Raw genomic sequence first — 69,521 nt, 5'->3', positions numbered from 1 at the left:
TCGGAGGAGGCTTTGGCTCTGCTCGTTTGGCTATCGATCGAGCCAAACCAAACCAATATAAGCCTGAGTGTTTTTTCCTACCCCTACAAAGGTTTAAACTCTTACCATAAGCACAGTTGAAGGCTATCACAAAATACAAGTTTAGTAACTAGTACTCCATTTCAAAAAATAGATTTATTCTCTTTTCTTTTCGAATATAAGTTGAATGAAATTACGTGGTCTCTTGGAAACGTCAAAAATCAGTTTAAATAACTCTTTACAGCGTCGATCGCTCTGTCCAGCTACCATTTCACAATTTTTATGGGATAATAGCAGCATGACCGGTAGACACATGCACATATCACTATTTTATCACGATGATATCATATCTTTTTTCAACGACCAAAATGAATTTTGGTCGGTATAACGTGGTTGCACGCATATGGTTAGTTGCAGGCATTAACGAACGTGCTCCGAGACAATAGATACTACAAAATGATTGATTCCAATGATCATGGATATGATCGAGGTAATTAAACATGTACTCCCTCCGTTTCAAAATGTTTGACACTGTTGACTTTTTAGCACATGTTTGACTATTCGTCTTATTCAAAAACTTTTGTGAAATATGTAAAATTATATGCCTACATAAAAATATATTTAACAATAAATCAAATGATAGGAAAAGAATTAATAATTACTTAAATTTTTTAAATAAAACAAACAATTAAACATGTGCTAAAAAATCAACGGCGTTAAATATTTTGAAACGGAGGGAGTACATCTATGTATTCGTGGATGCAACTATGAAAGGCATGCTCGACTGTGACCGTGTCGGCGAGCCACGTAGTCCTCCGTATCCATTTGTCGTATGCTTCCTGTATTTGTACTGTTATTTCTCGCTCCATAATGCATTTGACACGTATTTTATTTTTCTTGCGTACGGGCTCGGTGCTCACGAAATAAAAGCGACGGAAATACTATTGCAGTTTGGTTTCTAGCTGGCTTATCTGCCCGTGACTTCCGTCTCCTAATCCAACCCAACGTCATATAGTAGAATATGAAGATAATGGATTTCTATACATCACTGGAGTAGAAAAAAAAAAGAGATGAAAAAAGAGAAGCGAACTGAGTAACTAATAAGCTGGTAAGGCTCCTTGCACTGGAACCTAATCGCCCATATTTAAATATCAGATTTGACAGATGTGTTTGTATTTATAAATAATATATTTTTTATTGGTAGTCGACAACGTAGTTTTCAGTGGTGTATTTGGAGAAGTATTCATCGATACATACTCCCTTTGTTTCGTATTATAATACGTATTTTCTAAATAAACTTTTTTTGAAACGTTTTTTTCTAAATAAACTTATTTAAATGTGATCAGTTTTTTAGAAATTTTTTTTATAATATGAAACATAGTATATTCCATAAATCGATAAGCTAAAAAGAACACTCTCAGTTCTCCATAAGTACTCATATGCATCTTCCATTAAAGTAACGACAAGGGTCCTCTTTTAAACCTTATACGAAACCAAACCAAATATCGCGTTTGGCCATCATTGGTATTTATGGTGAAGTTGTCGCTAATCAGATCACTGTTAGCGAGTCTCTGCAAGGAAAACGATACATTTCTTCTTCTCGCGTTTTTCTTTAAGCATTTTGGCTTGTCCATGGTGCTATAAGTGGTACACATTAGCAATGATGTGGTGTGCAGGGAAGGGGATGGGGCAATGACTAGGGAGTGTGTCATGAAGATAACGGTGGTGTGACACGAAAAATAATTGTATTATAGGACTGCTGTATGACACGCAGTGGAAAGAACCGAGAGATTCGAAAAATACCATGATATTTATAAGGGGTAGAAATCATATTCTCCTAAACCTTCCATTTTTATATTATCACAGCGACCATATTAATATTTTTTTACCAACTCAATTACTAGAAACTTTTATCTTTTTTTTTTTGCAAAACAGGGCAGCTCATATTAAATTATAAAAGAGATTACAACTCTTTTTGTTGCAATATCTGGAAATAAAAGAACTACCAACACAGAACAAGGAGGCTCCACATATTGAAATACCGCAAGAGATATGAGCAAATGAGTGTAGCCACAATGCTGACATTGTAACACACGCAAAAACATGTAAAATGAGTATTGCTCACCATATTCATATATCCTTCGACAAAAGAGCAAACCAATACCACCGAACAAGTCGACGATTTGGAACCTAAAACTGACGGCAACAATGTAATATTTGATGACCGACAGGCAAGTCTCCTTGATTTCCATCGAGGACCTCACGAATGAAGTAGCCAGCAACACATAGATTAAAAAGGACAAGAAAAAATCTAAATAGATTTAATTCCATGAAAAACATGAAAGGCAAACCTTAGACACCAAATAGTTCCAACCTACATTGAGAAAAACTCAAAAAAACTTACGAGAAGCTGTCCCCTTCCTCATCGTATCCGGCGAGGACAGAGGAGAGGGGAGAGGTAATATGTGTCCAATAATAAAACTGATTTTTTTTTTAATAAATCGGTCGTAACTCGTAACGGTAGAGACCACGGTAAGAATGTTAGGACAGTACTGTCACGTACGTTAGCTACCTATATGAGCGAGAGGGGGGATATATACACGTGTTAACAATCCAAGCACGGTGGGTGTTGAGATCCGACGGTTTACGAAAACCGACCGACTTTCTGCAAGCGACGGTTGACTTGTACATAGTAATGATTGGCAGGTAATGACGTACTGTACTGTACGAGAGTGTACCTCCCCAACATGCCATAACCGCCCTGCCAAGATGCGATTTGACAATAGGAATTCTCGTTTACCGAGGCTTAATCTCCATTCCTCCACGATTCGCTCCAGCGCCATGTGACTAGACCGAGCTAGCTCGCTCGATCGATCTCTCACATACACACGGCACGCACGTCGGGTGCAACGACTTATCGGTGCCAAGTTGCCGATCGATCCGGTTTTTTTCGTTTTTGCCAGTTAGCCTAATTCTGCCTATAAATACACGGGCAAATCTCCTCTCGCCAAAACACAAAGCAGACAAGGTAGTAGTACAGGCTTTTGTACGTACGTAGCAGAGGGAGTTCCCAAGATGGCTGGGGCCTCTGCCAAGGTCGTCGCGATGCTGCTCTCCGTGCTCGCCACGTACGGCTTCGCCGCCGGCGTCGTCTACACCAACGACTGGCTCCCGGCCAAGGCCACCTGGTACGGCCAGCCCAACGGCGCCGGACCCGACGACAACGGTGCGTGTAGTACATGCATTTTTTGCAAATTACGCTGTCGTACGTGTGTGCTCTTCTGACATTCGAATGCTGACACGCATTGGCATTGTTCGATCGATACGCAGGCGGTGCGTGCGGGTTCAAGAACACCAACCAGTACCCGTTCATGTCCATGACCTCCTGCGGCAACGAGCCTCTGTTCCAGGACGGCAAGGGCTGTGGCGCCTGCTACCAGGTATAGTATAACCACGTTCGTGATCACATATGTTGTTTTGGCTTATCGACACGGTCTCCAATAAATAGTACATCTCAACATTAACCTTTGTACCCTACATCTGAAAAGTGTACAAAACAGTGGGTATGGAACTTCTGATCATAAATAAATCCGTACCAACATAATTTTGTTTACGAGCGCCGTACTGCCCGCCACGTTAACTGCAGTTGGTGGTAATCACAACTTGATTGGTCAACGGGCCTTGAAATCCGTGGGTAACACGTTCTTCAGTTCAGCGTTTGACTTTGTGCTAGCTGCTGCTTAATTACATGCACATATGGATTAATTTTGCCCTTAATTATATTCCTCATCATCAGATACGGTGCACCAACAACCCGTCGTGCTCCGGGCAGCCCAGGACGGTGATCATCACGGACATGAACTACTACCCCGTGGCCAGGTACCACTTCGACCTGAGCGGCACGGCGTTCGGCGCCATGGCGAGGCCGGGGCTGAACGACCAGCTCCGCCACGCCGGCATCATCGACATCCAGTTCAGGCGCGTCCCGTGCTACCACCGCGGCCTCTACGTGAACTTCCACGTCGAGGCCGGGTCCAACCCGGTGTACCTCGCCGTGCTGGTGGAGTTCGCCAACAAGGACGGCACGGTGGTGCAGCTCGACGTCATGGAGTCGCTCCCCAGCGGCAAGCCGACGCGGGTCTGGACGCCCATGCGCCGCTCCTGGGGATCCATCTGGCGCCTCGACGCCAACCACCGCCTCCAGGGCCCCTTCTCCCTCCGCATGGTCAGCGAGTCCGGCCAGACCGTCATCGCCCACCAGGTCATCCCGGCCAACTGGAGGGCCAACACCAACTACGGCTCCAAAGTCCAGTTCCGTTGATCCATCGATCGATCTACCTATGTGCATGCAATGCCTTCGTCGTCTTGTGTCGCCGGTCAAGAACGAATTTTGATTCTACCGATCGGCAGTTCGGCACTAGTACTGTACTACGATTCTGTGTGTGTGTGTGATTGCAATACAAATTGCGAACGGATCAATTAAGAGCGTTTTTTTTTCTCTCTCTTTTTAATTTGTAGTTGTGTGTGTCAGCGAGATGTGTGGGAAATGGAACAGGGGCAGGGCACGCAGTATCCATGTGCTTGCTCTGAACCGCCCACATTGACAAATGACCCAATGCCAATATGCCATATATATATACCGGATTGGCAGACTTATTGTATTGTGACCAAAACCAAGTTTGTAATTGAACTGAATTAATACGGTGTGTTTGCTTATCAGATCACAGAGTAGTACAATATCACACCATTAGCAGCAGCAGCAGCATGGGTTGCTCAGTACACGCGAGCCGTACTACGGCGGATGCACGTGAGGTGCCCCGGGCGCGTACGCACAACAAAAACGTCCGTCATGTGTGGTCGAGGTTCATTACACTGTCTTGCGTGAAGCCATGTACCGTAAGCTGGAAGCAGCACGGTTGCAGCGGCCATGGTGCATGTTCTTGCGTGTGAGCGCGCGGTTTTGTGTGGTGTAAGTTTGTAATGATGGGGTAGGGCATGTTCTAACTGAAGTTGACTTAATTTTATTATCCAAAGACAAATTAATTAAATCGCAGTCTGCATTCCGTATCAGCCAATTCTTTGTCTTAGGATCTGTTTGTTAAAACTCTAGCTTCAGCTTCACCTCTCCTAATACTGGAGCTCAACCAAACAGTTTCAGCTCTGTCTAAAATGAGAGCGGAGCTGGGTGAAGCACTCTCATAAAATGAACCAGAGAGGTAGAGTTGTGTATAGGCTGCTCCACAACTTCACTCCAGAATTAACTCCTGAAACTAAATTTAAGAGTTGGAGCTCTACTAAACATGCCCTAAGTTCCATTCTTTGATTAGAAGCAGTAAAACTAGATGATAGTTGAGAAAAAAAAAAGGGAACTTATATCAAGTAAGGAGAGTACAAAATAGGTAGGAGTTGGCAAAGTACCAATACTATGGAGACATAGTCGTGCTCACACCCTCAACTCCGCTTTCAAAAGGACTTTTATAAGAGTAGGGAGTTGCCGTTGGTCTATTCATTTCTTTCAACATGTATTAGAGGACGCACCCGCAGCTGTGTAAGTAAAGTAAGATACAAGCATACCTGAAGGTTCAAAAAAACATCCTATACACAAAGTATCAATAAAACTTGATCCACCTCACTACCAATGGCGGAGCCAAGGCCCAGCCGAACGGAGCTCCTCTGACATAAAGTCAGAGAGACGTGGGTCCCTGACAGGTGATGTCCTAACAAATTTCAGCAAAAATTTGAAGTTGTATAGTGTGAACTTGAGTTTTAAAAACATGAGTCCAGAGTTTTACTTATGTCCAACGGGTATGGCCGTATGGGAAACTTAAGGGCTCCTTTGAAACACATAATTTTGAAATAGAGGAATACATGAAAAATACAAGAATAGGATAGAAATGCACGTGTAAAATAGATGATTCAAAAACATATAAATTATAGGAAAATAGATGTTTGGATGAGGTAAAGGACAAAATGGAGAAAAATTCAGAAAATTATGGACCCACTATAATAGCTTGCTCTGTTATCTTTTGAATAATCACTTTTTTTCTTTAAGGTTCCTTTATGGATTGATTTGTCCATAATGTTTTAAATTAAAATTCTCATGGCTTTGATTTTGGAACACAAATTTCGTGTTAAAAATGTATTTTTGCCAAATAAAAAGGAGTGTAACCTAATTCAACTCGCTACATCATGAGTACGTAGGTTTCACCCCAGAACAAAATCATGTATTTAGATTTTATTGGTCTTGCTTGTTGCACAGGCCTAATCCGAGCTACAACTTAATATTTAGACTGTGGTTCTAAAATTCCTTGAGAATTTACGGTACATCTGACACTGGGTATAGCTAATCAGTAGATAGTGCAGATAGTGTTAGAGCATTCATATAAACCCCATGAGTATTAATTAAGGTGAGTTCACACACTATGCATAAATATAATAGAGATTTGTGTAGTGTATAGAACACACCTAACTCTATAATAGGATCAACACCCATCAGGGGCGGATCCAAGAAAAATAGTAGTAGTGTCTAAACAAACTAGAACAAAGCTACAGTCCGCTCTCCTATCTACGTATGAAAAAAAACATGTGGGGGCTTCATGGGGCTCAAGCCCTGGATCCGCCTCTCACACCCATGGAAATTAAAGTGGATTTCTTCATGAATACTACTCACTCATCTCAAAATATAACAACTTTTAGCCTTTAGGATTTGTCCCAAAATATAATAACTTATTCACCAACATTCCATTCTCAACCAATTACAACCCTTCACCATTCAATTTTCCCACAAACCTTCACTTATCAACCAATCATAATATTCTATAATTTCTTTTTACCTACTTTATTAATAACTATGTCTAACTCTAAAACTCTTTATATTCTGGGACGGACATAGTAATCTTTATTTAAAGTACCTGGTATTAAGGGAAGAACCCCTTTGCTATGCTTGGTGTTTAAGACCCGTGTTTGCAGTATAGAGCCTTTGCTATGATAAAAAAAAAATTCTCTTGATGCCTCTTCTAGTTTTTTACACATTGCCTTTGTACATGTTTAGTACTGCTCCCTCCATTCCAAATTGATCTACATATAGTTTTTTTGAGGTTATTCCTAAATGATTTACATATTTGTGTTTATTTATTAGGTCTATTCGTTATTTGTGCCTGGGAGTAAATGGACATTGATGCATGCATCCATGCGTACACAAGCATTTATAACCCACATGCAATATCTTGATTTGCTATTGGCTAGGAAATAATGGGGATGATGCATGCATTGAGTTTGTTGTTAGAGTAATAGTATAAGAGAGTTATTAGCTTTTCTTGATCTTGGTGTACCCATGAAATATATAGATCAATTTGAAATGGAGGGAGTAAGGGCACCTGCAATGGTTATCTATAGGCTCTCTATAAGAGATCCATGTCAGCATATTTTCCTACTTGGAATAGATTAAATGAAGAGAGAGAGCAAAGCTATCTACTAACCTAGAGATAATTTATAGAGAAAAACGAGGCAATACATGAGAGAGCTATAGATACCCATGTAGACATACTATTGAGGTAGTTTACTATTAATCTAGTCTATTGCTGAGATGTACATGTTTTATAGAGAGCACCTTACTTTACCATTGCGGGTGCTCTAATTCACTATTCACAGTTACTAATGGATGTGTTAGTGTATATACTACTATATAACCAGACTCACCAGCCAGAGCCCAAAGCACCGTATCTCGATACGGTGCATATGTCAATGATTGTATCACTGTGTGGATGTGATCGGTATATCCTCGCATCATTTTTTTACTTAGGAGCACCCGTAATAGTAAAGTAAGGTGTTATCTATAAAACATGTACATCTCAGCAATAGACTAGATTAATATTAAACCACTTCAATGGTATGTCTACATGGGAATCTATAGCTCTCTAATCCATTGCCTCGTTTTTCTCTATAGACTATCTCCAGGTTAGTAGATAGCTTTGCTCTCTCTCTCTCTCTTCATTTAATCTCTTCCAAGTAGAAAAATATGCCGACATGGATCTCTTGTAAAGAGCCTATAAATAATCATTGCGGGTGCCATTAAAACACCGGTGGGAAGTCAGCAAAGTCGTGCTTGGCATGTGTCCTGAATCTTAGTGAGATGCCTTTTTTCCATTCACTTTTTGCAGGGTATCCTGAAAGTTGTAACTACCATATATATATCCACATTTTTGTAAGGGACAAAAATACGGCTAGTATGCAACTATGCTGTCTATGCACATATGTATCACACTACCGTGTCACTCTGTCAATAGAATATTAGAGTTGGCGATTATATTTAGGACGGTCACTAGGTGGTTTCACACTACCTACGCGTTAGTTACGCACAATGGTGATACTACAATGATATGGTCACCCTAGAAGAGCGTTGGGTACAAATGATTGCTTCAAATGATACCGAGATTATTGTCCCTAATCAACCTGCCCCTGCTGATTGATCTCTCTCTGTGATTGCGTGGTTATTTCTGGTGCCTTATTATGGAATCTCTTCCGTTCCCCGAAACAACGTCAATGACCCATCATGCAATCGATCTGTGCATGCATCGATCTAAATCTGAAACGAGAAACTATATACATATTCTGGAATATAATCGATCATTCATCTTCCTTACCACAAAAAAAAAATTCATACGATCGATCATTTGGCAGGTACGTATCATCCACAATATCATAACATGGGATAACTGCCAAAGATGTGATTTTATAATGGTACGAACTCGTGAACCGAACCCTCCATCCGTCCATGATTTTCTCCCTAGCCATGTGACACAGCTAGCTCTCTCTCTACCACGCCGGCCGGTGGCCACGTCGGGTGCAACGACCCCTTGATGCCGCCGTGTTGCTCGTCCATTACATTTGGTTCCCTTCCCCTCTCGTTTTGCCCTGCCTATAAATACACCGGCAATGGCCTCCGATTCCAACCATCAAACCACACACCAGACAAGTACTTACTACCACTACTACTGCTGCTGCTGCCAGTTCTAGCTAGCCTACTGCTCTTCTCCGAGCTGAAGATTTTTCGAGCTAGCTAGGATGGCAGCCAGAATGGGCAGCAAGGTCGCTGCAATCCTCGCGATTCTGTCCGTGCTCGTGGTGCATGGCTCTTGCAAGGGGCATCCTGTGAACTACAACGTCTCCGACGCCTCCGCCTACGGCTCCGGCTGGCTCCCTGCCCGGGCCACCTGGTATGGCGCTCCCACCGGCGCCGGCCCTGACGACAACGGTGCGCATTTTGCAGCTACTGATGATGCTTGTGGTGCTCATCTGTGCTTTTGCTTGGTCTCTGAACTGACGCATTGGCATTATTTGGTCGGTTTTAATTTGCAGGCGGCGCTTGCGGGTTCAAGAACGTGAACCAGTACCCATTCTCGTCCATGACCTCCTGCGGCAACGAGCCCATCTTCAAGGACGGCAAGGGCTGCGGCTCATGCTACCAGGTACGAAAAAACTAGTCAAATTACTTCACCATGGCACCAATTTTGCAATTAGCAATCATTTGATTTGATTGGTCAGGAGGTACTACTACTACATTTTTCTACAGCATGCATGTAGGAGTAACATGCAGTGCGGCACATTTTGTTGACCATTTGTTTGACTTGGTTGTTACAGATCAGGTGCAACAAGGACCCGTCGTGCTCGGGCAACATCGAGACGGTGATCATCACCGACATGAACTACTACCCCGTGGCCAGGTACCACTTCGACCTGAGCGGCACGGCGTTCGGCGCCATGGCCAAGCCGGGGCTCAACGACAAGCTCCGCCACTCGGGCATCATCGACATCCAGTTCAGGCGCGTCCCCTGCAACTACCCGGGCCTCAAGATCAACTTCCACGTCGAGGAGGGCTCCAACCCGGTGTACTTCGCCGTGCTCGTCGAGTACGAGGACCTCGACGGCGACGTCGTGCAGGTCGACCTCATGGAGTCCAAGTCGGCGTACGGCGGCGCCACCGGCGTCTGGACGCCGATGAGGGAGTCGTGGGGCTCCATCTGGCGCCTCGACTCCAACCACCGCCTCCAGGCGCCCTTCTCCCTCCGCATCCGCAGCGACTCCGGCAAGACGCTCGTCGCCAACAACGTCATCCCGGCGAACTGGTCCCCCAACTCCAACTACCGCTCCATCGTCCAGTTCAGCTAGATCAATCATCCACTGCTGATCGAATATGGAATCATATTGGCTCGCGATCGATCGATCGATCGATTAGTTTATTCTCTACTACTGCTGCTGCAAAATTTGCGTGGGATTGAGGTGTTTTTTTTTATTAGGCGAGGCCTCATGTGCTGTCTGGTCTAGTGTGTGAAGTGGTGAAGTGATGCATGTGTGGGAAAATGGAGGAGGGGCACAGTAATACAGTATGTGCATGTGCTCTCCCGCCCACTGTCACTGTACTACCCAGTGCTTTGTAACCAAATCTTAAGGCTACAGAATTATAAATACAATGCTTAAGTTAATTACCTAATCATGTGCTTCCTGGTGGCTCTCTCTGATAGATTCTCTGATTTAATCTCGTGTTCGGGTTGGTTAAGTAGTACGTGTCCATGTTCTTTCGTGGTACTCACATACATATCAAATTGATTTGGGAATCAACAATGTATGGATATACCGGAGGAGCAGATCTCTGAAAAATATGCCATTCTCTAATACCTGGAGAACTGTACTGCAGAATACCATTACACTCCCAGTTTGAGGTGACTTTAGGCTCCCAGCAAACCAAACTAAAATCTGCCATATATTGTCAAAGTCTATATATATATATGGAACGAAGCGAATTGGGCGTACCTCAGATAAGAACTTCCATCAATTGTAAGATATGTTTTTTTTTTTGAGAATTAATTGTAAGATATGTTGATTTGGTCTTTTCAAATAGGATGTGCTTGTGTGCGTATATGAATGTTTGCTTTGTACTATGTGTTTTGGAAAAAAAAAAAAGCTAAAAACTGGTAACAATTTTCAGACTGATATTATTACTACACATTGCCCCCAGCTTAACTTTAGATTCCATTGGCATTACCAAATTTTCAATTTCATTAGGAAATGGTTACCGAATTTTCATGTACTGATTATAAACCAAACAGTCAGTTTTGGTCAGCATTACCAATTAATAGATAGGTTTAATGAGGCTAACAAACCCACACTAGCAACTGGGAATTAAATTTAGAGGTTGAGTCAGGGATTGGTACTTTATTAGTACAAATAGATCAAGAAAAAAAAAAGGGAAAAAGTGCAGGCAGATCTCAAGCTGACTTGGAATATACCATTTTTCAGAACTGTACTGCTTGCTAGGCCGCAGCAGAGCGAAAAGCTTAACTTTATCTTTCTCTAGTTTTGGCAATCCTGGAAAGGTTCAGCATAATTGTTATCGCGAGGTGCAAATCAAGTATACTCAATTACGATGATCACTGCGCTGATTGAACCCAAATGATACAAATCCCCAGCATTCTGGTATACTATCAGTCCAAGATATCGTTATCATGGTCGTTGGTAGCTTCAGTTAAGTTATGTGAGCTAGGCTCGGCAACGACGCCGGCTTCAAAATTACCTGCCGACAAACTGGATTCTCGCCGGAATTACTGGCGTTAAACCATCGCTCTTATATTTGCAAAGCTGACTCTTGACTACAATTAAGGTTAACTTCAGTGTCTGCACGCCTATCGAACTTAGATACGACTGGCTTGAGGTCATAAATGGGAGTACTAACCGTGATGCACGCTGAAGAACTTGTCTCTTTTCTACTGTAATAAACACTTGTCAACGATGAATCGATCATCGAGAAATGGAGAAAGTTAGCCCCATTCCGTGAAGCTTGATTCTTTCTGCAGCTCTGGATGCGTGCCAGCAAAGAAACATGACTGGTCATTCCATAGCTCAAGCCTGCAAAGGACTTGGCTCTGTTTAAAAGATTAGCCTAGGGCTAATTTTTAGAGCTAATGTTTAGTCTTAAATTGGTAAGCTAAATATTAGCCTAGAGTGACATGTTTGAATCCATGGACTAAAAAGGTGAAGAGAGAGTAGAGAGAGAGAGGGAGATAGAGCTGCTTTTTGATAGTCCCCATATAAAATTAGCTCCATTAGCATCCTTTGGAGGGACTAATGTTTTGAGGGGGGCTAATTCACTTTAGCCCTAAATTAGCCCACATATTTGATTCTTGGGGGCTAATTCAGGACTAAAAGGTGAGAGATAATAATTAGTCCATAGAATCAATCAGTGTCTTGTTTTTTGTGCTTCACATCAGTGATCGAAGGCAATAATTTTTTTGGAACTCACCATAAACCGGTTCAATTCCTGGCTCTGTTTAATTCGAAAAGTTTTCGCTCGAATTCCACTGCACCTAGGCCCTGTTTGGAAAATTAGCCCAGGGCTAATTTTGAGAGCTAATGTTTAGTCATGAATTGGTAGGCTAAACATTAACCTAGGGTGGCATGTTTGAATTCATGAGCTAATTTAAGGCTAAAAGGTGGAGAGAGAGAGTAGAAAGAGAGGAGAGAGAAGGAGAGGGAGCTGTTTTTTTATAGTCCCCATACAAAATTAGCCCCATTAGTACCCCTTGGAGGGGCTAATGTTTTGAGGGGGCTAATTCATATTAGCTCAAAATTAGCCCTCCTGTTTGGATCCTTGAGGGCTAATTTAAGGCTAAAAGGTGAGGGCTAAACATTAGCCCATGGAACTAAACAGGGCCCTAATTACTCCCTCTATTTCATAATAAGTTCATTTCTTTTTCTCTCCCGCTTATCCAAATAAGTTCATTTCTAAATAATCATTACTCCTATATATGTGTGTGTCTAGATTCATTTACATTTATATAAATGTGGACAATGCTAAAAAATCTTACATCATGAAACGGAAGAAGTACATCAGAATTTCTGAAAATATGAAATAAATGTATTGGCAGTAGATAAAGTAAAAGTATTACATTCGATAAAAATATCGATACTCTAGTAATTTTTTAATGTTTTATTTGTTTACGTGAGATATGTGAAAAAAAAGAACGATACCCTTGCACATCTCACATTCACCTGACAGTTACCCAGGCTGAAGAAGAGGACAAAGTAAACAGGCTCGACTGCGACGGCGCATGTGCGGGCTGAGACAATGTGGATTCACGCCGACGGCTGCTGCTCACCGGTGCATATATGACCGCTCTCTCTCGCTTGCTCGCTCAGATTCTCTGGTTGGTTGTTTGTTTTTTTGGCTATTCGGCACGCAAAACGGCGCTGTTGCAGCAGATTTCCAGGACCCACTGCGCGCTCTCTCTCACTCTACCCGTCCTCGCGTCGCCATCCATCCATCCACTGAGCTTTCGCCGGCCGATCCCCCGCCTCGCGCTCGTCCACCCCGTCTGCCGCCGCGCCGCGCCCCCCGCGTTCTCGCTGCGGCGCGGCTACGGCTGCACGCAAAAGGAAGAAAGAAAGAAAGAGAAAACCGTGCACTCCTCGACCAATGGCTGTACAGTGTGTTATGATGTGTAGATAGTACTAGTAGGAGTAGTAACAAACCTGCAAGTTTTGGGGCCTGCTTTTCAGGCATCGGTTTGTTCTTGTTGTCTGGCACGCTATTTATCCATTGTTATCCTGCAGACGGAATGTTTGAACTTTGAACTTTTGGTATCCATCCTGAAATGCATGCTGGTCAGGCTGATCGGTGCAGAGAACACGGCGAGATCGATTGCGAGTAACTTGCAACTTGATCAGAATGACAGGAACTCAGCGTAGTTTCATATATTTTGCAGTTGCTTACAAGCTGAAGCAAGTGAACACGTGAGCTGCCATTTGCACGGTGGCACATACAGATGGTCGCGTTGCTTGCAGAATTGCAGTGTGGTATGGTATGGTATGGGAGGATCAGGGGAACAAGTGGTGGTTACCGGGCGGAATAATGCAGACGTGGTCTGTTCGGATTTCAGGGAGTCCGGCCCTGACTGACCCGAGTGTATATCCCGTGATTAACGTGACCGGAGTGATGTGCACGTCGGCCTTTGTCGTGACAGGTTCATTGAAAAGAAAAAACACACGAAAATTCATCCGGCCTCACATGACAATATGCCAGTGATCAACTGTTGGAGACGTCACTCCAATTTGACCCGGAGTGAGGAGGATTGGAGAGGAAAGCAAAATACCGAGACAATGAAGCCCACGTTGAGAGGCAGCCCGGCACACTACGCAGCCACATTTGACATTAGTAGTACGTTTTTTGTTCTTGTTTTTTTGGTTTGTTGGTGTGGTTGGCCTAGCTTTGGCAAGGAGGCAGGGGCATTGAAAAGGTGAAAGCGGCAAGGGAGCAGCTCAGCTGAGCTCCCCCATGTGCACTGCCTCGTCTGGTTCCTCATCACACGTTGATGAATCATTATGCTGCCTATACCAAGGGAAGGATATGGAATGGCCACCATATTAAAGCCACACTTGGATTAGTCGGATTGCGACATGTCTGTGGATATAACCAAACTATAGTAGCAATTTTGTGATAGAATCTACGTGATTTTAGAAACATTATTTTAGTATATCATATTATTGGTAGAAGTTGGGGGGTTTGTCCCATCTTATCTTATTTTAAGCTTTTTTCTGTTTATTTTTGGATTTTTTTTGGTTGTTTGCTTACGGGTAGAGGCCGGAGATGTAATCCATTTTCATTATTTAAAAAAGGAGCAAAATTATCAACGATGGAAATTGGATGACGGGTGGGCCGTCCAATCCAGTCTCGGGGCAAAAAACTGGTGGACATTGCTGGACCACTAACTACCGGGCCGGTCTGGCCGGGGGGGCCGGCAGGGCGGCGGCGAGTCGGTTTGTTTCGTGGAACAACGACCGGTTAACGATCGGTAAGACCGTGCTCCATCATTTGGTGTTTCTTCAGCTTGGACCCAGATGGATGGATGGACCGAGTTTTCGCTTTCTCTCTGTCTGCGCCATGAGATGCTGTTGTGTGGTCGCTCGCATTTGGATGGCCCACGGCTGGCCGCTGGCCTTTGCCTGTGGCCGTGGTAACATTGGAGGAACAAGTTAATTGCAGAAGGAAAAAGTCCACCTTATGTCCCTTATATAAGAGTTGAGTTTCAATCGAGTCCCTCAACCAGAAAAACCGGGAACCTCATCTTATAAAACTGATGTAAATATAATCCCAAGATCCTACTTCCTCTGTTTTACAATGTAAGTCATTCTAGCATTTTCTACATTCATATAGATATTAATGAATCTAGATAGATATATATGTCTAGATTCATTAACATCAATATAAATATGGAAAATACTAGAATGACTTACATTGTGAAACGGAGGGAGTACATGATACTTATGGTCAACAAAAAGAAATGAAATACGATGAGACTCACATGTCAGACACACACAAAAAAAAATCCCTACCCCCGTGTTGGCAACCTTTTATGACAAGTTGACAAGCACGATCGCAACACCTAAAGCTTTGCGGTGATCCTAGAGTTGCCAACCACCTCAATTTAGCAAATGCTAAATCAAGATGGATTTTGATAAACTAAACCAACTAGCGGAGCCGATCTAGATAGAATGATGGATAACTACCCGTCTCGTGGGCAAAATGGAAGGTTTTCAGGACAAACCTACAAAGAGGTGTCGTACTCTCGCAGCGGCGGCGGACGATTTACAGCGCAAATCGACAAAGATGAACAAACTAAGTAAAAACTAAAAGCAATATGAAAAACGATTCGATTGATTGATTGTTGATTGTGTCTTTACAATTGAACCGGCCTTGTCTGTTATATAGGGGTTGGTCTTGCCCTCTACAGGCCCTCCTCCACGTCCAACTCAGGATAGAAACCAAAGGAAACCCGAAACATGTCTTCCCAAGTAAGGAAAACTCGAAACCCGACGAAACAAACTCGGGATCGGACTCTGCCGGTTAGACCAGCTACACACCGCCGGTCTGACCGACCTACTGGCGGCGGTCTGACCGACCAACGCACGGCGGTCAGACCGGCCATCTTAGAGGAAAACCGGCAGACTTCCAAACTTTGGTAATTTTCTCTATTTTATTCCTAGGTGCCAAATTTGGATGCAAACACCCTCTCTCTTTCTCTACCAGTTCTTTAGATGAGGGCTACATTGTATCTGGTTTTGTAATTGAGAGACGCGGTTAAATGAAACCGATCATTAGTTGAGGGATGTAAGTGGACTTTTTTCCCATTGCAAAATGAACCAACACAACAGGGAGGAGAGGCTAGCAAACATTGATGTATTCGCAAAGGAAAAAAGTTCACCTAAGATCTCCCATCTTGTCACGGAGTTAAAAAATCGTCTTTGAACCGAAAATCAGATATATGGCATCCCTAAACTTATAAAACCGGATCATTATGGGGGCTTAGGCAGTATTGACCCCGTTTCTCCCCGCCCGTTGCCAGCCATCCTGAAGGCTTGATTGAGATGGGAAAAGAGAGGATAGATGTCGAACAAGATTGAGGTGCTGCCATATGGGTCTTACGTTAACTCAGCTACCATATAAGACAAAACCGGGGTTATTTATGGACGATTTTGTAACTTGGCAACAATACGAGGAACCTTAGGTGAACTTTTTTCCACCACGAGGTCCGTGTAATTCTTTCCTTCGGCCCACAAGAATGCAGGTCGTGGGTGGGATCGGAAACGCGTCATCACATCAGGGCGTCATCACATGTTCTAGCCCAACTCGCGGCGCATCACGTACACAAATTGCTGGCTTGACGAATGTTGAGAGTCCCACGTAGGCCCAAATACGGAATAAGTTCACTTTGAGTCCCTCTATTTGTCACCCAGTCTGATTTTCATCCCTTAATCGCAAAACCGGGTACAACAGGTCCCCCAACTTACAAAACCGTTTAAATAAGGTCCCTCGGTAGTATTTGACCCGGTTTTGGCTGAGGTGGCGCCTACGTGACTAATTTGGCTCGGTCTTCATTTGACATGGCATTGACGTGGTGCTTACGTGGCAATTCGATCAAAAATAATAAAACCTACGGGACCCACATGTCATCCTCACTACCACTTCTCTCTATCCCCCCTCTCTCCCTCTTCTCTCTCTCAGCCTGAGCGGCGGGGCGGAGCGGTGGCGGCGGGGAGGAGTAGTGGCGGCCGGAGTGGGGCAGGGAAGAGAGGGCCAGGCACCCGACGGCGACGGCCCCTACACCCGCGACCTCCCTCGCCGATGCGGCGATCCATGGGTCCCCCGCTGCCGCGTCGCAGAGCCAAAGCACGGTAGAGACGTAGGCGGCGGGGAGGTGGTGCTCGGGCGCGAGGCGATAGTCGAGGGAGACGATGATGGCTGGCACGGCCGTAGCCATGGCCTCGCATGAGGCGTGGTAGAAGACGTTGTCAGCGGAGAAGAGGACGAAGCTGCCGCCGTGGAAGTAGAGAATGACGGGGAGCTTGGATGCCGGCGGCGGCGGCGGGACGGGGTTGGGGAGGTGGTGAGGGAGGCGTCGAGCGGCACGTCGCGGGAGTGGACCGGGCCGGAGGCGGAGGGCGGCGTGTCGAGGACAAAGGGGCGCATGATGGTGCCGTCCGAGTGGAAGAAGGGGAAGGGGAAGCTCCTCGCTCCGGTGGGCGGCCGCTGACAAGCTTGGTGGCGGTGGAAAAGAGAGGGGCGACGGTGAGGTTGTATTCTCTTCTCTCCCCTCCCTCTTTCTCCACATCCGCGCACCGCTCTACTGCTGCGATGGCATCGACAAGCGTGAGGAGGCGACGGTGGTGGAGGCTGGTTGCGGCGGAGGGCGTGCGCCGCTCCCTCTCCATCGCGCCTGAGAGAGGAGAGGGGAGAGAGATGAAGAAAGGGGAGAGAGGAGGAAGGAGAGGAGTGAGGATGACATGTGGGGTCCATGTGGGTCCCACCATTTTTTTTATTAATTTATGTGTGAAACTGACATGTGGTCCCACGGGGTTTATTATTTTTTCTTAGATCAAATTGCCATGTAAGCGTCATGTCTGTGCCACGTCGGATGAAGACCGAGTCAAATTAGCCACATAGGCACCAAGTCAGCCAAAACTGCTATCAAAACCATTGAGGGACCTCGTTTGCCTGGTTTTCGTAAGTTGGGGGACATGTTGTACCCAGTTTTGCGGTTCAGGGGCGAAAACGACAAATAGAGGGACCTAAAGCAAACTTATTCTCCCAAATATTTTCCGGTGCCTTCATAGGCTACCAGAAATCCCGTTCCGGCCCGAAGGAGTTTGCTATAGCGGATCCGTGGGCTGAAATTGTTGACGTTTACGCGGAAATCCCAAGACCGCCGAATCTGCCTTTCTTTCTTCTTTTTCCCCCTTCATCCCCACCGTTCGCTCTGTCTGTGCGCCGGCGAGCGTTGCCGTGCCACCACTTGTCATCTCATATGCACATCTTTCCCATTGAAAAGTGAACCCCAAAATAGCACAAGAATAGCCAGCGTCATCAAACACATATAACCCGTTGGATGTCCATCGGAATGAAAAAAGACCATTGGATTGTATAGGGAGAGGTAGTAAAGAGTAAACGGTAATATCAAAACAAGGGTGCTCTAGGCCCTTCCAATGCCTCACAAAAAGTGAAGTGTAGTAAGAATGAAAAAAAAAAAAAGATAAACAACTGGCCTACACCCCTACCTCCTATAAATCTCCAACCACCACCAACTCACTGTCTCTCCTCCACTAAAATGAATAATCTTCTTATGCGGTTACGCTTCAATTTTACACTTAAATATTTACAATATTCATATGTTACAATCACAAAATATTTGAAAGATTCTTTTATTTGTTAGGGTTTTTATTTTTTCTCATACTAATACACATATATTCTATCATAATAATATTATTTCTTAAAAAACACTAAATGTTTTATATGTTTTTCACAATAAACTCTTAAATTATAAAATACTATTAAAAGAATTTTCGTATATCGGATCAGAACCTTAATTTGATGTCTCGGACCTACTCGACTATATCGTCAGCACGTTCTTTTGTTGCAGCATAAATCTTATTTATGTTATTGAGTTTTCCAAATTTTCTATAAATTACTCTCGTTACTGATGATATAGTTAACCTCTTAAAACACGTTTGTATAATCCAACAATTAACAGCTAGCACTGTCTCTCTAGTTTCGTTTGTAACAATGTGGTAATGCTAGTTTAGCTGAGATGTTTACTTAACTGCAAGCTGTGTTGCGATACAATATCACTACCATTCCTTTGACGATACAAACCTAGTACAATTTTTAATTTTAGGATATGGATAGATTTTATACTGTGAACCTCTGAACTTGAAAAATTTATCTTTACAAAATTTGGCATTGGCATAATTATAAATTTAAATTAAATTATAGGGCCCTGCAATGTTATGTTGTTCGAGTCAATGAAAAATGCATATATAAGGGACAGTCATCTACAAATGGATCAGCACTGAAGAGTGCAACGGATTAAACAATCCATGCAATTTACTTTCATAATGAGCATATCTAATGTATACATATCCATTCATTAAAGCTATTCACATGGGATGACTATAAAACATCTCTCTCACCTGCTTTCTTCTCGATTGGTTTGTTTCCTTCTAATGTAGCAAAGTTTTCTGTTTGCTACAAGAAGCACTTGAGCTATCAATTGCCGTTGTTCTGCACATGTGAAAAACACATTTGTTGAGTCATCTCATAAATTCAGGCAGCAAACAAGAGTCATTCTGACCTGACATATGCAGACTGACACATATAAGAGATAACAATTTATAATTGTTGCCACGTTTATCTTTACGATCTGAATATGAAATAATAGAAGATTCAAATGCATTCCTTTTTTGAATTTCCAAACAGTTTAAAAGAATAACTCTGTTCTTTTTTTTAATAAACTGCAAGTTTGTTTGATAAGTTTCCTGTATGCTATATACAAATAATCTCCAATATGGGATCTTTCAAGATATCCAAACCTAAATAATTAAAAATCAGCAGCCTCCCAATTAGCTCCTAGAAACCACAGTTCAGAATAATACACTGAAACAACATGGAAAACGCTGCTCTGTTTTTCCTAAAGTAATTATTTAGTAAAAGCTTGTACTGCTTCTTCTTTAAACGGTCCACAATAATTGGATTGTCACATGCTACAGCTAACAAATTCAGGGGAGAAGCTTCGCAACAGTCTCTGAAAGAGAATTTTATGGCAGAAAAGGAAAAAGAAAATCATAATTTACCCTGAAAACAAATGCAGAAAAGTTATTCTTTTAACAAGCCTGCTTTTCGGCAGTTAGTCAGTTAGTGGCCAAGTTTTAGTTGGTGGAAGTGCACATAAAGCTTCCAAATGCATACATAGGAGGTGTATTAATCAATGACCAACTACTATAGCTACATCCTAATATATCCCAGAAAGAACACACCCAATCAGCCAATCTCATTTCAAAATGACTGTAAAAATTCAAGCATGAAGATAAATGCCGGCAGTGATCTGATATAAAAGTCTCTCCCCTTCAATTTGACTACACAGCAAATCTATTTCATCAGAAATTAGAAAGAAAACCCATTAGATTTAACTGAGAACGAGTACTATGCCACAAATATGCCTAATACCTGAACAAGGATGTGAGCGGCGTTGTGGGAGTGGACGACCGGCGGAGGTCAATGGCGAAGAACCGGATCTGACAGCAATGTGGCGACTGGCGGTGGCGGTGAATAGTGTACGGCTGATCGAGGGAAGCTAGTCGGCAACGCGAGTATTGGAAAAAGGGATGAGCGAAACAAACATATTCGGGAATCAACCTCGAGGTCGACAATCGGCGGGCGGCAATGGGCGATCGGCGGGCGGCGTGGTCGTGGTCGACGGGGATCGATCGGCCAGGCGGCGATGGCGTGGCCGCGGAAGACGGGCAGCGACTCGTGGCGGCGTCGAATCGGGCTATGCAGCGCGACCGTGAGGGCGGCGAGGCGATAGTGATCTGGCGAGAGATGGAACGCGATGTGAGGGGATGTGTTGCAGGCTTGCGGCCTTGCGGGGGATTTGGCGGAGATCGCGTTGTTGGAGGGGATGGGGAGGAAATCGCGGCAATACTGGCGGCACGGATGCGGAGTGGGAGAGAAGAAGGTGTGGGACAAGAGGATCTGGGAGGGAGGAGAGGCGCGCCTCCAGTGCCGTCGGATGTAAATCATCGGATGACTTTAGATTGTTGGATGTGTGATATGATGAATGATGAATGAGTAAAACTATTTGTTGAACTATAAGGTAGATGCAGTGTCAGTGTTAGTGACATCCAACAATGACTAGGTTTAGTTTGTTTTGTACAATGCTGATTATACCCCTCTATTTATCTATAAATCTTAATTTTCGCATTTTATATTACCAACATATATCCATGCAATAGGATTGATTATTTCTTTGATAACCCGTAATCCGTACTATGGGATTAGAGCTGTCAAAAAAGCTTGAGGATCAGCAAGCAGCTCGAGCTTGACTTGTTCTATGCTTGATTCAAGCTTGGATCGAGCTCCAAACGAGCCTAACCCGAGCCTGAGAAAAAGCCTCGAAAGCTCTACCGAACCGAACTCGAGCTTTTACCGAGCTTGACTGTGTGTAGTTCATATTGTTTATTCACATTATTGATTTAATAAACTAATAGATCAATATATATTAGTATCTAATTACACAAGAAATTAGCATGTGTTAGCGTAATACATTTATCTTAGTCATTTTCTACTCTCTTTTTTAGTGTGATCAAATAGAAAATAATTATACTTATCAGGATATTATCATTAAAATATATATTATACTACTTATTGCCGAGCTTGAGCTCGAACAAGCTCAAACTGAGCTTGAATAAAAGCTCGAAGGTACAATAGGCTCAGCTCGAGCTTGGGTAGAAGAGTTTGCTCAAGCTTGGTGATGTGAACAAGAATCCTTCTTTCATATCAGTATTAGTTGGCTCACATAATTCTGTTATTTTGGTTGGTATAGATTTTATTTATGTGAATGATGGTAAGGGTAAAAAAGTTGTTATGATAACTGTTAGATTTATGGAGCCAAAGAAGAAAGAACGGCCTAAAATTAATACAAAGCCGAGTACGGCTTTTTATGAAAGGGATCATAAGACCATGGTTACGCCAAATATTTTTACTGTAGCTGTTTCGCACTGCAAAGACACAAATATTTTGTTCCTTTACTTCCTGAAAAATGGAAGAGTAAAGAATCAAAAATGGTAGCTGATGGTGTTTTTCCACAGTGCCAGACAAACTTCGTTGGTGCTTATCTTGTGGCTAAGAACAACATTAAGTTTATTCAGGTTGATTATATGCATGTGGAGTTGCCAACTTCACGAGGAAGCATGTCTGCTAATTAATTTAATAAAGTGACACTTAAATGTCAGCATTAGGCAAATGTGCTGTAATATTTTATTATATATTTTATTTTATTAGCTGAATTCCATCTTAATCAGGGTGTGTCCCAATGTTTCACCACCGTCGCCGCCGTCATTAAATACGGAGTATAACATTGGATATATTTTGATCAGTCGAGCCCGACCTACACGCCGAGTTGGGCCGTGTCCGCCCACTTGTTGAACCATTGGCCTAGGCAATGACGGCCCGACTCGAAGACACAAAAGCTCAGTGTGCTCCTAGTTAGAAAAAGTCTATTTTGGCTCCCTTATCTTTTTGGACAGTCTTGACATGGCTAGAATAAGTTTATTTTGTATCCCTCGCTTATTTGGGTTGTGTCTTGAAATAAGTCTATTTTTCCTCCCTCATGTCTTGCTCTTGATCTAATCGTATCCTCAACCGCAAAACCAAGTATAACATATCCCCTAAGTTGAAAAACCGATACAAATTGACTCCTTTAGTGGTTTTGAAAGCGGTTTCTGCTGACGTGATACGTTGACTTGTCCAAATATATTGACGTGGCAGCCCAGTCATCAAATGAATTAAAAATAGAAGTGGGTCCCATGTGTAAGTGAAAGAGGTAAAAATTAAAAAATGGCGCCACTTGACTGCCCCACTTCCCTTCTCTTCTTCCTCCCTTCTATTTCTCTCTCGCAGCCGCCGCTGCGGTGCTGCGCCTGCGCTGAGGCTGATTCGGCCGCGCACGGCGACTGGACGGTGGTCTCTGGTCACAGCAATGAAATCAACGGCGATGAAACACCAAACAAGTAGGTTCTGCCCAGAACTAGCCACTGAGCTGGAGACTACCAAAATGGAGTGAACAAGTGCGCAGAATCTCATTACCTAAACGGAGCAGCACAGTGCGCCACCTGAATCCACTGCCACTGCAATCCGATCGAGCTGAAGCAGACGAAGCACATGGTCATGGAGATGCCACAGCAAAGAAGCACAAGGCCACCACCAGCTTTAGCATGGATCTACCGCTCCGCCTCCAATACCCCCACGAGCTCGCCATTGGCGCCTCCCCAAAAACCCGCTCCGTTTAGGCTGACCAGGCGGCCGGTGCCGCGACGCAAAGGGAAGTTCGGCTTCGCTCCCACTAGCCACCGTAGCCGCATCAGATCTCTCGAAATCCACCGGCTTGCCTATCTTAGACAAAAGCCACCACTGCATCGATCGATTGGGCTTAATACATCAACGAGAAAGAACAGCAACAACGTACTCCCTCTATTTGCCATATCTTTGCATCCTCGCCTGAGTCCTCACTCACTCGTCACTTCACTTCACTCGTGTGTAGACGTGCTCCGGATTTGTCTATCGTTGCGGGGCGAGGAGATAGGAGCAAAATCCCCGCCGTTGATTTCATCGCCGTGATCAGATTGAGAGACCACCGCCCAGTCGCCGTGCGCGTGCGCAGCGCGTCGGCGGCGGCTGAGAGAGAGAGAAGGGAGGAAGAAGAGAAGATGAAGGGGGGGGGGGGATTTTGTTACTTTTACCCCTTTCACTTACACGTGTGACCCACTTGTATTTTTAATTCATTTGATGATTGGCTACCACGTCAGCATATTTGGACAAGTCACAACATGCTACGTCAACAAAAACCACATCCAAAGCCACCAAAGGAGTCGATTTATACTGATTTTTGAAGTTGGGGTATGTGTTATACCCGGTTTTGTGGTTAGGGGATGCGATTCGATCGAGGACAAGAGATGAGGGAGACAAAATAGACTTATTCATCGTGCCTTATATGGTTTGATCAGTCTACTTTGGCTCACTCATCCATTTTGCCTCCCTGATCTTTGGACCGTGCCGGACCTGTCCACCATGCAGAGGTACAAACACGACCCAACAATTGGGCTGTGTCGTGACTAAGCCGGATCAAAATCTCATGCCGTGAGTCGGGCTGTCGGGCCTCGAACCTTTTGGCCAACTGTAGTGTGGAGCAAGCTGCAGTGGCCAGGCCCCTGGCTGCACACACAGACAGCATGCAGCATCCAACGATCGATCTAGCTAGCTAGCACATTAACGCCAATTCTACCGTTCGGCCATTCACGTGAAGCCTCATGCCGGCCTGTATATAGATATGCATCCATCCATGCGTGCATCAATGGTTGCTACCCTGTTCAGCTCATGCATGCATGCAATGGTCCATTTGGCCTTGTTTCTTCTCTGATGAACTGGTGAATAGATTAGCACACGTATTTTTAGGCTTCTAAACGGTGTGATTTAATTTTACAAATTCTTTTGTATATGAATATGGTTTACTATAAAATCATTTTTCATCTTTATATTAGTTTAATTCATTTGTTTATAACCTTGAACAATTATGATAAATCATTAAGCTATATTAATTCTGCCATCCAATTAAGAGGGCCATATATGACCTTCTTTGCTTGCATACTGCATCATCTCGCAGCATGTATGTACGTAAGCCAGTGATCATTAGGTAACATCAACCAGTAACATGACTAGTAGTTAGTACTAGCTTGTAATTAAATTGTGAGTCCAATATACATACACTCGGTGTCTCGGTTGAATTGGTTCTTTAATTATAGTACACTGTATACCAGCAGTGCACGACGATGGGCACTGTGTACGTGTACACTAGTAGTACTCCATCCGTTGATTTTTTAGCACATGTTTAACCGTTCGTTTTATTCAAAAACTTTTATGAAATATGTAAAACTATATTTCATAAATGTAAGTATATTTAACAATGAATCAAATGATAGGAAAAAGAATTAATAATTACTTAAATTTTTTAAATAAGATGAATAGTTAAACATATTTAAAAAAGTTAACGGCGCCAAATATTTAGAAACGGAGGGAGTATATATATACCGTACATTAAGCTGTTGGGGTATATTAATTGTTGAACTAAGTGCTGTATATGAAATCTGACCGTGCATGCTGATGAGAAATCATGGGCTGCAGCTAGCTATAGCTAGTACTCTGGTTCACCGGATGTGCATGACCAAAGCAATAGTACTGAGCTTTTGCGCTGTGCTTGCTTCCAGCCAGCTAGCTATACTCATGGCTCACTTCTTCGATCTGTTTCATCAAAATACATTTAAATAGAGATGGTAGATCAGTACATCTGCACATATATATATAAGCCATGTAGGATAGATCTACAATTCTACATGCATGTACATTAGCAGCACACTGCGATCAATTTGTATATGCCGATTGCAAAACGTACGAATGGTGTGTGTGTGTGTGTATACAAGTTTCAGACTTTTAGACGACTGAAGCAAAGCATGGCATGGGCGCAACGGAAGTACGCAGGTTTGGCTGGCTAACTCAGCACACGTACGTACGCACGTACGAGCTGGACTACGTGTAGCTAATACGACGAGTTAATTAGGCTCCCTTTGACAAAGCTTTAGATTCTCGGATGCGGCTGTTAAGTAATAAGCTTGTAAGAATATGAAAATGTTAAAATTTTCAACTTTTGACTGCTATAGTTTCTTTTTAATTCTAAGTTTTGTAGTTACTGATTTTCAGGATTTAAAATTCAAGTGATAATTTAGACTATTGATTTAGGGTAATTTTACCATCCTTTAGAAGGTACCAAGAGAAACCATAATTTCTAATGTAAAATTTATACCAAAATTTCTAGTGTAAATCTTGGTACCTCCAAGTACTTTCTCAAGGACTATAAAATTTCTCATTAATTTAAGGGCTCCTTTGGAACAAAGAAAAGGTAGAGGAAGTTCGGAGAGGATTGGATACATATATAAAAATAAGAGTGAAGTGCACGAGCGGTCCCTAAACTTGTGTGGGTGTGTCATCTAGATCCCTAAACTCTCAAAATACATTTTCGGATCCTTGAACTTGTTTTGGGGTGTCATACAGGTCCAAACGAGCTCCAACCCCTTCCATGCGCTGATGTGGCATGCCACGATAGTTCATACGTGTTAGTTGGACCCACGTGTCAGTCACATAGAAAAAAATATAATTAGAAAAATATATTTTCTCCTCTCTACCTTAAAATTTTTATCTTTTTTTCTGTCTACCTAAGAGGAGAAAATATGGTTTTTAATTTTATTTTTTATATATGCTTGACATGTGGATTCCACTGACACGTAGGTGTCACCGTGGCATTGCCACGTCAGCACATCGAGTGGGTTAGAATCTGTTTGGACCTATATAACATACATGGCAAGTACAGGGACCTACAAATGCATTTTAGGAGTTCAGAGACCTAGATGACACACCAGCACAAGTTTAGGGACCGCCCATGTACTTCACTCTAAAAATAATCTGTACGTAGTATATGGTATTTTGAAACAAAAGAATGACTCTTTCAACTTTCTTTGAAAATCCTGTAAAAATAGGCTATTTATAGGAATTCTAAAGGAAAACTAATATGAGGTCTAACATAATGTTTTCTCTTCGTTTTGACTTGTAAACTTCCTTTGTTTCTTTCTATGCATGGAGCTACGAAACAATGTTACTTGCAAAATCCAATGGTTTTATTTCCTTTGGAGACGTTATATCATGGCATCATACTCCTGTGATTCTTTTTTTTTTTTGTTCTTGTGGTTTTGAAATCTTGCTGCGTTCCAAAGAAAAATTCGAGAGGAATTGCAGCGGACAGAAACTCCCTAATTAAAAACTGACACCAACTGCTCCAGAGAAGTAATTGGATCGATCGGGCTGGTACGTAGGGCCAGAATCCGGTTACGTCCCCGCCACAGCCAACGTGCAGTACGTCGATCGATTACCAAGTCCATAATTAACTACACGTACTTCCTACTTAGATCTATTTAAACCAAAAGAAAACCTTTGGATCGGTAGGAAATTAATAAACGAGGAATTTTTTGATCAAATTAAATTTGCATTGTTTTTGAAGAGATCGTGCCGATTCGATCTCTCTGTCTACTATCTATCACAATCTGAATCCGTAGTTCCATCTGATCGATCACCTGCTAGATTAAGACCGTGTCACTGTAGCGTGAACTGCGATGTGGGCCCCAACGCCAAGCTGGGCCAGTGGGCCCTGGCTAATGCTCACGGCCGTGACTGGCTAGCTGCATGCATACGTGGCCCATCTGCCTAAATTGAGTATCGCAGCTGGTACAGATTTGCTCTCTCCATGCCCCCTCATGAGCAGTGCTTATTTTAATTAGAGCGATTTGTACTTTCAAGTTTCAACCATCTTTGCGCTGTTTAAGTTTCACTATGAATCACATTTTATCTAATTTTTTTATTTAAGACTAATTTTTTTAATTTTGTTGCACTTTGGACTATTCAACTCTATTCTTTAATCTTTAGCCATGTCTAGTCTCCCTCCCTATAACGATATGGTCTACAGAGAGGTGGAGGAGTTTGCCGGTGTTTCGAAACCAATATGCTTGAGGTCATTGATGCGTTAAATAAGTGGTTTAGAGTATTCGAAATTACAACAAAGGTGAAAATACCTTGCCCAAAGAAAAATGTTGGTCAATGAGTGATCTAAAGTGAAACCGTGGTAACAAAAAGTGGCACAAGTTGTAATTTACTCTTTTATTTATTCATCGGCCAAAAGTGATGGATTATTTACTTGATTGTAGGAATAATTAAATATTATATGCTATGAACATAATAAATACAGTAGATAAATATTATAATTTTTATAGAAGCATGGAGCAAATAATTCGAGGAACAACATGATGAATAACCATAAACAACCAAGTCCATCCAGGTGAACCTACAACTAAAAGGAAAAGAAAGGAAGAAGATCAATGCTCTAGTAATTACCTCCTCCATCGATTAGGTCACACCAAATGCAGATCAACACGCTAACTAACACTCCCTGCTGGCAGTGCCTAGCACCAGCAAATAATTATTTACTGCTGAAAATACGATCGATATGCACGTGTAAAAATGTATATACTCCAGTAGGCAACTGAATTAGAATAAATCATTACAGAGGTAGGAGTATATATATATTATATATGTGCAATGAATTTTCACCGATCTTATCATCATCCCTCTGCTTGCATATGTTCCAAAAATAGCTTAGCCACTGTCAACAATTCAAGATTATCGACATGATTCGAGTGAAGAAAGGCGTTGATGGCCACAGTAATATCCGGATCACAGCTTGACCAGGTTGCATGCATCACTGTTTATATAGTAGTATATGGCTGATGATTCTGTTAATTAAACCTCAGCTTTTGCTACATTGGTCCTTGGCTACTGATCGAAGTGGATGGACAGCTTCATTCGCCGACGTCTGCTGCGTGCTCATCTTTCTGGTGTGGTCGATACAACCAAAAAGAAAGAAAATAAAGGAGGATGAATTGGAGAAATAAAGCAAGGGAGACACCATCTTTTCATTGCCATTATTCCTTCCATCCCATCTACAATTTTCTCTGAACTAAGGTTGGATGTATTAGCTAGCAACCGATGGTTATCTCATGATCTCATCTGGCTGTGATAAATTATTTTTCTGAAAATTTTGGTCTGTGTATAATCAGCACACCGACAGAAAAAGGGCATGCTAATTCGTGCGCACATCCATGTCAATTGAACATACCCCTGCATATGGGATCATCCCTAATTAGCAACATGTTTGTTTTTTTCTTTGAGTAAAACAAGATGATATCGATAATTTAATATACTACTACTGTGGTAGTTCCAGGAAATGTGTAGTTGTATACAGTCACATCTTGCAGTACTTCTTTGCCCACTGTGCAAGTATGTGTTTCCACAAAATGGAACCTAATGTTGGGAGATCAGGATAGGCTTTAGTGCTTTACATATATGTCCCCCTAGCTAAATTAATCTTCTCACACCAAGATAAGAGTTGCTGATCAATTGAAGGAGGCATTGAAATGGAGATTTGAGCGTATCTCAATGTTTAATCCCTTCCAATTTATTGGCTCACAATACATTATCTAAATCCCTTAAAATTTACATTATCTAAAAAAAATGGCTCACAATTGGCCATGAGCACATAATCTCCCACTGGTCAAATCCAATGCACCTCCACAAAAGCATCACACAAATTACTTTATAAATTCCCTCCATTGTTTGCGCCAACAGGCATGTGACAGCCTATATTGCTTAATTCCCTGCTAAAGAAAAGGCAATGCATCAAACTCTGAAATTGCAAGTAACTCCCACTAGCCCCATTTTGCAGTATATTGACCTGAAGATTTGCCAGGTTGATCCTGCATTGAATTGTGGCCAGTTTTACAGACCAATTTTCCGTTTCTGAAACAGTGCCATTGACAGGTGGGCCCACCCCATCTTTAGCAGTTAATTACTTTGGATCTTCGGTTTTGCAAATCTCAGTGAAAACCCTTGAGCAACTTCTGCTTCTCTCACCCTGCCATTGCTGTGTATTTAAGTGGCATTGTCTGTCACCTCCTTCTCCCACTTGTTTTCTTTCAGTCTTTCTTTCTTCTTCTTGTTTGCTGATCTTGTTCCTTGGTGGAAGGATGCTTGTCACCTACTCCTTTTTGAGTTCCCCACTCTCCTCACACTTGTTCTACCTCTCTTCCCCATAAAATTATTATCATCTTTGGAGCCAAAAGCCAACCAAGAGGAGCAAGCAAAGGGAGGAGAAAAGAAGCAAGCAAAGCAAAGCAAGAAGCAAGAAGCAGCTGCTCAGCTCAGCTCAAGCAAGTAAGTGAATTCTTGCTTGATCGATCCATCGATCGATCGATCGGTTTGCTGGTGATGGACAAGCACACTTGCAAGCTCTGCTTCCGCCGATTCCACAATGGCCGCGCTCTCGGCGGCCACATGCGCTCCCATGTCATGGCCGCCGCCGCGGCCGCCGCGTACTGTCCGTCGTCGCCGGCGATGTCACTGGCGTCCACGTCGTCGACGGAGATCGAGATGGATGAGAAGAAGGAGATGACGAAGAAGACGGAGCAGGAGAAGACGCTGACGTCGTACGTGTTGCGCGAGAATCCCAAGAGGAGCTACAAGGTGAGCGCCGGTGAATTCTCCGGTGGTGGTGGTGGTGGTGGTGGCGGCGGCGAGTCGTCGGTCGTGCAGGACGGCGAGAGCGACACGGAGTCGTCCCCGCCGCGCGGCGGAGCGGGGTCGTTCTTCGCCGTGAGCCGGAGGCGGTCGAAGCGGGCACGGCGGCGGCGTCGCGCGCCGGATCCCGAGCCGGCGAGCAGCGTCTCCGACGCGACGACGGAGGAGGACGTGGCCATGTCGCTCGTGATGCTGTCTCGGGACTCGTGGACGCGTTCCAGATCCGAGCACGAGACCCACCACCGGGGGGCGAGCTCGGAGGCCGAGCAGAACAACGACAACGTCGTCAACGTGTTCGACGAAGAAGACGAGGACGCCCGCGACGTGGCCGGCGAGGATCACGACGAGGAGCTCAGCTACGGCGGCGGCGAGGCGGCGGCGGCGCGCCACCGCACCAGCAGGTTCCAGTGCGGCGCATGCAGTAAGGTGTTCCGGTCGTACCAGGCGCTCGGCGGCCACCGCGCGAGCCTCAAGAGAGGCAAGGGCGGCGGCTGCGTGCCACCGCCACGTCCGGCGCCGGCGAGCTCCGCCGCCGCGCCGGCCATCCACGAGTGCCCGTTCTGCTTCCGCGTGTTCGACTCCGGCCAGGCCCTGGGCGGCCACAAGCGCGCCCACATGCCATCCGGCGGCGCTCGGCCCTCGCCCTCGCCGTCTCCGGCGAAATGCGGCGAGAGCTCCGGCTCCATCGATCTCAACATGCCGGCGACAATGGAGGACGACTTCGAGCTCTCCGCCGTGTACGACGCCGAGTTCGCCAGCACGAGACAGTGACCACACACCACCAACCAGCTGATCATCCATGGCTGCCAACTCCAGATCACCAAGAAATCGGTAGGACAAACTGCTTCCTAGCTGCATGCAAGGATGGATTCATTCGAGGTAAGAAGCTCTGCATCTCTTGCAAGAACCAGAATACCAGATCATGGAGAATTCTCTCTCTTGTTGCTTAAGCTTCAGTTACTGTTGCTGTTGCTGCTATTGCTAGAGCTGAAAATTCAGTTGAGCAGCTGAAAATTCTTTTTTTCATTTTGGGCGCTCTGTATCTAAATCAAATTGATATTTTTGCTCCATTCATCTCATTGAACGCATTCATTCGTTTCTTAACCTGTCTTACCATTAACCTCTGCTACTATGAACTTCACATTACCAGTAACAGTTTACTTATTCCTCTAACTTGATCAGATTAAAAAATGCTCATTGATAAGTACTAAAAAAACCAAAATTTATAGCTCAGATTTCTCTGTGCCTTCCATGTTTCCAGAGGTGGTGGTCACACTGTCCTTTTGCCTAACACCAGTACACCCCATCACTCATGACACAACTCATGCTCATGCCACACCGTTTTTTTGTTCAATAGTGAATCACAAAGTCATGCATTGTGCACACACTTCACTTAATTATGCTCAGTGGCCCGGTACCTGCACTGGGCCCCACAATGTCAGTGAGAGATTAGCTGTTGTAGTTTATCTTAGCTTCTTTTTTTTTTTGGTTAGTGGTAGTGGATTAAACTAGAATTTAGCTGGTTGGAGCTTTGCTTCTGTGATACTCTGATGCAGCTGGGCAGCAGGCAGCAGGAGAGCAGCTGTGCCTGTCTCTGTTGGCTGCCAATGCAAAAAAGGCTCTCCTGCTCGCACTAGTACTTGTTCGTTCCAGCGTGTCAGGGCGTGTGGCCCACATGGCACGGGCGTGACGATGAATGGTGGGGCCATGGAAGCCTGGCTCTGCCAGTGGGCCCGGGCTGGCAGTGGCTCAGATGAGCTTGCCAACTGCTCGCCGTTGCTTTGGAGCCTAGCTAGCGCGACTCTCGATTTTGCTCCTTTTCGTTCGGTTCTTCATACACTCCCTCACCTTTCTATCAAGATCAACCATGCAAATCAGGCAACTAGTACTAGGTAACTACTCGTTCCATCTAAGGTAACTACTCGTTCCATCTAAAAAACAATCTAGTACTGTATTTGACACATCCTAGTACTACGAATTTAAACATACATCTGTTATATCCAGATTCGTTGTAGTAAAATATGTCACATTTAGTTCTAGATTTATCTTTTTGCCTGAAAAATTACAACTAGTATCATGTCAGTGAAAGGTAGGAGTCTGATGGGTGCGCCGAAATGTCAGTGTAGTGTGAGCACATACTCCCTCCGTCCCATAAAAAACGAATCTAGGACCGGATATGACATATTCCAGTACTACGAATCTGGACAAATGTACAAATTCATAGTACTACGATGTGTCACATCTAATACTTGGTTAGCTTTTTAGGGACGGAGGGAGTAGAAAGCAGTAGCAGTAGGAATCTTCTTCTACCATGCATTGCAGATCGATCTCCATCTTCTAGAATTTTTTTTTCTTCAGAATTTTCAGTGGAGCGATCACTTGGCTTGGTTCCCGTGGAGAGCCATAGCTTCCAACACACACATTACACATTTGACGTTTAGTTAGGCCTTAATAAGGGGATCTTCTACATTGACTCGCACGTACACTTCACCCATGGACTGGAGACCAACTAATTTAGGGGTGTGGTGCCATGCCTAATGCATTGCTGCCACGGTGGCAGTCAAGATTGAACCCGGTCAACGTCGTGGTGGGCCCCATTCCCTTTTGGACGGAGATCGTACGTCCGATCATTCAGTTGGACGGCCGAGATCGATCGGTGATTCGGTGGACAAAGTAGGTAAGTCGCATGCATGCATGTCAATAATCTCAATTGGACGGATGCATTCGAGTGTATGCTTGCGTAGGGAGTCGAGTAGATCGACCCGTGAATCGATTTATAGGTAAAATTAGTGAATAATTAACTTGTGTATTGATCCCGGATCACCTGATAATTTGATCTATAAGTAGGTATAGAGTTAATCCACTTGTATCCCTATGTGCAACAAGCCAGGCTATAACGCGGAAACCCACAAGTTACCCACTTATTTATATAAGTAGATTTACGTGTCGATTCACTTACATTTCTAAGTTCTAACGTGTATGCATGGTGGCTCGGTGCCAACTAGATCTACCATGTCATGAGAGATTTCTCTCGCATGCTGAGCCATGCATCTCGATCGATCAATTAATCCACGATCGATGTATATCTGGTGGTGGTGTTGATTGCTTGCTGATCGATCGATTGATGTATTTTATCTCGGCGGCAAATTGGAGAATAGAATTTTGTCGCACAGGTGGGTCGTCGTCGCGTGCACAACATGCAACTGGGGAAATATAAAAGGTTTTTGGAAGTGTGGTGGCCACTGTCTGATCTCACTTGGTCAGTGGTGCGTGCATGGTGTAATGTTGGATGATGAAATCTAGGCTTTGTCAATGGGGGTAATCATTAATTAGGGATTGGTCTTATTAATTTATCCACTCTAGTTTGACATCTTTCTAATTGGTGTATGGTGCTCATGCTAGATGCTTTTTAAACTTGCTGGGAGCAAATTAAAAGGATTCTGTATAAACTTGGCTGAAAAAATGTACAGGAAATCCCCATCAGATATATTGACAGGAAACTTGCTTCCAAATTGAAGTCTCATCTGCTAGCTGCAGAGAGTGTAGAAGAAAGCATGCAGGGAGGCATATGCAATGTTCGGTTGCTGATACGGCAGCGTCGACATTACTACCTACCCTGGCTAACCCAGCACCAACCCCCAATTCCTGACACGACAATTAATCATCTGATTAGAGTGTCCCAATTGTATAATCTTCCTCGATCTTGTTGTACTGGGTCAACGATCGATCTGTACGTAGCCGACGACGATCGACGATCTGCAATTCTGCATGCAAGGATGCATATGCTGCCTTCTCTGAAGAATCGATCTCGATCGGCTCTGTACGAGATTCCCCCCTCCATTTGTTAGCTCCAACCAAGAAGAGGACCAGCTAGCTAGCAGAAGTAACCGTAGTTTCCAAGTCAAGCTATGTGTATAATGTTCAGAGCTATAGCTTAATTAGCTACTCCTCGATCTTCGCTTCACTCATCTGTGGTACTAACTGAACTTTACTTTAGCTTTGTCCCCCCCTGTGCAGTTACAATAATAATCAAAGATCATGCATCCACAGTGCAGTACCAGATGCATTGCAATGCCAATGCAATGCTACCAAATCGTGGGCCATGCATGCCAAACAAGATCGGAGCTAAGCACACTGTCAGTTGTCACTCGACTAATGATACTGAACTGTCTGAACCCTGCTCGATCTGCTACAAGCAGAAAGCAATCAAGCTCTTCAGATGATCAGCGGTTGCTTCAGTATATGCTTTGGAATTCAGGTTGCTGGTAGGTGAATTAACCCAGAAAAAAAAAGGGAAAGCAAACGTTGCATAAATACAGTCATGAAGGTAACATGACAAAGTTAAAAGACAAGGTAGTGGTACTGACAGTATGATGAAATGCAGCCCAGCCAGCCAGGTAGGCTCTACAGATGACCTACAATAGTAGTACATATACGTGCCAAATTAGTTGGCTGTCGGGTGATCGAACAGTGAAAGGGGTGAAGCGAAATCGAATGTAGCTTGTGGCTGCAGGCATCTCCCTGTACATTATTGTATTACACACATCAGTAGCTAGTAGCTCAGCATTGGATAGATGCTTGCCTGATACAAAAGATGAACTCTTTCGGCTGGCCATTCCCAGATGTTGCTAATGTAGATGTGCAATCACATGCTGTAAATTATCCGAACAGTGCTGCATTAGGGTGAGATCAAGATGCTTGACAGTGAAAGCAGTAGCAGCAGCAGCTAGCAGCAACTGGTCCATCCACACAGACAAACAGTGGCTCAAGATGCTTTGCTAGAGAGGAAAAAAAGGTTGCATTGCTGTTAAACTGATATGATCTTTCGGTGGAAAAACAGGAGATCGATGGGTTGGAAAACTTGGAATCTTTGCAAGCAAAATATACTTTACGCGCTATCGATTTTAGATGGGCCATCTAGTAGTATGATTAGTTTCTCATGGTGGGAAATCAGTATCTCATGATTCACTGGGCAACAAAGATGGGATGTTTGTGACATTGGATGACAAAATTGATCATGCGCGATAGCAGTGAACTCTTCTTTAGAGAGGAAAAATATCAACGAAATTGACAAGTTGAGGGTTTCAGTTGGCTGGTCAACTGAATCTTAGTAGCAGTAATAGTAGTATTTCTGACAAAGAATGTTGACTTCGTGAGTAGAAGTAAGATTTTTTGCAGTGTGGAAGGAAATGTTCAGAAGTCAGAAGCACTTACCACTCTCTTGATCTGTGCTTCACTTCCAAGTTCCTTTTACGCTGGATGCAGACAGATCACTAGCACCAGATTCTGAATGTCGATCTTGTGATCTTGTCTGTAGCTGAAAACACAAATGCGAAGTCAAACATTCAGAATCAGCGTAGTTCATTTATTTAGATAGGCAATCACACATGGAACAGATGTACTTGCAGCAGAAAGCTCGGAGATAATCTCTCCATCAGAATCAGTTAGTTTTTCCCGCATACTCCGTACCAAGTTCACGAATGTAGTAGTACTCCCTCCGTCCCATAATATAACAATCTAGGGGTCTGTTCACTTTGATGCCATTTTCAACCTTACCAAATTTTAGTAAAATTGCCAAAAAAAATGGCTACATTTAGTTTGCTGCCAAATTTTGGTAACTATATAAGAAATCCTGCTAAAATTTTGCAAGTTGCCAAAATTTCGGCAATACCAAAATTTGGTAAGGTTTTTTTTCGGCATCAAAGTGAACAGGCCCTGAAACTAGATGGGACATCACCTGGTACAGGCTCCATGTCCATGTCCAGATGCATCGTACTAGATGATGTCCCATCTAGTTCTAGGTTGCTATATTTTTGGATGGAGGGAGTAGTATTTAGTGGGTTGATGTGGAGTAATTGTTATCATGCTATGTTTTTATGTTGAGGTTTGTAATAACTTTTTATTAGGGTCTACGTGTCAGCGACCCTAAATAGTCTGATGCGATCTTGTTGGGCCTGCTCGAATCTCAGCCGGTTTACTTCCCGGCCCAGTATGGCCCAAAAACTTCCCTATCCACAACGACCGAAGCGCTTTCCTCCCCGCGGCTCCGCCTCCGCAATCCGCCATGGCAGCCGCGAAGCCGGTGGAGCCGCTGCCGCTGCTACGAACCGGCGCGGATACCGCCGCCGCCGCCGCTCTCCGGAGATTCCAGCTTCCGCCGCAGCCACCACGCAGTGTCAGAGCCAACGCTATCAGGGCCTCGCCTCCTTCGAACGGCGCCGGGAGCCCCGACGAGCTACCCGCCGCGCTCCTGCCCAACGCGGCGCGGCGGCGGGACGGCTGCGGGTTCAGCCTCGGCGTGGACCTGGGAGAAGCACGCACCGGAGTTGCCGTCGGCAGGGGCATCACCCTCCCCCATCCCCTCACTGTACGCGCTCTCACTCTCGATCCCCCTCGTTTGCTGCGCCTTGGGTGGGCGATCTGAAATCGGAGTCCTGCTTAGGTTCTGAAGCTGCGTGGGCAGAAGCTGGAGCTGATGCTGCTTGACATAGCTCAGCAGCAGGTGCAGATGAATGATCAAACTCAACGCGTATTTTGATTATTATTTTCTCCCCAAATGTGGCGGCGGTTTGTGAATTTGCCGCTCGTTTTTCGTTTTTCTCCCCTCTTCTGCAGGAGGCGGACGAGCTGATCGTGGGGCTCCCCGTCTCCGCCGACGGGAGCGAGACGCCGCAGTCCAACAAGGTTCGGAGCGTCGTCGGGAGGCTCGCCGTCCAAGCGGCCGACAGGTGCGTTGCATTGCGTGTGGCTGCAAAGCTGCAGACTGCACTGCACTGTTCAATGTTCAGTCAGTCAGTGTGGTTGCCCTGCGTCAATATATTAGAAGAAAAAGAGTTTTTGTTACACAACGCAATTAGCCAGACCGGCTTATGCTAGGGGAAGGGAGAAAAAGCAAAATAAAAACTGAAACTATGAAAAGACTTACGCCGGCAAAATGCAACTCCGAAAGGTTGCCCTGCAATGTGCAATGTTCAGTGTCGTGTTCATAATCATGCGTCTATCTGAAAATGTGCAGGGGATTGCGGGTGTATCTGCAGGATGAGCACAGGACAACGATCGACGCCCTCGAGTTCATGATCTCCAGGTAAATCATGGCTACCTGAATCCTCGCTGTCGTCGTCCTAACATGTTCTGTAAATTTCAGTACTAGAAAGCATTGTTCAGAGTCTGGAACTTTGTTTTTCAGGGGAGTCAAGAGGTCTGCACGTGATGTCAAATCTGATGCGTATTCTGCCATGGTATTTCTATGTTTCGGAATGCTTCTTCAGACTTCTCTCCTTGTGGCAGTTTCTACCTGAACTTGACCAGTTTTACTTTGGTTGTAGATGATTTTGGAGAGATATTTCTCGTCATCAGGTCAAGGGGCTAAGATTGTTCTTCCTAAACAACCACAACTACAGAGCAAATTGTTAGAGAAGTCAAGGCAAGATGCTCAAGTTTAGGAAGCCGTGTACGTTCTAATCTCTCCAACCATAGATAGCAGACTTATCACAACAGCGTTCTTGTTGTTCTACCAGCTAACTTCAATTGCGTAGTACAGTATTTTATATAGTCTTGTTCGCCGTACTCATATGATTAAACGAAGGGAGGATGACTTGTTGACATTCTGCCAATTTATCAAAATTACAAGTTTCGATCAAAATTCTTCATTTGCTGTTTCAAATCAACCAGATGTAAATCGTGCAACTTGCCCGATGATAAATTTCGTGGTCAGTTCTGAGTCTGGATTTCGTTGCTAGTAGACTTCTTGTTCAGATGCTTGTATGTCACTTAATAATAATAGCATTATGGTTTCCAAGTCCAACAAGATTGTATATGCGTAGTTTTCATAGAGAAGGAATTTGAGAGTAAACTGCTCTAAAACTCAGCTTTGGAAAGAAAGAAAAAGGTAATGTACAACAATGCCCCGTCCCATTCCATGTGCTAAACACGCACTTTACCCATTTGAGAGTATGACTGATCTATCTTTACTGTATCTGCATCAATCATGGTTGCTGCAGGCATACATTGCTGCTGACACAAAGTAGAATGCCTGAGCCAAAATCGTCAGAATGAATCAAGAATTAGAGAATGTGATTCTGTCCAAATGAAGATGCATCTGAATCTGTACAAATTGAATCAAAACAGCTTGCTGAATTCGGTTTCCTGGGCCGGTTCACCAAGCCGAGGGAAGAACGGTTCCCTCTCGAGCATAGTCTGCAACGAGTCCATCACCCTCACCAGAGACGCCCACAAGAACGGCGCAGAACAAAATGCGTACCCGAAGATTGCCAGAACCCTCACGATACCACCATGGTACCACGGGAATGCCATGACGAAGAACATGCCAATAATAGCTAACCAGGGCGTGAGCACAGCAAGCAATGGAAGCAAGAAGGCATTGCTCACGAGCACTCCCAATGCCAATGCACCAAACAGGTACATGGACCAGCCCATGAATGGGTGAACCGTGCGTGGGATTATAAAGAACGGGATGGCATATGCAATTAGCATGGCCACGATTGCAGACATCTTGATCAGCCCCTGCACCATGGCATTTTGCTTCTCGGGCCGCCGATTATAGCACAGTTTTGTCATCCCAGGCTTTGCCAACCTGGTAATGGTTATAATGACTGCGTACATCAATATCTCCATCAGGATCACTGGCATTTCAGCGGCATACCTGTTGATGTGAACATGCAAAAGTTAAGTGAACAGTAAGGATGAAAGTGGAGTTTAGAGTCTGCTCAAGCACATGTTTTCAGTTCAGTTCTTGTCTTTACTCACCCAAGATCATCCCACCGTTGCTTGTGCCAGGAAAGGCCCAGTGGCAAGATTGGCCATGACCACCAATACCAAGGTTTAAACCAAGGGGCGCTGGGGAATGTGATAACGCTGTTGGGCCCACAAGGGACATGCCAATGCAACTTGAGATCTGCATTACTCCACCAAAAGGGTGTCAAAGATAATCTTTAAGAGGCAAGAGCAAAATGAAAGTGAGAAATGTATAACAGTAGTACTAACAGTAGTAGGATGCATCCATCTGATAACCAAGAGGAAGGCGATATGTCCCGTTGAGCTTGCTGCCATTCTCAGGAGGGTGGAACATTGGTCTATCAAGCAAGTCTGGGTAGCAGCCGACAAGAAACCCTTGGTCAGCACCATCAGAGTTGGCACGGCCAATCTCTAGGTCATGAAGCATGCCTTTGAAGACATCCATAGAAGGCTGTAAATGGAAAATGTTGCCGATGTCAGATTACTGTAACAGGAAATAGTACCAGCATCAGATTACTTGTTTGCCACTACATATGTGTGAGCAGAAGATATTTTCAGGTGTGACAACTTAACACTGATTATTTATTAATGACATGCTATTTCATCGTAGTACTTCCCTAACGGATACTATATTCTAATGAATATGGAAGGAAAATATCCAGTCTGTGACCTGCCAATGGCTAAAATCCACTGTACAGATTGGCAGAATACAGCTCATATTTCATCAAACCCTCCAAATGGCCAATGCATGATCAATCCATTGGTAGTGGCTCAACTGTCATATGACTCATTACCAATCCAATGCCACCATCAACACAGCTGTAGGTATGGTCAAATTTAAGAAACACACTGTTTTTACTCTAATGAACATTATGTAACCTGGCAGAAGCAACTTATTTTAATCATCAAGGCAACAAAATCTCAACCAGCATACTCCTTCTGTCCCAAAGTAACCCAACCTAAAATAAGATGTGTCCAAACCTAGTACAACGATTCTGGACAAACCTCCTATCCAGATTTATTGTATTAGGTTAGATCACATCCTATTCTAGATTGAGTTATAGAACAGGTGGTACAGACTAGAAAATACTGTACAAAGTACAGGAATTGCATCATCGTACCTGGAGCACGAAAAGACCAGTGTGGAAGTAGCAAGGGTTGATGAAAACGGCACAGAACTGTCCACACTGGAAGAGCTCATCGGTCTTCTGAAGGAAGATGTTATCGGAGTCGATCATGACGACGCGCTCATAGTCAACCAGGGTCCACGCATAGAGCTTGTTCAGCGTCAGCTTAAACCTCTTGTTGATCCCTCCAAGGTTGCTCTCATAAGGATTCTTCATATTCTCCACCAGCACCACTCTCATGCCATCCTCTTCCCTCCTGTTTCCATTCACAATAAAAAAGGTGTCAAGTTCCAAAAAAAAAAGATCACATGAAGATCTTGTAATAACAAACCACAGCATGGAAAGTTTTGAACAAGAAATGTGATTGCAACCATCTTTGTTCGCATTGCTTGTTGTCTGAAACGTTTTGACTATGACAAAGAAGCCATTGATTCGAAGTTTCGAACAAATCATTTGGGATTTGACCCTCCCTGAGAATATCCATCGGTGCAACTGATTCATTTTTTCAAAGAAAGGAAAGTTGACCACATTAATTGAACTAGTACTCCTTACCAACCAAGGCAAGCAAACAGATAGTCAAAGTTCCAAAGCCAGCGCAACCGTCCCAAATCACAACTATTTTTCATATTGGCATATATAGCGACTAGCCAGAAAGAACAAGTAACTAACGGTAATGTAATCAGACAAGAACATCACCAGTTGAAACCGAGCATATGCAGTGCACATCTCATATCGTCAAACACAATGAGAAAATCCGATACACTAAAATATTAATCAGATAAGAAGCTTCCCCTTCTGCAGTTGGGCCCGGCCCCCTCCCACGAAACCATCTACTAGTATTAAATCCTAGTTGAAACATACCCGAAATGCCCTTTCCACGTCATCTTCTTCTTCTTCCTTGTTCCCAACTCCAGAGGAAGAAAAGCTCTCTCAAAAACAGAAACCTCCATAGGAAGAAACGCGGCTTTATTGATTAATTAAGAAACTAGCGTGCGCTGGCAATGGCTTAGCGAGGGTAATTACCCCCTCGTTTCGACGATTAGCGATCGTGAGGTGAGCATCGGAGAGGCGGAGAGAGAGACTCACATTGCGCGGACCCAGTCGGCGGGGACGTCGGCGGAGGCGATGAGGACGCGGTCGGCGTCGGCGCCGATCCTGGCGAGGGAGCGCATCATGACGCGCACGGCGACGTAGAACTCGTAGTCCCTCGGCGTCCCCATGTACATCATCGCCGCGTACGCGTGCCGGTGCCTCGGCCACCGCCCCTGCGCCGCCGCTGCCACGACTCCCCTCTCCCTCCCTCCCAACTCCTCCTCCACCGCCGCCGTCGCCGACACCGCCATCAACGCCGCCACGACGACGACCACCACCCCCCACCGCCGCCACGCAGCCGGCGGCCACCACCCCATCCCCGTCGACTCCACCACCACCACGCTAGCTAGCTGCTGCCTGGACTTGGATCAGACAGAGCAAGGGTAGTAGTAGTAGTAGTAGTAGAGATGCGGCTGATGCTTCTCGAGTTCCTTCAAAAGCAGAGGAGAGAAAAAAAATGGAGAAGAGAGGAGACGGAGGAGGAGGAGGGGAAGCGGCCGGCGCGGCGTTTCCATTATTTATGGGTGTGCTCGTGGAGAGGTGGGGCCCACACGTGCCTGACAGGTGGGGTTGGATCGGGAGTGGGCCCACCCCCGCAGCGACGGCTGGGTGCGCGTGGCCGTGTCACGCGCGCGGATGAGAAAGAGAGAGAGAAAAAAAAAAGAAGGTGCAGCAAACGCTCTGTGCGCCGCGCGGCTCGTGAAAGGAAAGAGGAAAGACGAATGCGAAGTAAAGACGCGTGCGGGGATTGGACGGCTCGGATTGACCCGTTCGTCGCCCCCGGCCGACCTCGTCGTCGTCAACACAAATGCTACACACGCACAACGGCACGAGCTCTCCCCTTTTTCATCAGCGAATCAGAGATAGAGTGTTTCTTTTAGCCAAAAAAAAGGAAAAAAATACGAATTACTATTTTCTTCTCCTTTTTTGCGGTTAAAAAAAATGAGCCAATTCAGAACAAAAAGAATTGATGCTTTGGTTTGGTACAGAGATGTGTGTGAAAATCTTTCGCCAGAGATCCGCATCATCAGCATCGGTGACGGCATATTAAATGGCAGCGGCAAGCTAAGCTTCAATTAATCAAGCTGCAAATGGAGTAGTATTAAAGCTTATGTTACGCAGAGATTTAGCCAGGCTGCAGGCTTAGTGCACGTAAACCTGGGCTTATGTTATTCGGAAAATTATTTTTCTATTCCCATGACGTGTAGACGAGCTGTTCAACGGCTCAACCTCTCCAAGGCTTTGCTTCTCTTCAGGTACATCTACGATCAAGATATTTAATTTTGTTGCTCAATGTCAAATTTAAAGGAGAGAATCGTTCTCTTTGTACGTCACCGTCCGGCAGTTGCATAATCTCTAATAGCGGGCAGGGAATTTAATCGTACAGGAATCAGTTGCAAACTCTTTGCTGTTTGCTCTTCAATCAATGTACCAGCCGCAAACAAAATTGAAATATTAGAATTTCACCATTAAAGTTGATTATTGTTATTTTTCATCATGCTTTATTTCTTATATTGACCTTTAGATCACTAAAAATGTACTCCATCCGAGTTGGTAATACTTTCTTTTTAGATAAGGATGAGGTCAAACTTTAGAATCTTTGATTATTAATCAATTTTTAAATAATTATCTTTTAAATATTGTAACTATATGTATAGATTAGTCTTAAAAATAATTTAATAAAATCATATATTTGTTAGCACTTTTATACTCCCTCATCCCCTAAATGTTTGACGCCGTTGACTTTTTAAACTTGTTTGACCGTTCGTCTTATTCAAAAACTTTTGTGAAATGTGTAAAAATTATATGTATACGTAAAATTATATTTAACAATAAATCAAATGATAGGAAAGAATTAATAATTACTTTTTGAATAAGACGAATGGTCAAACATTTTTAAAAAAGTCAACGGCGTCAAATATTTTAGGATGGAGGGAGTACATATTATAAATAAAATAATGGTCAAAGTTGTTTTTTTTTTTGAGACCGTACTATTGTTCAAAACGACAAGTATTATTAACCCAGAGAGAATATATATAGAAATTTTATCTTTAGATTATTTTACTTATAATCAACTGTAAACGACACAAATGACGGCTTTTAGATAAGGTAGTATCGGATATAGTCAGAGGAATACTTTAATATTTTGGGTTGAGCTATTAAAGGTGGCATCTATCATTGTAAAGAAAAAGCATATGCCTCATTGGTCTGATCCTTTGCTTGCCCCGTTACATTAGAGCAAGTTTAATAGTATAGCCAACTACTAGTTTTAATTTATTTATAGTCAATATAATAGCTTATTCATACAATAGTTATATACTACACTATTAATATCTGGTCTCATCTGTCATACACATATTGTGTTTTGGAGTCCGTACTACAGCTGGCTACAAATCTGTAGCCCGCTGCTCTTCTGTCTTCTTATTTATCTCCTTAAAATATGTCTGCAGCTGGCTTATAGCCAGCTATTGTACCTGCTCTTAATTCCAACTGAGAAACGATCCAATTGAAACCTTACACGTCAGGATTAATTAAACCCGTTTCTATCGTGTGCTGATGTTAACTCGCTCCATGATTGCCCCCCCCCCCCCCCCCCAGGCCACTTATAATCTTATTGTAGCACTCCAAAGAAAGAATGATAAATATATGTATCGCCGACGATGAGATCATCGATCATCGATCGCGATCCCTGTGTTGTCCTACATGCCTGTGCTGATGACTGTTTTAATTAGTAATAAGACGTTTTGACTTTAGTCAAAGTCAAACTGATTTAAGTTTGACTAAGTTTATAGAAAAAAGTACTAACATTTTCAACCCAAGACAAATTTATTATAAAAATATGTTTAATTATTGATTTGATGATACTAATTTAGTATTATAAATATTACTATATTTGTTTATAAATTTAGTTAAATCTTTAACCAGAGAGATGTGAAAAGAATAATATTGGAAAGATACTATGGATGAGTCATTAGTATATAATTAATTAATGTTAATAATTTGAACTTTAAAAATTGGTGTATTTTTTTTAAAACACACATCATTTAATAGTTTAGGAAATGTGCGACAATCTTTCCTCTAGGAACGAACCCAGCCACGTTTTGTATACCTCTGTAACTAAAAAGATTACATGATAATAATCTACTTACTAATGAACAAAACTGGATAAAGTCGTGAGAGTGAGGTCCGGTATTTATCCGGCCGGATGAGCGTCCAAAGGCCAAAAAAGTGTTGGGTGAAAAGTGTGCCAAGAATATGCAGCTTTCGTTTCTCGTGGGCGTCGCGATAAGGCCGAGCCAACAGTACGTAGCTAGTGTGCTTTGTCACGTACCAGTAGCAACGCACTACAGTAGTACGTGGCACACGAGGACGTTTTGCCTAGGAGGAAGAGAATGGCCGTGTCGCCACGCTCGCTCGACAGCCTCCAGCTAATCCAAAATTCCAAACTAGCGTCCAAATATCCGATGTGACGAGAACTAAAAAAAATTTTAGTCCCATCTAAACACCTCTTTTGTTTACTCACAGACTCGATCGTACTTATAGCAACGGCGAGTGTTGAATCTTCGTCATGTCTCGTGATCTCTTGGGAGCTATGAAAGGAACGGAACTGTAGGGTTTTCGACTTTTTGCTCTCTTCAGTCTCAGTGGTTCTGGAGTCCATCCACTCGGAAGGCCATCTGTGGTTTTTAGCTGACGTTGCCGCTTTTAGAGACTTGTTGGGTGTATAGCGTGGTTCGGCCCCTTCCCGCTGTTTGGAGTTTATGTTTAGCCACGGTAGTTTTCTAAGCTTCAGCTTTTTTATTTTATCTTTTCTCCCTTTTCCCTGGCATAAGCCGGTCTGACCGATTTGTATTGTGTAACTAAAACTTTTTTCTTATAGTAATATATTAGTCGTCTAATTCTTTTGCACGTTCATTAAAAAAAATTCTTCGTCGTATCGAAGTGGAAAAAAAGGGGATTGAATCGTCGTGGTCGTCACCAACGTACCCGGCCGGTTAATAAGCCGGTCGCTAGCTTAGCTTTGGTTTTGCTTCGGTTGCCGGTCTAGCTCGCTCGCTCGCTCGCTCGGTTTGTCCCCTTGTGATCTCTGCTTCCAAAACGGGCTGACCCAAGTTTGAATTGAATCGCGACACCAACCACGCGCTGCGCGGGCACGCACGCCGCGATTGACTTGTAGAGTCGTACGTCCATGCAATATATTGCAGCCACCAATCCACCGCCCGGTTAGGCGCAGCGGCGTATTGGCATCATATTGGAGTAGCGGATTAGCCGTGCTGCGTCGGATGCGCGTTGGCAGCAGTTGCCAGTTGAACCCACCGTGACCATGGCCGTGGTCAGAGGTAGCCAGCGCCACGGCCACTCTCTTCCAACTCTCAAAGCTACTAGTGCACCGTACGTCAGTGGGCCGGCCAACGCCCATGATCGCTACTGCTACTTGGCACTTGCAGAGTGAGTACTACTGTTCCAGGTTGCAGATGCAGATGCAGGCAAGAAGATACTTTGGGGTTTCACGAAACTGCAGGCTGCAGCTTCCCTTCAGACCTCCTCTTCTCTTCTACTACTACTCTTTGACTTCAAATGCGGCCGGACTCACTTGCCTGTGAAGGAAACGAAATATACTAGTATTCCCTCCGTCCCAAAATATTTGACGCCGTTGACTTTTTTAAACATGTTTGACCGTTCATCTTATTTAATAACTTTTGTGAAATATGTAAAACTATATGTATACGTAAAAAACTATTTAACAATGAATCAAATGATAGGAAAAGAATTAATAATTACTTAAATTTTTTAAATAAAACGAACGGTCAAACATATTTAAAAAAGTCAACGGCGTCAATATTTTAGGATGGAGGAGTACTATTCAAGTAAGGGGCGCAGCTAAAACGAAATGAAAAGAGGTGACACTTGCTTAAATTATTTTACTTTAGATCAAGTTTAAACTGATTCAGTTGTATAAATTTATATTTAGGGATACACACATGGTAAAATAGATGAGATAAAGCTTTATCGGGTTCCTGGGCACCCCCTCATATATCTAGCTTCACCTCGCTCAACTTTAGAATTTCACTTCTCCTACTTCCTCCGTCTCATTTTAAGTGCAGTTTTCAGTCTATGCATCTAACATTTGACCGTCCGTCTTATTTAAGAAATTAATATTATTTTAGAAAATAAGTCACACATAAAATACTATTCATATTTTATCATCTAATAATTAAGAAAAAAGTAAAATAAGATGAAAAGTTAAACGTTGAACACAGAATAAAAACTATACATAAAATGTGATGGATGGAGTATTACAAATCCACAATATTACTATTACCAGTAGTATACGACTGATCGATTCACACGGTTAGGATATTAACGATCGTTAACACTAGTCACTGGCACAACAAGAGGACACACCACTAGCTCTGTAGCTCACCATCAACGACCATTACCTTTGGTTAATCAGTCATGCCAACCTTTGCTGTCACATAAAGCATGAAAGTTACTGCTCCTAAGAGGAGTATCTCGATGGACGACGGACTCCTTCAGAAACGACCAGCTCAGTAGCTCGCACATTCAGACTTTCAGGCAAAACCTGTGTGTATAGTGTGTACTAGCAATACATTACCCAAGGTTAAAAAAAAAATAAAACTACTCCATAAAAACTACTGATACGATACGATACGATGCGATGAAGATTCACGCGGTGAAGACACGACTTGTCGACTACTTATCAGGTACTCCAGTGCACACGCACTTTTCGCACACGTTGATTAATTCGCTGCACTTTTGCTGAGTGGTGCTGACCTGACCTTTTCGTCGATGATATGTTTGCTTCGGTTCTTCGGATTCATACGGTCGATCGATTCGCAGATGCAGTAATAGAGAAGCGATTCAGAGTTTCAGATCCATACGTCTAGGGCAAGGCGACCGCGACGGATCGATACTCTCTTTGTTTTGACCAATTTTAACCAACGTCACGAACGTGTGTGTGTGCTCGTCAGAGTCTTCGGGCAGCTCAGCTGGGCCCATCTGTCAGCCACTCATGTGGTATGCATGTCCACGTCACTCGTATTGGCTTCCTGCCAGATAATATCATATCGCGTGGCGGCCACACTCAACTCACCGGCCAGAAATTCAGAGTCGCAATGGAAATAGATTAGAAATTCAGAATGCGAGTACAATCTCGGGAGGGTTTTAATCAGTGATTAGTTTGGTGATATATGACCTGAAATATGCTTCAGGTGTTAGTAGTGTAGTGCACATTTGAGGAAGAAAGCTTAGTACTCCCAAAAAAAAGTCTAGGTAGCTTCTTAAGGCCACAATTAATTAATGCCACAAGTAGCAGGATTATTCAGATATTATCTTCAACATATTCAGGTTGTCATCTAGCACAAGGTCAACCAACCTAGAAGAAAGAAGAATGCGTATATGGGTGCAACCACAACGCGCATGCTGTTATTAGTCCTAGAAATTAGTCGAAGATCTCTGTTTTCTACCGTTTCCTTCTCGCTTTAGATGAATCAGTCACATATGTTACAGTTGTTTCTTCAGAGTTCAGATTCAGAGAGGATTAGGTACTGTACTAGAAAATGTCAGTTGTACACCGTGGGTTATCCAATATTGACAGCCTCTGTTCCAAATATAAGAATCTACTGTAGTTAGCAACCAACATAAAAAAATAGCAGTGATCATACTGTTTAAACAGTTATTTGTAGCCCCAGCATAAGGTAAGGTCATCCGTGAACTGTAATAGCACACAACTGTTCTAAAGACTTCAGCAAATTTGGACCAGAGGATGTGGCCCATCAGTAGTTTGTCCAAAGAGGTTAGGCCCAATATTTGTTTGCATGCCACTAATTAATTAATCACTCAAAATACATTACAAGTACCTACTATGTGTTGCATGTCTTCTATGCGTAGGGATTGGAATTAATCAAATGACCTTATTATCACCTTCAACATGATGCATGTGATGAATATTCTGACCTAATCTGGAACAAGGACAACTTATTCATCGGCAGGAGTCTCCCCTGCTTGTTCAGTTTTCAGGAAAGTTTGCACTGATCATACGGTCATACCGTTTTTCAGCAAACAATCTGTAACCCCGGTCTTGGGCTCTGAAGAAAGGAACAGTATAGTTTGTTGTTTAGCTAATCAGCAAATCTGGCCCAAGAGGATTAGGCCCATTATTTAATTTGGGTTTGAACTAATGGAGACAAACTTTCATCAAGGCCTAAATTTAATCCATTAGGGTGGTGAGCCTGTCAGTTTTAAAAATCAAATAAAATGAAGAATTATTAGATGGCCGTGACCTTGACTCAGGATCAGTAGTATATGGACCGATACAGGTTTCTTTCGGTAGATAGGTAGCCAGTACCTTCACAAATCTCACCTAAATACGCCATTTTATCTCTCCCAACGTTGACATCTCTCTCTCCCTTTCTTCCGCCGCAGATTACACCATCACAAGCAGCCAGCTCCTGCGTGTGCGAGGATGAAGCATGCATAATGGCCAAATTGCCCCCCCCCCCCCCCCCCCCCTTTTTTTAGGTCGCCATGCATGAACAATGGCCATCGATCGAGCTCTCCTCTCCCTTTCTCCCACCAAACCCCACACCATTTTCTACCTCGCATTTCTCTCATCTCCCTTTCCACAATTCCACATGCATCCAAAAAGACTACGTGAAAAAGAAATCATTTTTCGCGTGTATGCTTAAACAAAAAGAAAATGATTGAACATTTTCTTTCACGTGTATGCTTAAACAAGAGATGCAGTACGTGGTAAGGGATGCGTGATTTTAACCCTAAGGGTCTCATCTTTTCGCTTATGCTTATCAACCAAAATTTGATTTTTCGACCTTAAATTTAGAGTTCATTTTGGGTTTTTTTTCATCGAAGTTTATTTTTTGGCCTTCGCTTTTAGGTTGATAAAAACATGTGTATAAAAGTTTTATTCACAAATTATTTTCTGTTTGCAAATATGTTGTTTCGCTTATTCCCCGAATAAGCAAAATGATGGGTCAGATATATTTTTTTTTCTTAAAAAATGTTTGGAGGAGCATCTCTCTCTCTACAAATCTCTCCCTTTTTTGTGGGTGTGTATGCTTAAACAATAATCTTAGTATCTGAACCCATCAAATACGTCACAAATTAAGGCATCCTTCTCTACGTATCTACACTGAAAGTATCGTAGCACATGGACGTATTCAATTGGCAGGAAATGTGTTGTACAAATGTCTAATGTACATGATTAATTGCAATTAGCTAGTGCGTATATAGAAGAATAAAATCTAGCTCTTCCATCATGTCAAGAGAGCGACGTGCCCTCTCAAGAACACTCTTCTTCTACCTCTCCACGATGCAACGTATAGGCAGCAACAAGTTTCTTGAAGCCGGAGCACTAGCTCGATCGAGAGCTAGTGCTGCAGGGTTCTCCCCAACTTAGAATCTAGGGTTTGCCAGCAATGTACTTGCTCTGATCGGCCAAGCTTAATCGCCGCGATATTTATTAACTTATATTTATTAATTTATTTAATTTATGGAGTCCAATGGCGTCGGCGGCGGCGCGGCGCGGCCGCTCACGGCGTCGAGGCGGCTGCTGGCGCGGAGCGCGAGCACCACGGCGTCGCGCGCCGGCGGCGCCGGCGCGTTCGTCTACGACGGGATGCGCCCGGCGCCGCTCTTCTCGTCGACCAACTTCGCGCGGTCCCTCCGCAAGGCGGCCTCGTTCGGCGGCGGCGGCAAGAAGCAGTACAGCGCCGACGACGACGGCGCCGTCGCCGTGAAGGCGGCGGCGCCGCCGCGGCGGGCGCTGAGCAGCAAGGAGAACACCGTGCACGAGCTGGGTACGGCCGCGGCGAGGGGCCCGTGGGAGCCGGCGAGGCGGCCGAGGCGGAGCTCATCGGGGGGGTCGTCGTCGCCGGAGAACGCCGGGAGCACCAGAGGATCGGCCGTGCTCAGGGACATGATGACGCGGAGGAAGGAGGAGCCCGAGAAGGAGGAGGCGGCGCACCGCGCGCGCATGCTCGCCGCGCGCCTGCTCCAGTGGCGCTTCGCCAACGCCCGCATGGAGAAGGCCATGGCCCGCGCCACCGCCGCCGCCGAGGTGAGGCCGTGACACCGATCGCCATGGACGCACGCTAGCTCGCTTCCCGTACATGTTCTGACGGCGCGCCATGGATGGATGGATGCAGAACAAGCTGTTCTACACGTGGCTGCGGGTGGCGGAGCTCCGGAACATCCAGGCGGCGAAGCGGATCGTGGCGCAGCGGCGGCGGCAGAAGCTGAAGCTGGCGAGGCTGCTCCGGCCGCAGCTCTCGCTGCTCGCGTCGTGGGACTCCCTCGCCAAGCCGCACGCCGACGCCGTCGATGACCTCGGCGCCGTCCTCGCCGCCGCCTGCACCGCGCTCCCCTTAGCCGACGGCGCCCAAGTATACTCCACTACTCCCCTCGTCGTCTCTGACAGAAATATTTACACTCTTTGATCAACCAACCAACCATCAACAAATTGCTCACATTTGCAGGGCGACATGGAGAGCTTGCACGAAGCCATGTTCGCGTGCGTGGGCACGGTGAACGACATCGAAGCCAACGCCGACATGTTCTTCGCCACGGTACACGCTTAATTAATTCAGCCTTTTGATAAATCAACCACTAAACTGTCGAAAAATAAACTGAGCAACTAAAAATAATCTAATGGAAAAAATTTACATCTGCGTTCTTAACGGTTTAAAACCAATATTAAAAATAAACTACAATGAAAAAACCTTAGAAAAATCAACGACTTAAACTAACTTTTAAAATTTAAAATTTGGTTTTGGCTGATAAAGATAACAAACAGGCGATTTTGAGGCGAGGTTACTAGGAAAGGTTAGTTTAGATGCAATTATATGAACCTTGCATGAGTGATTGATTTTTTTTTTTTTGGTGGTGCATTATTATTCAGGCTGGGGTGACGAGCAGCACGCTGGAAGAACTGTCGACGACGATAAAGCAGGAGGTGGAGGGCCTGCAGGAAGCCATGAAGCTGGCAAGGATTGTCACTAGCTTGCAGGTTGGTAAATGGTCGTTTTTAGCTGATGCCTCACTCTCACCAGAACCAGATTTAGTCTAGTCTAATCTGGTCTAGTGAGATCAGTATCTTCTGTACTACTAAGATTTGGATTGATTGTCATATACTCCATTTCTCCAGCACTAGTGCTGCCTGGCTGCCTACTCCCTAATTCTATTTCTTTTTGTCTAGTCTAGTTGTTCTTTTGTTGCAACGAAAGCTCAAGCTCCTGGATTAGTTGATGACAAATAATTCTGTTTCATGGCTTACATTGTGTTTGGACTGCAGGTGCAGGAAGTGAGCCTCCGGGCAAACTTGATTCAGATTCAGGCAAAGCAGAAGGTTGACATGGGAGCATCTGTCCCGGCGATTGCAACTTCTGGTTGGTGTTTCTGATCATCAAAGTACACGGAGATGGAGCAGAGTGTCAATCACTCGCCCACTTATATAAATTAAGATGCAAAGAGTACTAATGCTAATACCAGCGTCACGGACTGACCGGTGATCTGAGCCGACATTACTGATGTTTTTATGTATATGTTCGTGCCTGAAACAAGTAAATTAAAACAAAAAATTAGACGATGACCAAGAAATTAAAGATACATGGTCCCCTGGTTGGCCGGTCGCATTACTTTCCCAGGTAAATGTTCAGTTTGTTGGAAGGGCACTAATTTGTTGGTCTTTTCATGTTCATGAATGTTAAGTTGATGGATGGATGTAATTCGGTTTGATTAACAGTGTATATATGTATCTTACGTATATTTAAGGGCGTTGGTGTTCATGTTGGTGTGTAGAATTGAATATCACAGTTTGTGGATAGAGATTGAGTTATTGAGGTGTATGCAATATGCATATTCAGTGTTCACAAACTGTATATCAATTATTCCTTCAAGGGCTTGTCCTTTGAGTTACCCAAGTGTCAACAATGGTATTTGCCCTGTAAAATATATCTGTTGTTTATGTAAGAAACTCTATCCATTTTCTTTCTAATGAAATGAGCTGATAGCTACTAATTAACCAACGGGAATTGTATTATCAGTACATCATAGCAGATAATAACGTACGAGAGTCTAGACCGTCAGCCACTACTATTGCACTTGCAGTATATATAGAGTAGTTAAAAATGGGCCTGTTTAGAATACATGGACAACCCAATGGGCCATCTGTGCCACAGCCCAAGAGATAGAGTGGGCTTTCCGTTTGCTCCCTACAAGCCCATATGATCACCTCGGCCTTGGTGAGGCCCAAGCGCCAGTAAACCTCGCCCGTGAACATCAACTTGCACTGCACCCAGCAGAAAAATCTTGCTGCTGCTGCAGAGACTCCATGGCCTGGATTCATGCACGAGCCTGACTGTGCAGAGCACGATGCCCGAGGCGGATGTTGGCGTATCTACAAACACAGGCTATAGTTTTATTCTCTTGCAGGATGTTTGTGCAAGAGAATATGTTTGTCTGTGCGATTGTTCATCCATCGGGACATTTTTAACTGAAGTAGTAGTGAATTGAACCATTCATGTTGACAAGGGAATTTTCAAAAACCTGGATTGTTCAGGTTCCATCTTAAATTTGAATCGGAAACAGTGAAACTAAAACAAGACATTACAACACACACAAACTGGTGACAATTACCCAGCGAGCGAACAAATACGCATCAATCAAACTGGTACCTACAACTCAATGCTAGTAGGAAATTAGCTAGCAATCAACACACAACTAACCTAAAACCTTGGCACGCAACAACGACGACACTAGCTTATTAACTAAATGACTCCCAAATTAGAAGATTGTAATAGGTAAAATGCATGGTAATTAATTAATGCGAAATGTGGATGAAAAGAGAGATTAAGAGCACATGAAGCCGGTGGGGACGCCCTTGCCGCAGAAGTTGAGGATGAGGCTGAGGTGGATGGGGAGGTTGAGGTTGATGCCCAGCACGTTGGCCTTGATGGCCGTGCACAGGCACACCGCCGCCTCCAGGTCCACCAGCCCGTTCAGCAGCGGGCAGCACGGCTCCGTCGCCGGCACCCCCGCCTTCGCCTTTATCAGGTCCAGCACGTTCGCGCACACCCCCAGCTTCAGCGCGTCCGTCGGGCACTTCCCGTACCACCCGCTCGTCGACGACCCCCCGCCGCCGCCGTATCCTCCGTAGCCGCCGCTGCCTCCTCCGTAGCCGCCGCCTCCGCCGCTGCCGCCGCCGCCACCGTAATGGCCATGGCCGCCGCCGCCGCTGCCGCAGGACGGGCAGGCGGTGGTGATGGCGAAGAGGAGGAGGTTGAGGGCGAGGAAGAGGGCACAGGAAGCCGACGCCCTGGACGACGCCATTGGTGCACAGCTCACGAGCAGCTACTAGCTCAAGCAAATTAAGCTGAGAATGCACTACCAGTCTACCACCACTGCAACTGCAAGTGTGATGAGCTGAGCTCTCCGAGTTGGGGGATCTCGGCTTTATATAGAGATCGCTCACTCGCCACCAACGGAATGGAGTAGGAGTACGTAGAAATGGTACATTAACATAAATGTTCTTCGGGAGATGGGCCAAATGCGACAAGAAGCCGTGACTCAGTGACTGGATAACACACATGGATGTAGTATTCAGATTTCAGAGACCGATGCAGAAATATGGCTGGCCGACCCTGCCTTTCTTTTCCATCAGCCCGTGGTTTGTTTGGCTGTCTCCATGATTTTTTGCTTGACCTGCTTGGCCTGATGTGATGGAGGAAAGACGATGTGTGACAGCGGTGTAACATGGAGGATTACTTGGTTTTACATGGGCGATATCTGTATACAATGAGTGTAGATTACTGTTTGAACACCGTAATTAATTAGCGGAATCGATTCCCTAGGCGCGAATGAGCAGTTTAATCCACGGTCGGTTTGTACGTCTAGCTAGATGATTAATCTCGATCTCCTGGTCATCAGGTTAGGTTAATGTACAGTTGTGTGCATATAATCATATAGCTAGTATTACACATATACTACCTCCATCCCAAAATATTTGACGCCGTTGACTTTTTTAAAAATGTTTGACAGTTCGTATTATTCAAGTAATTGTTAATTCTTTTTCTATCATTTGATTTATTGTTAAATATACTTTTATGTATACATATAGTTTTACACATATCACAAAAGTTTTTAAATAAAACGAACGGTCAAATATGTTTAAAAAAGTCAACGGTGTCAAACATTTAGGGAAGGAGGGAGTATATCCCTGTGTAGAGTGTAGCTAGCTAGATTAGACTTAGAATACGGCCATGATGGGTTCACGGGATGATGGATAAATAGTTTTCCGGTGCTACAAAAGCTTTAGCATTATATTATTATTGCATCATGCATGTGATAGCTGCATCATTTGTATGTGTACATTGTTTGTGTTCAACTCTCTATCGACATCGATGGACGGTGCATGTATGGTACCGTACGTATATGCTACTAGCTCTTCAGAAGGCTGGTCCAATCGTCCCCTTATCTTTAATACTCATCGTGTCTCGTCTAAGTTGTCATTTGCTATGCCGACATACTCCCTCTATTACCTGCATTAGTAGTTAAAAGTGCTTAAATTTTAATATGGAGAAAGTACTGCATATTCCATAAAACATGCATTAAATATATTTTAATAATATGTTTGTTTTTTGTTGGAAATATTATTATACCTTTTTATAAGTTTGTTTAAACGTAAAAAAAGTCAAAACGATTTTAATATAAAACAGAGGAAGTATCTATCTCACAAGCCTAGATAAAATGTCTTATAATGGATTAAAACCCGTCCTCTATATATCCAATGGGGATATATACACAGCCAAAATACAAAAAAGTACATGGACTCGACCCTCACAAAAAGGATTTCCACACAACTAACAAACATAAACACTTAATTATGCTCACACAATTCTGAAAAACAAGTAGCTCCAAACATCCTTACAAAGTACTTAAGACCCACAATGATACCACATCACATCCCCAATCAACTTCTCAAGTTCCATCCAGTTTTAGAGAAAAACTCCATGACATTATTCTCTATCTGGCGATAACCATTCTTCAGAGTGTCGCTCTCTTCATCCTTGACCAACAACAACCATTGCCTTGTCCAATGTGTTCCCCTGAAAAATAACTTGCAAAAAGAGTTGAGTTTGGATTCTTCAAAACCACATCATTTCTACAAAGCCATATCGCTCAACATAAAACCAAAATGCCCATGGAAAAGGTATATTTAAGCCTAGATTGTACCCTATTCAGCCAATTACGAAACATATCAGTCACATTGGACGGTGATCTAATCCTAAAAGAAAGAAAAATGGCATTCCACATGCATCTTGCAACCTGACCATCAAATAAGAGATGATATTGTCTCAACAGAATTACAAAAGAAACATCTAGTGCTACCTTTCCACTTCTTTTTTACCAAGTTATCTTTAGTTAAAATTACCCCATTCTTCATATACCAAAGGAAGATCTTAATATTTTTTGGATGAAAGGCCAAGGCCCAGCTTTCATTACAAAAGCATAAGAGTACAGGTAACTGCTGGGGATTCCAGCTTACAAGTAGCGCAGAAACAAAGACAAAGGCAGAAGCATGTGTTGCTGACACAGCAGCAAAACACACACCCAGTAGACAGACAGAAAAAGCAGGAAAAATATATCACTGAAAAACTCCTAGCTGCTTGAACCTCCTGTCCCGCGGACACTGGCAAGCAGCGATCCTCTGGCCTTCTCCATCTCGTCCCTCAGCTGCAGCGGCAATAAGGGTCCCCACTGTTTCAAAAACGACAGAGCTTTGTGAGGAAGTGAGGCAACATTATTTAGCAGCTTATCATTAAACACCCAATCATTCCGCACAAGCCAAATTGCCCAAGCCCCAGCAGCAAACAGGTACCAAAGACATCTATTTCTAACTCCCCTTTGGTTTTGGATTAAATCAAGAAGGTCATTTCTAGAAGTAGGGATCAAATCCTAGTGAAAGGCGTCTCTGTAGCAGCACCAAAGAAATTGAGCTGGAGGGCATCTAAAAATTATGTGATCAGCATCTTCCTCCACTCCACACAGTTTGCACAGTGGGCTCCCCGACCAATTCATCTTCTTAAGTTGTTTGGCTGCCTGTATTCTCCCCTTTAGCATTAGCCACATAAAAATTTTAATTTTTAGATGGATGAAAGACTTCCAAAGATCCTGCAGTTTTATGTCTTTAATCCCCCCAAAAATCATCTCCCTATATAAGGACTTAGTGGTAAACTGTCCCGACTGATTTAGTTTCCAAATCATAACATCTTTTCCTAAGTGTAGCTTAATAGGAGCCAGTTTCTCCTGCAGCTCCACCCACTCCTCCAACTCATTTTGGTCCAAAGCCCTCCTCGAGTCAATTTTCCACTCCCCGTCTAAGTGCATTCTTTTAACAATATTGTTAGGCTCAGAGCAGATGCTGTGTATGTATGGAAACTGTGTTTTTAGTGGAACATCTCCTAACCAAACATCGTCCCAGAACCTGACTGCTTCCCCACATCCCACCACATAGCTGCTTCCTAGATCCATCCACTTCTTAACTTCATGCAAACCTCTCCAAAATTGTGAGCTCCCTTCAGCCTTAGATTGGAAGAAGCCTCCTCCATTTGCCAAGTACTTCCTTCTCAAGAGTTCACAACAAGGACTATTATTTCCAGACTCCAACTTGTAAATCCATTTGCATAGCATAGCCTCATTCATCATTTTTGTGTTGACAAAGCCAAGACCCCCATCCTCTCTAGGTCTGCATAAAGCCTCCCATCTAAGCATGTGATATTTTTTCTTACCCTCTAGTCTTTCCCAGAAAAATCTAGCTCTAATTGCATCCATCTTATGATGTGTTTGAGCTGGCAACAGGTATAACCCCATCATGTACATAGGAATGCTGCTCAGGCAAGAATTTATTAATATACATTTACCATCGTAAGACAAAGAACCACATCTCCATGTTGCCAGTTTTTTCTCGATCTTAGTCACTGGTACTGCCAAATCTTTAGCTGTCAATCTCCCCTCACTAATAGGCACACCCAGGTATGAAATGGGGAGCTATCCTTTTCTACAGTTGAATAAATCAGCTACTCTCTGGGCCTCCTCCTCAGTAGCTCCTATAACAATGGCTTCACTTTTCTGGTAATTAATTTTGAGGCATGACATCTCTTCAAAGCAGTAAAGCAGAAATTTCACAGTTACTATATTCTCATCTGAGGTAGACATGAAGAGGATTGTGTCATCTGCATATTGCAGATGAGTTAGTCCTCCTGTGACTAAATGAGGCACAAGCCCTTGTAAGTGACCGGTTTCTTTGGCCCTATTTAACATCTCGGAAAGGGCATCTGCCACCAAGTTGAACAACAGTGGAGATAAAGTATCACCTTGTCTGACTCCCTTATAGGTCCTGAAAAACTCCCCATTCTCCCCATTGATGTTAACAGCTACTTTCCCATTTTCTGTTACTGATTTCATCCAGCCAATCCATTTGTCACAGAAACCCTTCCTTTGTAAGACATCAAACAAGAAGTCCCAGTGTACTTTATCATAAGCTTTTTCAAAATCTAGCTTTAAAATAATGCCGGATTGGTGAGATTTTTTTAACTCATGCAACACCTCATGTAGAATAACCACACCATCTAAAATAAATCTACCAGGTAGAAAGGTTGTTTGATTCTCCCCAATCACTTTGGATGCCACAAATGTCCTTAGGGTCAAGATCTTCGTTAAAAGTTTGAAACAAACATTGAGCAAACAAATGGGTCTAAATGCTTTGATATTGTTGGCATCTTTAATCTTGGGGATTAGAGTTATTACCCCATAGTTTAATCTCCACAACTCCAGACTCTCCTCAAATAAAGAATCAAACATTTCTTTAAACTGATCTTTTAACTGTGGCTAAAATTCCTTGAAGAAACAGACTGGAAGGCCATCGGGCCCTGGTGCTGTATTAGTCTTCATGCCCTTCAAGGCTTTTTCTATTTCTTCCATGGTGAAAGGTCTAGTTAAATATTCATTATCATCCTGATCCAATCTGCCCCTCTCAGTCCACATGTCCTGACTTAGGAAGATTTTTGGAGGTGACTCAGAACCAAACAGAGACTTGTAATATTTTTTTATATGATCTTTCAACTCCATCTGGTCATCAATCACTCTACCTTCATCTTCCAAACTTCTTATTATGCTCTTTCTCTTCTTACCGTTGGCCACACCATGATAATACGCTGTGTTAGCATCAATTTTTCCCCACTCCTCTCTTGCCAATAAATCTCCTCTGCAAGATTTCCTTCCCGTAATATTACCAAGATTCTAAGCTTCCTTATAATAGATTTCCTTCTCGTTAGAGCTTTTAGTTCCTAAAATATAAGAGATTTTAGGTGAATATGATATATCATAATACTAGCTATTAATCTGGACAAATAGCCTATGATGTGTCGCATTCACATAAGATCTTTTATATTTTGGGACGAAGGGAGTAAACGACACCCTATGCCGTGATCGTATCATTGGGCTTTCACAAGACTCTCCATAGTTCCAGACTTCCAGTGCAATAAAAATGGAGCACTATTAGTTCGTTTGTTTGGCTCCGCAGTAGCTATATAATTTTTGTGAGGATCATCATCGACTGTTTTTATTCACACTTAATTCTACTTTTTTGGACTTACCGTAAATATTTCCCTTGTACTTAAAAAAACAAATACTCCAAAACACTCTTGAGTTTTTTCCAGAGAGGTATGACCTGTGAGTTTTTTTGGAAGCAAGCAGCAGCATTGAAAAAAAAAATCTGACATAACGTCTCTTCTTCCGCTGACCACACGATCCCACCCACTCCCCCCCACCGTCCACGGCACCGGCGGCGAAGCCCCGATGCCGCGGACGGTGGCCGTGGTCGGCGCCGGCGCGGCGGGCCTGGTGGCAGCGCGCGAGCTGCTCCGCGAGGGCCACGCCGTGACGGTGTTCGAGCGGTCGGCGCGCGTCGGGGGCACCTGGGCCTACGACCCGCGCTCCGACCCTGACCCGCCCTGCCTCGACACGGCCGCAGCCGGCGCCGCCGCCGTCCACGGCAGCCTCTACGCGTCGCTGCGCACCAACCTGCCGCGCGAGCTCATGGGCTTCTCCGGGTTCGCGCTGGCGGGGAGGGTGTTCGCCGGCGACCCACGCACGTTCCCGGGCCATCGGGAGGTGCTCGCCTTCCTCGATGCCTTCGCCGTGGAGTCCGGCGTCGCCGGCCGCGTCAGGCTCCGCGCCGAGGTGGTCCGCGTGGGGCCCCTCGCCGGCCACGGGGAGAGGTGGACCGTGGCATGGCGCGGCGAGGGCGGCGTGGAGGAGGAGGAGGAGGTGTTCGACGCCGTCGTGGTGTGCAACGGGCACTGCACTGTGCCTCTAGTGCCCAAGCTCCGAGGTGAGGTGTTGTCCCAGTGTCATCCAGAATTTCAGTTAGGAGCAGCGAAAATCTTCAGCATTGAAATTTTTTTCAAGTTTGATTTGATCTAAACTTGAAAAATCTATTGCATTCGCGATTTCAGATTAGAAAATCTGACTCCCTGAGTTGCAGGAATTGGCAATTGGCAAGGGAAGCAGATGCACAGCCACAACTATCGGACTCCTGAACCATTTCAAGATCAGGTTCAAGATGCTGTCTCGGTTACAGTATCAGTACGTGTTCTTGCTGCTGCCGTACAGTTTCAGATAAAAATCGTCTACTTTTTTTATGCAGATTGTTGTTGTGGTAGGATTAGGAGCAAGTGGAGTTGACATAGCTAGAGAGATCTCAAATGTTGCCAAGGAAGTGCACATTGCATCTAGGTACACAGAAGATCGGCTTGGGAAGGTTGATACCTTCCAGAATACCTGGTTGCATTCAGAGGTTCAAAGCTTTCTTAATTAACTCCTGCTCAATCACTGTTCCCCGAAATCATGGGAAAGTGAAATCATCCTTAGAGGGGGGCCCTCGTTTCGTGCATGTCACCTAAATAGTCAATTAAAAACATAAAAAAAAATTGGCAACATAGATTAATATGAAATATATCACTCCACAAATATGCAAGTTTAAATTTAACTTCTACAAATTGTAACAAAAATAACAAATATAGTTGTGAATGTGCGATAACTATTTTCAGTTTAATTTGTTATTTTTGTTGCAACTTACTCCCTCCGTTTCAAAATGTTTGACACCGCTGACTTTTTAGTACATGTTTGACCATTCGTCTTATTAAAAAAATTTAAGTAATTATTTATTCTTTTCATATTATTTGATTCATTGTTAAATATACTTTCATGTACACATATAGTTTTACATATTTCACAATTTTTTTGAATAAGACGAACGGTCAAACATGTGCTAAAAAGTCAACGGTGTCAAACATTTTGAAACGGAGGAAGTATAAAAGTTGAATTGGGTCTTACATGTTTGTGGAGTGATATATTTCGTATTAATCTATGTTGTCAATTTTTTTTCAAATTTTTTGATAACTATCTAGATAACATGCAAATAACAAGGGGATGTCCCTCGAGGGATGAAAATCCACATCCCGAAATCCTGCTCAAAGGCATCATGTACTGAATCAATGTGCTAATTGTGGATCATATATACAATAATCAGGTGGATTGCATCCAAGATGATGGCCAAGTGCGTTTCAGCGAAGGATCTGCATCAATCGCAGCAGATACCTTTCTTTACTGCACAGGGTAGGATCACACTTGGTCGAGCTGCATACATTCGTTTGGTTTGCATTTCGATGAATTTACTGAAGATTGCATTGGCAGGTATCGGTACCATTTCCCGTTCCTGGACGTGGAGGGGGTCACCGTCGACGGCAACCGCGTCGGGCCTCTGTACAAGCACGTCTTCCCCCCGAAGCACGCGCCGAACCTCTCCTTCGTCGGCCTGCCAGTCAAGGTATAACAACGACACGTCCTCGTCGATTGTTCAGAGTTCAGACAAACAAACACCATGACAATTCAGGCAAGAGATGTATATGTACTGTGCAGACCATCATGTTCCAGTCGTTCGAGCTGGAGTCGAGGTGGGTCGCCCGGGCGCTGTCGGGGCGGGCCGAGCTTCCGGGCGAGGAGGCCATGGCGGCCGCCGTGGAGGAGGACTACCGGCGGATGGACGCCGCCGGGAAGCCCAAGCGGCACACGCACGCCCTCATGCCTGACTGGGTACGTATACGTACGAAGTTACGCATGCATATGATTTTGTGTCTCGGCCTCTGAGCTCACCGTGTTCCGGCCATTGGTGGCCGCGACGATCGACGAACGGCAGGTGGAGTACATGGACTGGGTGGCGGCGCAGGTCGGCGAGCCGCCCATGGAGGCGCGGAGGCGGGAGATATACGAGAAGGCTCTCCGGTGCATCTGGTCTCTGGATGACAGCTACCGGGACAGCTGGGAGGAGGAAGACGAAGAAGAGAATAGATAGACTCATCGAGTTCTCTCCTTGAGCCCTTCCTTTGGAGTTTGGGTTCTTAAGGAGCCTTGAGTATAAAATTTAGGATCAAACCAAAGAATCTTTTTCTTGGTCCCAACATTTCCTAAATGCCACTACGGCTGTGTTCGTTTATCCACTCTCCCAACTTTCACTTTCTCATTTTTTTACGCGTATGTTTCCCAAACTGCTAACCGATACTTCATCCATTCCTGTTCAGATTCGTAATATTAGAATATGTCACACCCACCCAAAATTCCATAATAAAATTCGACTCGTGTGTCACACCCAAAATTCCATAATAGTATGAGATGGAAGGAGTATTTTTCAGTTATAAAATAGCCATATAGCTCCTTAATAAAATGCGACTCGTGTGTCCTAGCGTAAATGGGCTGTCTATCTGGAATCACTATTAACTTCATAGCATGGGCTTTTGATGGGCTTCCGTGATCGGGCCCAACTTTGCTGCCGAGAAGTACACACAAACTTGTTGGGTTTATAAGATTAAGCGTGTTGAGGCGAACAAGATGCCTGTCTGAAATTTTCTTCAGTCACGAGATCAATGCTTCTGTATATCCTAATCTCATAAGAGATCATCCTTAGTTTCGGTGAGCATGAACACCATCGATTGATTTTTCTATCATGGAGAAGTTTGGTCAGCTGGAGAAAATAATAGTATGCCTGAATAATTAGCTCAATGCGAAGTCATAACACTTATCAATCAGAAGGAAAAAAAACTCGTCGGTTTCTCCCAATCCAATCAGCTAGCAACGCCTGCTGAAAAGATACCTCCGACTATCCAAGTAAACGGGGACGAATTATATATTTTTGAAAACTTAAGACGGGATCAGCTAGAACTCGTATACAATTAACCTACGCAGCTGTTGAACTAGGCGTGCCAATGTGTTGTACATACGTAAGTACATTACATACATATTCGTTTTGTTTCTGACTATAAAGTCTGATGATTATTATTATAGACCCATATATATATTTTTTCTCTTCCATAAATATAGTCGACGAGATGCATGCGTCCAGGGGTCCAGCAGCATACTCTATTTTCTCTAGTTGACGTTTAGAACTAAAAAAAAAATTAAAATCCTTCATGCATATAAAGTGATCATAGCAGGCAAAAAAATGAGGAGCAGTTGAAGAAGTTGGTGCAAAAAGGTGTCCAAATTTCTACCGCCGTGTTTCGCACAACGTTTACAAACGCTGCATATCAATTTTCCTGAAGTATATATTTGTCAAAAGCTGCATCTGTATCTGAATATATATAAGCACGCAGGTCTCGATCGATCGAGTGAGCTCAACCTGTCCCCAAGTTTAAGCCCCCCAAAAAATTAAAATGCATGTCACTAGTCACTACTGATCACTGATCCATCCTGGACCATCCATCTCGATCAGGCATCATCATCATCCACGACGTCAGCGGCCTCCCTCCATGGAATCGTATCAAACCAATCAACAATAACAGCGTAATTAATTAATTGCAAATAATGCAGCTTCCTAGCTAGATCGATCTGCAGAGAGAGGAGTTTGTTCACGAATTCGCGTTTCTTGCAGACAGATGGACAGCGATGGATCGGAGAAGAAGAAGAAGAAGAAGAAAAGCATTTTATTGTAAGTCGGCGGAGATTGTGGCGCTTGGCCCCTGCAGAAAGCCGACCGGGAGGGAGGTGGTCGTCGTCCGCGCATCCGGGACGCGACGCCTCGTACGCTCTACCACGTTGACTTGGCTGCCTGCCTCACGCGCACGGTCTCTCTCTCTCTCCCTCTCGTGGCCTACTCCACTAGAGCTACAGGTGTGCAGCTGCGAGGCTACTCTCGAGGCTCGTCGTCGCCGCCGCCGCGCGGCGCGAGGCGCGCGACGAGGAGTGGTGGTGGTGGTGGTCGCGCCGGCCAAAACTCCAAAACCATCCACCCGTTGCGTGAAGTGGCAGGAGACGCGCGCGCCCAGATGGATAGCGAGGCCGAGCAAGGCGCACGCGCGCGGGCACGGCACGGGCGGAGGAGACATGCAGGATCGGCCGCCGGCGCCGGCGACGTTGGAGGGGCGCACGATGGACGGGTTGGAGAAATAAAAAAACACACGATTCTGACTAAATGTAAAGCAGAGAATTGCAAAACACAGAGGAAACGCACGAATGATCGTTTGATTAGACCGCACAAAAAACGTATGAATTGGATGAAAGAGATATAGTTATAGAATAGAATTTTTTTTCCAAGAGATCGAACCTTTTGCTAAATCTCCTCCAAAACCTAAATACAATGAGCTATTCCATAGGAATTGTATAGGATTTGAAAAACTCCAATCCTTTGAATCAAATAGTCAAATAAGAAAAAAATCTTATAGGATTTCAATCCTATGAACTCCACCATAAATTCTTCGATTCAAATGGATCCTAAATCCATAAATGCTTCCTCTGTTTTCTCAATACATGATGCCTTTTGACTTTTACATATACATTTCAAAAAAGTCAAAAACACGAAACTATTATTTATTTTGTTGTGATTCATTTTATTGGTCAATATATTTTATATTTAGATTCTGGCTCCGCCTTTGGAATACTAAATCATTCTTGATTGCATATGGACACTAAATTTTTCTTTTTATTTTTTTATGTGTAGGTCGATTTTGAACTTGGTTTTTTAAGTGATGTATGTCCTTTGTACATAATAAAAAATAGAATTTTTCACAACAGTTTACATTTCATTCGAGAGAAAAATTGCATATGAGGGTACATCCCTCGAGGAATTAGAATCCATTTCCATCTATTATATTTTTGCTGCTAAAAAACCCTGTAAGTTCTCTCTCTCTTTTTTTTCCGAATAAGACACCCTGTAAATTCTGTAAAAACAACAACTAAAAACTCATTAATCTGTAGGATAAGATGAAAGAAAGAGAAGACAGCAATGAATCCCCTATGGCTCCCATCAATGATATGCAGCTTAATCACCCTGATTATTGACAGTCCAATCTCTAATCTCTCACCTGCATTATGCACCCTAAACAATATGCAAATATGGCGTCAAGAGAGAGTACTGAAGCAAACACACCACCTGATCACTTATCATGTGAGGAATATACACATCGACAAATAAATAAATATTCTGCCCGGGTCTAACTGGCTCTTGGAGATACCCAAAAGAGAGGGGAGGAATCTTGCCGCGGATAGAGATTGCGAGCAACTTCTCTCAACTATTTTTTTGCTCAATAATTGTGCTTTGACCTAGAGATTTGTCTACTAAACAAGTATACATACTATGTGCCCGGACGTGAACAACTTCTACCTGTTGAGTTTAATCCTCTTTAATTTGCTGAATTGCAGTCCAATTTATTTATATTTCAGATTTGGCAAATTTATAAGCAAGACAACTCATCATGTGGTCAGATCAGATGGGCATGAACACACGTAATTATCTATCTGGTTCGTGTACCATGACATGGTAAGCCTCTGCATATATATGCTAATTAAGTCTGGTCGGAATTATGAAAATGATTGTTAGAGTGAGACCTGAATAATGAACTAGAATTATATACACACACAAGCTAGGAATTAGGTGGTGATAATAAATTTAATGAATTGAAAATTTTGATTGTGGCAGCAGAGACTAGTAGTACCAGTTTCTGGCTCAGGCAGGCTCCAATCATATTTCTAATCTCTCTCGCATTCGATCTCGATTACAAAACAAAGTGGGAGAAAAGGAAGTTAATCGTATTCTAATGGCGATTTTGCGATATCGAGTTTGGAAGAGCCATGATGAATATTGAATATCTGGTACTCGACCACGTAACCCAGAGTATATATTTCTTCTTGCGTTTGGCTCTCTGAATCTGCTTGGGGTGCAGTAAACTGGAAAACATTGACGTAATTCATCTTTGGTCATAATTAATCTGAATCATTTTTGGAAGCCCTTGATCTTTTTTTTTCCTGAATCAAGAAATGACGAACACAGAGATCTAAAACCTGTTTCAGAAATACCAGCAGCTGGAAATCTGGGACAATTTGGTTGTGGATAATTAATTAGCAAGCAACTGCTGAGACGCATGCAGAAGCAGTAGTACAGTTTGCCGGATTCCCCTGCTCCCTAAGTGGGGTTCAAATGGAGATTAGCCTCTGAATGATTAATCTTCCCCAGCTCATGAACTCAGATTCTCATTCTGTCATGCATCTACATGGAGATTGCTGTACTGATATTTGTGAGGAGATAGGTTGATCTTGCATGCAAACTGCCAACACACTGCAGGTAGGGTTAAGTTACTGCCAGCTTCAGTTGTGAAATTATAATATCATCACTTCAAAAGTTCAGAGAAATGGACTGCAATTTCCCTGATTTTTAGCACATCTGCGTGGACATTGGAGACCACTGACTGATTGGATTGGTCCAGCTGTCCTATTTTTGCGCTGTCCTCATTTGGAGGAGAATCTATCATGCTGTTTCATCGGAACTCATCGAATAGGAATGGAGTTGAATATGTTGTGCATGATTCATTGTCCTGACACCTAATAGATAAAAAGTGCTCTTTGTGTTGAAATTAATTGGATAGATGGATGATGAAGGTAGCTAGCTAGCCACATTGCTGCAGCATAATATATATCGCAGTCCACTTTAGGATGAGCAACTAGCTAGCTTTCTTCTCTGATTGATGATGGCGAGGTGTCACCCTCCTAGGCTCCTATCCGAAACTGCTTGAAACCATCAGTAACTGGTTTGCTCTGAAGAAAAAGCGATTAAGAAATATCAGGGATACAAATATCCAAGCACTAGATGCTAAGGTTGGAATTCATGGATATTTGTAGGTTTCACCCTTTTCAGAAAAAGAGCAAAAGTTGCTTGAAACATTTGTCGTGAGATTGCACGATTTATTCTGAAGTATGTATATATGTGATCCGTCTCAACCTAATCTATGCTTCTTTGTTTCTTTTCGCAAATATACAAAAGATTTATGGGTCCTCTTATTAATCTATACTTATTTTTTTAAAAAAAATTAATAGTAGTGGTGGTGAGTGGTGAATCCGCCACCGTCCCTACCACCACCTCCCTAACTTTTTGGAATGGGAGAGAGTTCACATGTCAACCACCCCCACCATCAACTCTACTTGTGAGAAGGAAAAAAGGATAACGTAGGACCAGAGGGTCCATATATCAGTAATAAATTTATGTAATAATAGGTTAATGCTATTTTTTATAAATTAAAATTCCGTTTCAACACGCGAACAATATCCTAGTAAATTTATATGTTTCTATCGTTATGTTTGGGGAGCTTTTAACAGTTGTAGCTATTTTAGAATACTCTCGTAAATAATCTAGATTTTTACTTAGATTTTGAAATTTTGTAGCTATAGGATTAAGAAAATAAAGAATCAGAAGCCCGAACCTAGAAAATCTACCTTTTACAAATTCTCACAAGAATCTCGAATCTACAAGGCTATATCTCAATATAATCCTTAAAATTAATATCATCGATTAGGTAGCTTAAACAATATTTATTTTGGCATATCATTCTAGTTCCATTTCCAAACCTATTGTTGGTTGGTATTTGGTACGGGAATAGCTAGCGTCGAAATTAACGGTTAACTCAAAACTGGATTTGTGGTTGGGCCTTTTGGGGCTAATTGATAACTATAGCTACTAGCAAGTAACTGTTGATAATTAGGACTAGTTAGGTAAATAGTATGAGGTTGGCCAAGCCCTCACGATTATAAAGCAAACAGTTGTTTAGACCACATAACATGAAGACTAGCTGGCCAAATAAGTTCTGCCACATTTTTCTAGCTCAATTATTAGCCTAGTTGCATGATAACTTATCTCCAGTTCCAAAACTTTCTTGACCAATTTCGTGCAAGGGATGAAAGCTTAACTCTACACCTCGTAGGGGATATTCAGTCGACGGGGCTAGCTTCACGGCAAATCGCTGTCACAAACTTCTTCACTGTTATTTCTTTCTTTGAGTTCATATGCAAATGCAAGTACATGTACAACCAAACACGCATATGCATACTCATCAACAGGACGGGGAATCCTGAATATCCAGGCAGGCAGATAACACTACTAGAAAAAACATTTTCGTCAACGTTGGGTATTTATTTTCGCAGGCGGACATAGCCCTTAGAGCTAAATAGCCGCCTACAAAAAAAAATTAACCGGGGTGAAGTTTGTCGTCCGTCTACGAAAATGGATTTTCTAGTAGTGTAAACAGTGTGTATGAATGATTGCACGGTGTGATGGATTATTCCCAGCTGCATGCATATATATATGTGCAGATAACACCTCTCTGCATGTTCGTGTCCATACAAGTCTCTTTCTCTGGAACTGTTTTTGAAATGTCTGAATTTTCGTTTTCGCAAACCAAACATATATAGACAAGAGAATCAAGTATAGAACACAACAAGACGTGGATAATTTTCACTGGACCATGTGCATATATGTACTACAATAGCTAATTAATCAGGTCTATTTAAATTAACGCAGGGATTTTAATAGGAATAATCAGTTCAGTTTCTGTATGATTTTATATACGTAGAATCTATTATCTAGGGTTTGCGTTGATTAATTGCTCATATAATCCAGCTGCCGCATACTGACATGAATTACCAGAAATGGTTTTGTCGATGAACGGTTGCATTAGATAGCCTTTTCGATTGCAGAAAGCCGGGCAAGTAATTAAATTAAACCCCAACTTGAACGAGACAGATAATCAGACATACGCATCACATCTTATGATGCAGCAAATTAAGTCAAGGAGAGGGCGAATATATAAGCCGTCCAAATTGCTGATTCAAAAAGACAGTTAGCTAGGTCATCATCTAGCTTAACTAGCTAGGGTTAATTTGGGGACTGTATATTCTCTGACCACAAGTAAAGTAGCCATCTCCATTGATGACATGTCATGTAGCTTATGATACTCGTATATTCTAGTATACCCTCGTTATTCCAACTTCCAAGTGCTCAACTGCTGGCCATGGATTCTATTGGCACTTGGTTTCTTGTGTTGTCTGTATTGCAGGACAATATGCATGCATTGGTTTCTGCTGTTAGAAAAATTCAGGCTGCTGACAATTGCTGTGGTATGATCATACAAGGATTAGACAGTGACTGATTCCATCGGTTTGTCTTAGTATAGGTTTTACACTATTACTAATACAGTAATACTTCTTTATGGCTGAAGAAAAATGACGTGGTTCTTATATTAGTTTTTTTTTCCGGAAGAAAAATAAAGCATTACTTGGATTGAACACTGACACAAGAACTGGGAAACTCTTTTCATCCCTTAAAGGGGGTTTTCCTCATTTTTGCATGTCATTTAAATATTCATAAAAAAATGATAGATCAATATGAGACACGTTATTCCTCAAATATGCAAATTCAAATTCAACCTACACAATTAGAAATGAAAATAACAAATTTTAGTGCAAATAGTACATACTATTTATAGTCAAATTTGTTGTTTTTATTTTTATCTATATAAGTTAAATTTGAATTTACATGTTTGTAAAGTAATATATCACACATTAATTGATCTATGTTATCATTTTTTTCATTTTTTTATGTCTTTTTGTGTGACATGCATAAAACAAGGAAATCAATATCCCCGAGGAATGAAAATCCACCTTCCATATAGTTATATACATGGGGATGTTGGAGTAAATTGAGAGAATGGACACCTTTACGCACGCAATTATTGTACTCTCGGCAGTCAGCAAACTACTCCAATTTGCATGAGGCTATATGAGACAACACC

General features: G+C 43.4%; 8 protein-coding genes across 14 annotated transcripts; 6 read left to right on the top strand and 2 right to left on the bottom strand.

The window, feature by feature from the left end:
- Positions 1-3,019: 3,019 nt before the first annotated feature.
- On the top strand, positions 3,020-4,737 carry LOC127752571 (expansin-B2). Its single transcript, XM_052277981.1, has 3 exons — positions 3,020-3,244; positions 3,349-3,458; positions 3,815-4,737. The coding sequence occupies exons 1-3, from the start codon at positions 3,094-3,096 to the stop codon at positions 4,337-4,339; spliced, it is 786 nt and encodes a 261-aa protein (XP_052133941.1). The 5' UTR covers positions 3,020-3,093; the 3' UTR covers positions 4,340-4,737.
- A 4,215-nt stretch (positions 4,738-8,952) lies between these two features.
- Positions 8,953-10,502, top strand: LOC127752570 (expansin-B6). Its single transcript, XM_052277980.1, has 3 exons — positions 8,953-9,271; positions 9,376-9,485; positions 9,658-10,502. The coding sequence occupies exons 1-3, from the start codon at positions 9,082-9,084 to the stop codon at positions 10,183-10,185; spliced, it is 828 nt and encodes a 275-aa protein (XP_052133940.1). The 5' UTR covers positions 8,953-9,081; the 3' UTR covers positions 10,186-10,502.
- Positions 10,503-29,705: 19,203 nt separating this feature from the next.
- On the top strand, positions 29,706-31,425 carry LOC127786229 (zinc finger protein ZAT4-like). The gene has a single exon (XM_052313567.1). The coding sequence runs from the start codon at positions 30,038-30,040 to the stop codon at positions 31,115-31,117; it is 1,080 nt and encodes a 359-aa protein (XP_052169527.1). The 5' UTR covers positions 29,706-30,037; the 3' UTR covers positions 31,118-31,425.
- A 4,948-nt stretch (positions 31,426-36,373) lies between these two features.
- On the top strand, positions 36,374-37,988 carry LOC127753110 (uncharacterized). The gene is made up of 6 exons (XM_052278580.1): positions 36,374-36,713; positions 36,789-36,848; positions 36,962-37,074; positions 37,362-37,430; positions 37,533-37,584; positions 37,672-37,988. The coding sequence occupies exons 1-6, from the start codon at positions 36,411-36,413 to the stop codon at positions 37,786-37,788; spliced, it is 714 nt and encodes a 237-aa protein (XP_052134540.1). The 5' UTR covers positions 36,374-36,410; the 3' UTR covers positions 37,789-37,988.
- A 124-nt stretch (positions 37,989-38,112) lies between these two features.
- LOC127753109 (putative glucuronosyltransferase PGSIP8) lies at positions 38,113-41,787 on the bottom strand. Of its 2 annotated transcripts, none has more exons than XM_052278578.1 (5): positions 41,314-41,787; positions 40,222-40,483; positions 39,350-39,551; positions 39,113-39,260; positions 38,113-39,008 (listed from the first exon to the last, which is right to left on the bottom strand). In XM_052278578.1, the coding sequence occupies exons 1-5, from the start codon at positions 41,634-41,636 to the stop codon at positions 38,465-38,467; spliced, it is 1,479 nt and encodes a 492-aa protein (XP_052134538.1). In that variant the 5' UTR covers positions 41,637-41,787; the 3' UTR covers positions 38,113-38,464. The 2 variants fall into 2 exon arrangements, with proteins under 2 accessions (XP_052134538.1, XP_052134539.1); XM_052278579.1 differs by lacking the exon at positions 41,314-41,787 and adding an exon at positions 41,089-41,273.
- A 7,873-nt stretch (positions 41,788-49,660) lies between these two features.
- LOC127786401 (QWRF motif-containing protein 7-like) lies at positions 49,661-51,776 on the top strand. The gene is made up of 5 exons (XM_052313807.1): positions 49,661-50,416; positions 50,505-50,741; positions 50,835-50,924; positions 51,257-51,364; positions 51,650-51,776. Exons 1-5 carry the CDS (start codon positions 49,850-49,852, stop codon positions 51,755-51,757), a joined length of 1,110 nt encoding a protein of 369 aa, XP_052169767.1. The 5' UTR covers positions 49,661-49,849; the 3' UTR covers positions 51,758-51,776.
- Positions 51,777-52,891: 1,115 nt separating this feature from the next.
- LOC127786402 (14 kDa proline-rich protein DC2.15-like) lies at positions 52,892-53,805 on the bottom strand. Its single transcript, XM_052313808.1, has one exon. It carries the CDS (start codon positions 53,683-53,685, stop codon positions 53,206-53,208), a length of 480 nt encoding a protein of 159 aa, XP_052169768.1. The 5' UTR covers positions 53,686-53,805; the 3' UTR covers positions 52,892-53,205.
- A 5,296-nt stretch (positions 53,806-59,101) lies between these two features.
- On the top strand, positions 59,102-61,909 carry LOC127786400 (flavin-containing monooxygenase FMO GS-OX-like 2). Of its 6 annotated transcripts, none has more exons than XM_052313806.1 (7): positions 59,102-59,746; positions 59,900-59,970; positions 60,062-60,150; positions 60,947-61,032; positions 61,111-61,243; positions 61,310-61,509; positions 61,613-61,754. In XM_052313806.1, the coding sequence occupies exons 1-6, from the start codon at positions 59,212-59,214 to the stop codon at positions 61,503-61,505; spliced, it is 1,110 nt and encodes a 369-aa protein (XP_052169766.1). In that variant the 5' UTR covers positions 59,102-59,211; the 3' UTR covers positions 61,506-61,509; positions 61,613-61,754. The 6 variants fall into 6 exon arrangements, with proteins under 6 accessions (XP_052169766.1, XP_052169765.1, XP_052169762.1 ...); XM_052313802.1 differs by having other exon boundaries at positions 59,106-59,746; positions 60,062-60,175; positions 61,613-61,909; XM_052313801.1 differs by having other exon boundaries at positions 59,114-59,746; positions 60,062-60,211; positions 61,613-61,909.
- Positions 61,910-69,521: the final 7,612 nt, after the last annotated feature.

The sequence above is a fragment of the Oryza glaberrima genome, chromosome 10, assembly GCF_000147395.1.
Source record: "Oryza glaberrima chromosome 10, OglaRS2, whole genome shotgun sequence".
NCBI lineage: Eukaryota > Viridiplantae > Streptophyta > Magnoliopsida > Poales > Poaceae > Oryza > Oryza glaberrima.
The sequence above is the reverse complement of the archived record's forward strand: the minus strand, read 5'-3'. Positions and strand labels throughout refer to the sequence as shown.

Coding starts and splice junctions, on each gene's coding strand:
- LOC127752571 (XM_052277981.1), top strand. CDS start 3,094: ATGGCTGGGGCCTCTGCCAAGGTCGTCGCGATGCTGCTCTCCGTGCTC. Junction 3,245..3,348: donor CGCCGGACCCGACGACAACG/GTGCGTGTAGTA, acceptor ATCGATACGCAG/GCGGTGCGTGCGGGTTCAAG. Junction 3,459..3,814: donor GCTGTGGCGCCTGCTACCAG/GTATAGTATAAC, acceptor CCTCATCATCAG/ATACGGTGCACCAACAACCC.
- LOC127752570 (XM_052277980.1), top strand. CDS start 9,082: ATGGCAGCCAGAATGGGCAGCAAGGTCGCTGCAATCCTCGCGATTCTG. Junction 9,272..9,375: donor CGCCGGCCCTGACGACAACG/GTGCGCATTTTG, acceptor TTTAATTTGCAG/GCGGCGCTTGCGGGTTCAAG. Junction 9,486..9,657: donor GCTGCGGCTCATGCTACCAG/GTACGAAAAAAC, acceptor TGGTTGTTACAG/ATCAGGTGCAACAAGGACCC.
- LOC127786229 (XM_052313567.1), top strand. CDS start 30,038: ATGGACAAGCACACTTGCAAGCTCTGCTTCCGCCGATTCCACAATGGC.
- LOC127753110 (XM_052278580.1), top strand. CDS start 36,411: ATGGCAGCCGCGAAGCCGGTGGAGCCGCTGCCGCTGCTACGAACCGGC. Junction 36,849..36,961: donor TTGACATAGCTCAGCAGCAG/GTGCAGATGAAT, acceptor CCTCTTCTGCAG/GAGGCGGACGAGCTGATCGT. Junction 37,431..37,532: donor CTCGAGTTCATGATCTCCAG/GTAAATCATGGC, acceptor TTTGTTTTTCAG/GGGAGTCAAGAGGTCTGCAC.
- LOC127753109 (XM_052278578.1), bottom strand. CDS start 41,636: ATGGGGTGGTGGCCGCCGGCTGCGTGGCGGCGGTGGGGGGTGGTGGTC. Junction 39,552..40,221: donor CTGGTCTTTTCGTGCTCCAG/GTACGATGATGC, acceptor TTCCATTTACAG/CCTTCTATGGATGTCTTCAA. Junction 39,009..39,112: donor CAACGGTGGGATGATCTTGG/GTGAGTAAAGAC, acceptor TCACATCAACAG/GTATGCCGCTGAAATGCCAG.
- LOC127786401 (XM_052313807.1), top strand. CDS start 49,850: ATGGAGTCCAATGGCGTCGGCGGCGGCGCGGCGCGGCCGCTCACGGCG. Junction 50,925..51,256: donor CCGACATGTTCTTCGCCACG/GTACACGCTTAA, acceptor ATTATTATTCAG/GCTGGGGTGACGAGCAGCAC. Junction 51,365..51,649: donor GGATTGTCACTAGCTTGCAG/GTTGGTAAATGG, acceptor TTTGGACTGCAG/GTGCAGGAAGTGAGCCTCCG.
- LOC127786402 (XM_052313808.1), bottom strand. CDS start 53,685: ATGGCGTCGTCCAGGGCGTCGGCTTCCTGTGCCCTCTTCCTCGCCCTC.
- LOC127786400 (XM_052313801.1), top strand. CDS start 59,212: ATGCCGCGGACGGTGGCCGTGGTCGGCGCCGGCGCGGCGGGCCTGGTG. Junction 59,971..60,061: donor CTGAACCATTTCAAGATCAG/GTTCAAGATGCT, acceptor TTTTTTATGCAG/ATTGTTGTTGTGGTAGGATT. Junction 61,033..61,110: donor ACCTTTCTTTACTGCACAGG/GTAGGATCACAC, acceptor TTGCATTGGCAG/GTATCGGTACCATTTCCCGT.